Here is a 72089-nt window from a genome sequence, read left to right as displayed (position 1 = left end):
CGATGGCCTTCTGAACAATTTGTTGCCTGGTGATGTAGTGCTAGCTGACCGGGGTTGATATCAAGGATAGTGTAGGAATGATGTGCGAATGAGGTCTACGCTGTGAAGATGTGAAAAACACATTGCATAACAAGTACACCAATACCAAGTTTGTTTGTTGCTTCCATGAGAGGGTGACACCCAAAATACACTGGTTGTGGAACGGTTGCATTGCGTCTCTGAGCTGATACACATCCATTCTAGTCAATGTGTCACTGGTTGCGAATGTCTGCGTAACAGCTGCTTGTCCAGTCCACTGTGGTGCGTAAGGTTGGTGTTGGTTGACACCACATCGTATTTCACTGAAATACATCATAGAAAGAATCCTTGCAAACCCAGCGTGCGCCGTTTGTCGTGTTTACAACGTACGGTCTATTTCCGTGCGAGAATTACCACAAGAAAAACCTAGTCTCGTGGTGATTCTAGTCAAGCGGGCAGACGGGACACTCGATCAGTGTAAACTGGGGATGTGCGGATGTGAGTGCAAACATTCCGCTGCGCATCCGTTCTGCAACCAGTGTATTGTGGGGGTGAGGAGATGACTTGCTGCACACTTGTTAACATGTGTCCCAGTGTGGTTGCTAAGTATGATTGCAGTGAAAAATATGACCGTTAAGGAAACTCTTGTTTTTGCACCTAATTCAAAACAAATGCTTCTAGATGTATAAATGTGTATAAATGTGTATAAGTGTACATAAGTAGTGAACCTCCTTGGTAATAAATTTGGTAATTGCCTGAAAACTGTTTAATTAGAATTCCATTTTAATTGTTTGGGTGCATGTTTAACAACAATATTGCAGAATAAATAGAGCAAACATTGTGCAAAAGAAAGAGTTTACATAAATAAATAAATAAATAAATAAATAAGTAAAGAATGCAATTTAAAAGTGAAACATTGACCTTTTCAGGAAAACATTTTTTTTTTGCAACTTGTACAATCCAATGTGATCCACTAGCTCTGCCATAAATTCTGCCTTTGCATATAATAAAGTTAAACTACATGGTGATTATTGAAGTTGCATTTTGAAGTGGAGTGCATTATATTGAGAGGTGTCTCTATATCGTTCGTCACCTTATTAACATACATGAGAGGGCCGAATATATAGAGACACCTCTCAAGACAATGCACTCCAAACTTTTTACCATTTCAAAATACAACTTCAATAATCACAACAACTACTCACAGAGCCTCCTTGATTTCTCCTGGAGAACAACATCCAGCTGAGACTGTGCTGAGTGTTGAGTGTAGTATTCCGCTACTAGTTCAGGAAGGCGCACTTAAAGATGTAGTGCTTTTTGTAGACATGGTTCCCAGAATTGACCATAGCCAAGTCATGTAAGGTCCAAACAACAAAGTCACAGTATTTTCACTCTGTAACAAATATTTGTGTTTGGACCTGGGTGTAATATCTTTGATTTGTTTTCAGCTGAACTCGATTACAGTTGTAATTGCAGGCAAAAGTCAATGTACTTTGTGTCTAAGGCCTGCTGGATGCTGCCTGACCTGTACTTAAAAGAACACTTGATCTCAAAACAGAACTTCCCACCTCAATCACACATTGTGAGTCCATCCCTTGTGGAAGCTGTGGAAACTAGGTTGTTGATTAGGAGACCGCACTGTTCAACTTTCAGGTTTGTGTGATCGCTGGAGCTGCTTCTTAATACCCCAGCTAGTCTGTATGGTGGACACTGTCTGTTATGCAAAGTACTGAGGCAAAGCAGGGGGCAGAGAAGGTTTTACTGTCTGTAATATTTCTCCTTCCCTGACAAACCAACAGCCTTGTTGCCTGTGATGGAGCAGTGTGTCCAGCAGTGGTGATAAGTCCTCAACACTGGCTCTTACTGGAATTAATGGGTAAAATCTGGGTGTAATAGAATTAATGGATTTGGTTCTTTGTACCGTGGATCCGCACAGTGGTCTTTAAACGGCAAAGCACCAACATGAGCCCTGTGAAAAAGTTAGAAGCTTAAATTTCAGTGTTGTGAGGGGACAACAGCGTATCCCCCTGTACACAGCCACTGCTAAATTCTAAAAGTCTTTGCAAAATTATCTTGGTAACTTCTGCAGACACCGACTGTAGAACATCTGTGTCTAACCAGGAAGTAGCCATGCATATAGTCCATATCCTTGGAGGAAGCTGTCTATGTTGCAAAGTCAGGAGATGCTTCTTTGGGTCACACCCAAGGACAGGGACAAACGACGCACATTAGGTTGGAGGACAGACAGATTATCTCATCCTCAGAGACACTGACATTAATTCCTTGTCCATCTCTGTATGTGTCAGAGTTGGACAGTGTGTCTGTGTGTCCGTATGTCCAGCACTGATTAGAATGAGTCAGCTTGGTCAGGAGAGGAGACAGGATCAGTGCTGGAGCTCAGTCAGCCATGACCACAGGCTGTCAGACACCCACCTCTCAGACATGTACTCAATGGTGAAGCAGAAGATGGGGAACTACACACACACATCCACGTATAATTTGTGCATAGCAGCTATTTTTGGTCCAGTCTTTTTCAGAACCTAGTGTGAACAGAACTTATTTTCTGTCAGAAACCATCTGACTAAAAGTTATGTTTTGTTCTGCTTTGTTTTGGTTGTATCATCCCCTGTGGTACTTAGCATTTTCTTCTTCTGGGAATGTGTTGTTTTTATGAGTGTATTTGTAGTTATTTCACTGGTGCTTCAAATATCAAAACCCAAGAGTAAACACAGATTGACTAGTTTCAGATCCTGCTAGATTAAAGAAAAAGACATGTTTTTACCAGACAATAGCACAATTTAACAGATGCACATTTGTGCCCTGGGTGGATGATGAACAACACATGACTAAGTGTACTTAATTGTATGAACATCACAGGAGTCCACTGAGAGTTGAGGTTTTATATTACTATTATTATTATTATTATTATCATCATTATTATGCCTTTTGTCTAGAAAATCCACACAGAGACATTCATTTATCTCTCTAATAAAGATAAAACACATGCAGTACACTCTCTGAAACGCCCTCCATGACAGACCAGATCAGATTGATGAGAATTTTGAAACAGTCTGTTATTGACACTCTGTTGGTGTACAAGAATACCTTGGTTCAAGCCCCGGTTGGAACATGGGCCTTTCTGCATGGAGTTTGCATGTTTGCCCTGTGTGTGCATGGGTTTTCTCCGGCTTCTCCGGGTTCTCCGGCTTCCTCCCACAGTCCAAAAACATGCAATATGGGGATTAGGTAAATTGGACACTCTAAATTGACCATAGGAGTGAGAGTGAATGGTTGTTTGTCTCTATGTGTGTGTGGCCCTGCGATGAACTGGCGAACTGTCCAGGGTGTACCCCACGTATCGCCCGATGTCGCTGAGATAGCACCCCCTGCGACCCTCTGGTGGAGGATAAAGCGGTAGATGATGGATGGATGGATTGTATTTGCTTGTCAGTGACAACATTTATGCAATTTACACTATATTTGTTTTATATATGAACATCAATAAAAAGGTCAAATGTGCGATCAATACACTGTCTAAAGATGTGCAGATGTAATATAATTGACCACTGAGAATATCAATGGCCACCAGAAGCTGGGACAACGATGCAGAAGACTAGACAACAATGATGTTCCTTGCGCTTTTTACTACATAATTCATTAATTTAGTTCAAAAGTAAACCTTAAATAATCATCAAAAACGTTCTGTGGCCCTATTTAAACAATTAAGTCTAATGTATCATTATTTTCAAAGTCTCATAGTGGCTCATTTGTGAGTTATGTACCGTATGCATGGCGACTGACCAAGGGCCATTCTCTATAGAGTTTGCATGTTCACCCCGTGTGTGCATGGGTTTTCTCATGCAGAGGTAAGTCAGTCAGTCATCATCTAACCGCTTTATCCTCCACCAGAGGGTCGCGGGGGGTGCTGTGCCAATCTCAGCTACATCGGGCGATAGGCGGGGTACACCCTGGACAGTTCGCCAGTCCATCGCAGGGCCACACACAGCGAGAGACAAACAACCATTCACTCTCACTCCTATGGTCAATTTAGAGTGTCCAATTTACCTAATCCCCACATTGCATGTTTTTGGACTGTGGGAGGAAGCCGGAGAACCCGGTGAGAACCCACGCACACATGGGGAGAACATGCAAATTCCATGCAGAAAGGCCCTTGTTCCACTACACCACTGTGTGGCCCATGCAGATGTATTTGCCCTGTGTAGACTGGTTGGATTCCATAAAGCAGCAGACAAGAATGGACGGATGGATTTCAATCTGTAGAAAATTCTTTTTGTATGCGAGGTCATAGCTATTTTTCCTCTGCAAGTTCCACAGTGTTAAAGCATCAGATTGAAGAAGCAGCTCATTTCAATGCATTTTAAATTTGAGTCACAAACACAGTCGTCCAGTAAACTGTCAGCCCACCATCACCAGTGCTCTTTAACCCTCACTCCTCATTTGCCTTGCTTCATGTCCCTCATTGGCATGGGTAAAACTCTCACACATTTCCTAGAAGACGCCCGAACACAGCTTTTGCCGTTATTTGGAGGCGCTTTGGAGTTTGAGTCAACCCCAACAGCCTTGGTGTAAACACACCATGGCTCTCCAGTCTGCCTCCAAATGTTTCTCAGTGGATCAGCTCCCTGTTTCATCTCATGGGTGACATCACAGATGAACTCCGTTTGCCATAGCCTGCATCTCAGAGGGACGACTTGTTTATGTGCTTAATAAAACAGAGCGAGCTCGACAGAGAAATGTATGCGCACCCCCTTTAAGCCTGGATTATTTTCAGTTCAGTGTCTCAGTCGGGGAAGTGATTTTCACTGCAAAGGCTCAAGGGATTTTGACAGACATTTCTCTACAGGATTACAGTCACTAAGATAGGCCACAACAATGGCCATGATATTTATAGGGAGCTACATCCACTATGATCATATACTGCAATTGCTTTATGCCTTCACCGGAGAAGATACTGCCTTCAGCATTGGAAACCAAGCTGTATGTAAAGTTATTCATACATACTTGATGCAAGCAATGAGATGAAGATATGAATCCATGTTCCCTCTTTCATCTTTCTCTCATGTTTTTCTTTTTTTTCTTTTGCAGACTTTTATTTCCCCTCCTGTAGTAGTGTGAAGAATTACAGATTTATTTAGAAGAGTGGACGGTATCATTTAAGCATGTTTGTGATTTGAACAGAAGAAAATATATATGTATATGTTTTTCAAGCTTGTTTTTCTTGGATGGTTTTGGTCCAGTGTGTACACTTTGTCAACGTCTTGTCATGTAAACCCCCTTTTCCACCCACGTTCCCAGCTCAGCTCAACTCGGCACAGCACAGTTTAGGTTGGTTTTCCACTACAAAATAGTACCTACTCAGAGTCATCGCCGCATGGCTGTATGAAACAGCCGTGACTACTCACAAACGAGTGACTATTGACTTGTAAAGCAGTTGTTTTCATTGTACTGAATCTTTAGAATCAGTTAATTAAAAATATTTGTTCAGTATTTCCTCCATGACCAGAGCACCCACTCTGCCTGACACAGTCACTGGACTGAAATACACCAGCAGTGTTTGTGATGCCACTCGCCAGTCGCGATCAGCAGTACTCTCACTAAATACACCAGACTCCTCTGTTAAATATTGAGATTTTAGACATTTCCCGAGTAATTGTTGGGAATTAACCAATGATTGTTAAGTCTTTTAACTGATCTACAGGTCGGATTGATTCTTGTGTCGGATGTCTCTTCCTGTGATGGCACTCTGACCAATCAGCGTCCGGCTGTCTGGCAACATCACGCATACTATCGCCTCAGCTTGCTTGGAACCTCGCCAGAGCAGGTACTGAAGAAATGACCAGGTACTAGGCACTATCGCTAGTGGAAATGCAAAATAACCGTGCCATGCCGAGTCGAGCTGGTGGAAACATGTCATAAGCAATGAAAAAAAAGGAATCCAACCAATGACATAGTCATGACATGACACTGTTTTTTGTTGTTTTTTGCCATGTAATTGACTGGCGACCACCTTTCACTCTATGTGAGCTTGGATTTGCTCCAGCAACCCAGCACAGGTGGAGGATAAAGTGGAAGACAATGGATGAATTAATAAACTTAACCATGATAACCAGGAACCTGGTTATTCATGTGGTGTCTCCACTTTTCTGTCTTCTGTCTGATACACTCTCATTGTCACTTGTTTCATTTAATCCCTTTACTCACTATCTTAGCTTTTTGTGTAGTTTGTGCTACAGGAGCTCTGGTACTTTCAAATTAAATTATGAAGTGGCAAACCAGCAGATAAATTGGAAGATTAAAACAATGCTGTGTAAAAGAAAATATCTCGACAGCAAAATAACTTAGTCACTTAAGAGCTCATAACTAACTTACTTTATGGTCTTTCACTGACATTTCATTTACTATTATTGATCAAAAAGCCATATCACTCCACGGAGCTCTAATTCATACCCTGTCCCACAACTGCTCCTCCTGCAGTCTTTATATTCTGCCTGCATGTGCCAACCAATAAAGATTGCATTTGTTTGTGTGTATGTTACTTACAATGACAGTCAAATCTATCTGAAATGTGTTATAGTCACCTAGTCAGCATCTTAAATGCAGCAGATGTGCTCTACACACTCTCTGTGCTTTAGTTTTGGCAGGTAAGTGAAGTGTTTCCTGCTTTATAAGCCACTCACTCTCCTGCACCAATGTGTATACAGAAAAACAACTTTGCAACCGCTCACAGGAGTTGTTGTTCCAATGCTGCTGGTAAATTCAAATGTACTGTTTCAAGGCTTTGGTGTTTGAAATCCTTTGTTCTGATTTACCTTAGTGACACAAACTCACTAAATGAGGCAGCAGTAGAGCAGTGGCTCCTCTGTGCCCACGCTGATTTTCAGCATTTTACAAGGCAAGAAAAACCTGATTTTCCCTTTGGAAAAAACTGCCTGAATTTGATGCACAGGTAAATTAAACAAAGGGTGTGCTGTGTGCTGTGATGTAAGTCGATGTAATCACTATTTTAGCACAATAGAATAGAATAGAATGAAATGTTCACTTGGACTCAATAATATACTGATTAGATTTTGGTGGTCAAAAGTCCTTACTTCACAAATGGCTTTTTTTTTTGCCTTTTAAATATGGAATCTCAGGAATACCATAATTTAGCCACATTTAGCCACTTGGATTCACAAACAGCCACAGTCACTACTACACACATTGGTGCCCTAGAGTAAGTCACCTGCCAAGTGTGAAGCCTGTCAAGTGAATCATTGGGCAGTTATGTGATAAACAGTTGGACGGACAGACAGTGACTTTTCTTGAAATTATAGAGACAAAACAGCACCAGCACCTGTTCCCCTGAATTTTTAATAATGCCACATTTAGCAGAAGTCTATATTTTATCACGTTGGCCTCTTGAACATTGAATTTCCTGTGAATCTAATTTAATCTTTAACGAGTATACATTTGTTGTATACTTTTGTTTCTTAAATCATTTCATTTGAATGTATTTCTGAGCCTTTATATTTTGTACTTTCAGTTGCCCACTGACCAATTAGTGCTATACATGTATGAATAAACCAGCCATTGAGAGTAAAAAAAAACAGTTACAGTGAAACTAAGAGGATCTATTGTGGCCAATCATTGGAGCCCATAGCCTAAGGAACAATGGAATATTGATTTGCTCTGACCTGAATTGATAATTAGGTCAGTTTTGATCCAACCATAACAAAATGAAAAACACATAATAAATAATACATTGAATGTAATAAATTAAATTCACGAATAGGATAAAGACATGGCAAGAATAACTATTAAATGTTCTGTTTGAATCTATATATTATTATCTGAATATCAATAAACTTAAACTCTGACATTATTTTGAAGACTGAAAAGAATCCAAACCCAGCCAGCATGTCCAAATGGGCCTGAGTACTCTTTCCAGGCTACCTGGGTACTAAGTGGGCATGGGTTTGAAGTGGGAAAACACAGGTGGGGCCACCATGAAAACCACAATCAAATCTGCTTGGGACCCATATACTCAGCCCGATTAGAACTCCTGTGGGGCCTGCATGGACATGTTGGCTGGGTATGTGAGAGAAGAGGTTATAAGAAGATAGGTTTCAAGTATTTGCAGACGGTCACCCTCAACTGACGATTTCAGAAAGAGGTGATGAGAAAAGAATTGAGGAAAATAGCAAGTGAGAAAGAGGAAAAACTACAGAGGAGGGAATTTCATTTTAGTCTAAACTGCATTAAAGGTAGCAGAAATGAAGGTGAAGGGATGCAATTATGTCTGGAAAGGTTGGCAGGAGGTACTTCTTGAAGAGATGAGTTTTTTAGTCTTTGATGGAAGAATATAGGGAGTCACTCTGTGGTGCTGACTGGAGCAAGAAGGTCAATCCACTCTTGGAAATGAGAAGAGCGAAGAGGCTGCGTGAAGGCTAAGTAGCTGAGCCATGGCTCAAACATGACTCCTTCCTTCTCCCTCCTGTAACATGATCCTCTCTCTTCCTCTCGGGTGGTGGGCATTCGTTTTGGAATGATGATGGTGTGAGGAGGTATTACAGACACTTTACACTGCAATCCAATTATTTGACCACGTACTACACCATAGTGCAGTGGTCACATTCAATTTCCACTATGGGAGCAGTAGCTTACGAAAAGGTCTTTTTAAATAATGCCATCCCACATACTCTCATTACTTACAAATTGTCCTCTGCTCCCTGCAATTTGTAATGGTTACTTGAATTGTACAATGGTTCCATTAAAGCCAGCAGCCTCCAATACAGTGCGATACAGTCAGTTAAATTCCAATTTTAGCCTATCCTGAAAATTGATATATGAAACTATCACAAACAATTTCCTAATTTTCAAGCAGACATTCTCTCATGTTTCCTATTAATTATGTAAACTGTGGTGGGCCAACATAGTCTGACTAATTACTCCCATTACAGATTCATGTCACCAAAACATTTATTATAGTTCTCATAGTAACATGAGATCATAACTTAGTGTTTTGTCATATCTCTGCTTTGTAAATCTGTGTTTTGTGTCACTGCTAACCTCCTGCTTCCTTCTTATGTGTTCTCACACTAAAGTCTGTAAAGTCATGGAGGTCCATAAACACCTGATTACAATCAACATCCATCTACTTGAGGTCACATTTTTTTTAGACATTGAGGTCGTTCTCAATATTATTCAATAGATGAATCAAACATAATTAGGGGCAGACAACAGACTCCCATTTTTCTCAATACAATACATCATTTATAATAAAAGTAAACATGGTTATTTATTTTTATTTTCCTTTTTGGCAATTTTGAAAATCAACCCCCTGAACAGCTACTTGAAAGAGTTCACTCCCGCCAATGTTAGCACTGCACATACTGGTGCCTTCAGTAAGTCACCTGCCAAGTTTTGGTAAGCTGCCAGTTGGCGTTAGCAGAACAGAGACAAAGTAAAATCCTGGTGTCAGTTCAAAAACAAAAAAAACAGCAAGGCTGGGTAAACAACAAAATCAAAGGAGGCTGGCCTAAAAGGGCAGGTGATCCTGGAAAAAAATAAAAGTAAAATAAGTTCCTATGGCTGGATCAAACACTGAAAAGGCAAGCAGGAAGTGTTACTGATAAGAAACAAAACATCAAATACGGGTGAGCCCATCCAGGCTTTTAAACAGGAGTGAGTGGTGGCAATCAGAGTCATCTGCAGCAGGTGAGTTGGAGGGAAACCAGGTAAAGGGGTTTCTCAGGTCAGCCTGCAGGGAAAAAGCAGACACACCCACAAACACACCCACTCTTGCAGACAGACAGCCATGTAACAGGAGGGGAAAGGGGAAGAGGAAACAGGAGGAGAGACATTTTATTCAGATCCTACCATTTGAAGCTTGGACATCGCCAGCCACAGCAGTAGAGACAGAACTCTGTTAAAACTCTAAAACTAACAACTCAAATCCTATACTAAACAATAAAATCAATAAAATCATTAAAGCTAATATAATACTAAATTAAACGGCAGTCAGTGCTATACCTCTGCACTGTATAACAGTCAGGTCAGTCCTAGAATCAAGTTTGGCAGACCCACGATTAAAATCATTAAAATACAAATACCTCAGGGTGCAAGCACCCCTACCATACCCTCACAATTAACAATGCTGAACATGATTAGAAAACAATGTAGAGCTGAAACAATTAATCGATTCATTGATTATTAATCGATTCATTTCATCGGTTTGAAGCTTGATTTCATGATTAAAACAAGATTTCCAATTGTTTCAGCTTTTGAAATGTGAATCATTTGGTTTGTGGACAAAACAACACATTTGAGAACATCATCATTTCCAGGTTTGGCGAACATCGATCAACATTTTTTAAAGGCGACATAGACCGGAAGCTCAAATTAACGCTGCGTTTGTGTGTGTATCTGCGTCATTACCTCTTTTATGAAACCCTAAAGTTTCAGAACAAACAGTTCAGCCACTGCTGAGAAAATTGTGCACTTCCGTATGTTGATGTTGTCATCAGTCAACCTCACCACTCCTCTCACCACCGTAGCGCCTCCTGGTGCGAGCACTAGTCCGGGCACATCCAACTACTCTCGTTGTAGCTGTTGAGATGCACAGCATCCACCGTGCCAGAGGGGGAGCTGTGTATCTGAGAGCTGCCCTACCAATGACGTCACTTCCAGGTACCTGGCCTATCACAGGACAGTGGGAAAGCTCTCATTGGCTGGCCAATCACAACACAGTCCACGTTCTGGGGGTGTGCTCGTTTGCAGCGACTGGGAGGTTTTTAACCATTAAAACAAGTTAATATATGTAAGTAGACCCTATACCAGCATTTGATCTCACCTTTAAGTTTTTATGGACCAAACGATTAATCGAGAAAATAATCGATAGATTAATCGATTATGAAATTAATCGTTAGTTGCAACTCTAAAACAATGTGAAAAGTCCATCCTACCAGAGCCGATCAGTCCCTCCTCCAGTTCCTGTTGCTTCCAATTGGTCTCTGGTCTCTGCTCTCTGCTGGGTCCTAGTTCACTACTGCTACATGTGTATTGATCCATCGCAGAAAAGAGTCCCCAACACTATATATCTTTGGAAAGTGAGTATTGGGATTCTGGCTAACACGTAAAGCGAAATACACCTATTTGCTTCCTTTCCATAGAATTACAGAAGAAGATCACTCTCATGTTCGGTAAAATGACGCTGTAAAGCCAGTTAGCTTAAAATTGGGGAATGGATAGGTTGACTCTGTCCACTCTGAAGAATCTTGCCTTCCACACCCAACACTATTAGGTCTCACTAGTTCATACATCATATTGACATGACATGTGATTTTAAAGGGCTGGAAACTTCACACATAGCAACTTTGGTTGCCTTGATGGCAGCTGCAGAAAACTGTGATAGCTTTTACGTACAAAATGTCAAATGTATGAAACAATGCCTTTTAGATCTTTTTAATAATTCTTTCCAATGGTGGCATAAAGTAATCCAGGTTTGGTGTCTGGAGAAATAACGTTTCTGCCAGGTACACTGAACCCCAGGCAGCTCTATCAGCTGACTTGTATCTAAAAATATAACATCTTTTTTGTGTCTTGGCATATTATTGATGTCAGGTCAACAAAAGTTAATGCTTGAACGTAATATTCCTAGGTGGGATAACTTTGAATTTGTGAATCCATTAAATTTTAATTGGCTTTTAAACTTTAAATCATGCCAGTCTCTGTAGCAGTAGCAACAAAATGTGAGAGAATGCAACAGAGCTAAGAGAATGTCAAACAGTGCGGTGGCTCCTCAGGGCTTCAGTTTAGTGAGAGTGACATGGTTCAAATGATGCTGGTGTGACTAAGACAACAAAGGAAGCTGAGCAGTTTCAGTCAAAAGACGGCCCTGTGACATCAAAATGACTGACAGCTCCCGGGTCGTCATGGTCAGTGGGAGGGACAGACTCCTGCTCTGATGCATCCCTTGATTTGTTGTCACTGAGATTGATTGACATGTGATGGTGACATGGCTTATTTGTCTCTGCTTACTTTAACCTCCCACCTTCAGCTGGTGAGACTCATGAGACCAGACAGGTTAATCACGCCCATTCACGCTAGACCTTAAAGAAAAATAGATGAAGTGAACCATTACAATATCATATAGGTTTTATTAAAGTAATATTTGTATTAAACTTGAGTGAAACAAAAAGAAATTGTGAAGAAACACAAATTAAGCAACCTTTTGACATCATTTTTAGCTGGCCCGACTCTTTTTTGAGTCAAGCTTTGTCAAGCATTGTGTGTCGTGCAGTTTAAATGGGGGACTGACAACCAATCATCTGCTCCTGAATGGCTGTCAAGCAGCAGGATGAAGATCTGTCATGTCAGACATTTTAGTCCCAAATCGATTGCCTTGCATCAGTGACTTTTTTTTTCTCACTGCGCTTACGAGGAAAACTAAGTTTCTGAAAACCAAAAATAAATGGGCTGTACAAGTAGCTGTTGCCTATTTTCTGGACTTTCCTATAACTTGGTTCTGATTTCATTAAACTATGTGTGGGCTGTGGGTGCGGTGAAAACACATGAAGAGACAACTCAACACTCCTGCACTGACACATCACCTCATTACTTTTCATTATATCATTCTGCCTGAACAAGTTGCACCATATGATATGGTTTCTGATCTACATGAATAACCAGAACACAACATTTGTGCACTGCAAAAACGGCCCTACTAGAAATACACCAAAATACTCTGATATATTGATATAAAGTAGAAACATTAAAACTCATTGTGTTTTCTGCATTATTCTAACTTATCAAGACTCCTTAACTCAAAGTTACGGTCTTTTTTGTTACCATTGTTTTATTTAGTGATCCAGGAACCTTTTGCCCCTGTGTGTGTTTGTTTATGTTTACATTTTGTGCCGTTTCCATGGGAATATTTAGTGACTTTACCGACCCCAAACAACTTTTTACATATTTTTTTACACAGCAACTCACGACAAATCTAGTGACATTCTGTCATAAACCTAAATACTTTAAAAGAATGCACAATTCTGCTGCACAAGTGAAGATCAGTGCAGCAAAGTGCACACACTGAAAGTCACAGACACACACAGCGCACAACAGAGTCACAGACAAACACGAGCTGTGGATGTTCAGTGTAGCTGGAGCAATCACTGACTTGTTTTGTTTATTAGAGAAAGGTAAAACTAGGTTTTGTTTTCACCTCATTGTTTTACGATTCATAACTTTTTTTACCCCTGTGTGTGTCTGAAGACAGGACGTGTGATATCGAGCGTCTTTTCAGACTGACTTTAATTACTTTTCATTGACAGTAGATGGTAACGCTGTCAAACAGTCTCCATACACAAGACAATGAACAATAGCGCAAGAGAGAGCTGGGAATATGACGCCATCGCTTTCCTATAGTAGTGTATTCGCTGTTTACATGGAAACACAAGGCCGGTGTTTTGAGATTTTCCCACTCTGGGAGGTGTTTTCAAAAAATACTGTTTCAGGTCCCCTAAAAACGCCGTCTCTGAGTGGATGGACCTGAAAAGCTCCAAATTAACCCTCCTACTCATAAATGGGAAACTATGACCTCTCAGTACAACTAGAACACATGATTATGATCCACAATACACTACAAGAATAGATGATTTTAGGTTGTGGTGTGTTCAACAAAATGAAATACTCTGTAGGAGGACTACAAGGCAGTTGAAGAGGCACAGTGAAGGGATTTAGTGACTTCAAAGCTCCTTCTTTTGTTCCCTCTACATTTTAAACCACAGATGCAAACACCTTCCATTCATCTACACAAAAGAGAGGGGTGGAACTGTGTGTACAGTGCCAGAGCAGAGCAAAAGGTGAGGGAGTCTTCACAGAGAGTGGAAACACACATTTGACAAAGTGTGTGTGTGTGTGTGTGCGTGCATGTGTGTGGTTGGGCTGTTCTCTGATTAGTTTAAGGTGTTGGCTGCACATACCACTGCAGCATGTCAACAAGATCAACACCCAAAAGTTCATGAGTAAGAACACTTGGGGTTGGTCTTAGCCAGCACTAAATACTGAAACTGAAACTCTTTGTGTGGTCTGAATACATCATCGTGATTCATAAACACCACGAGAACTCTACAGTCAGATTAATGACACAGGACCAAACCTTAGCTAAATTCCTAACTCCTACATTCGACAGAAAGACTGAACTCTTGAAATGGGCACGGTCATACATTATGACAATTTTAAAAAAACTGATAATGTGACAATGTTACAAAACAAGGGATGGTTTGATATCACTTTTTCTTGTCCAATACCTTGAGATAAACCCATTTTACACCATTTAAACTACACATTTGTGCTGATGCATTTACCACATGCAGCAATTTCAACTAAAAACCAAAGACACAATTCTCCAACTGTGTAACAAATCACAGATATTCAAGCCACTGATTTTGACCAGTATTGGACCTACACCAATAGTGAGCATATCGGCTCATCCCCATAAAAAACATTGCCGTGTCTATGGTCTAATGAAGTGACGTCAAACGACGAACCATGCGATTCACAGGAGGGAGATTTATTCATTTTACTGCAAATGGTTGAGTGTCATCACTCCCAAGATCATGGCGTGTTCAAGAAGTCAGAAACACAAACATATCTCAAGCTCGCCTTTGTGACAATGCTCCGTATGTTATATTGCACACAGAAACAGCATTTCTACAGGTTCAAAAATAAACAGTACTATATGTACAACTGAGAATCCATCTTAGAATCCCATGTCAGGGATTGTTGTGGTGTTCCTGTGGATTATCATCTAACCTCAAGCTGTTGCACTGATGCAGCTAATGGTGATGTATTTACTCCCTTCATAACTGAAGCGAGGATGAAATACCACACTCACATGGCACAACCGTGTGGACGACTGACTAATTAACTTACTCAGTGGAGCTTATTTGTTGAGATGAGTCCAGTGTTTTGCTCGTGTTACCTCATTTTACTAAAACACTGGACATCAAATGAGGCATGTGCACCTCAGATCACACAGGAATCTTCTACAGTGATCCACACGAGGGATGAGCCTATACTATTTTAAAGTTGTGTTGCTATGCAAAATGTTCTCAGTTGTTTTGTGTTTTTTTTTCTTTATTTCACAGCCCCTCAAAACATCACATGCCAGCACACACAATCTGCATTCAAAGCAGTCTCCTTAAGGGATTTCACCCGGCCGTTGTCCTCCAACCAAAGGACATAATCAGCGTTGACATAGGAGCCTCCTGGGCATTTGAGACACTGGCCCTTGGGCTCTGAACAAAGTAAAATTACAGACACGTGGAGAGAGGTTAAGGCCCTAAAAACCTGACTACTTCCTCACGATAAACTCTCCAGCCTCCACAAACGAAAAACCCATTAAACACCCGCAACGCCTCGTTGCTTCCGCAATCCAAGACATAAAAGCAAGAGAGAGAGATAAAGTGGAAACATTAAATAGGAAAAAAACATGAGAAATCACTCCCACCCCCACTGAGAGTGGGTGAGTGATGGAAGCCTCACAGTTTGTTTTCTCTTTTTGTTTCTTGCTTCTTTTTTTTTCCAGGCAGTTTTTCTTCTTTTCTTTTTTTTCCTCCTTTTTGCAGATTACAGTGAAGAGCTGAGCGCCAGTGCTTTGGAGATATTTTAATTTCCTGCAGCAGCCTCATATATGCAGAGTTGTGAAAGACAATATGGTTAAAAAATGATGAATATATAACCAGTGGCTTTAATATCTTTAATGCTTTCTGTGGATGTGCCATGCAATAGTGTATTAGAAAATCATGAAACAAAGAGAAGATGATGATGACTTTTAACTCTCAGGTTTATGTTTCATTAGATTGTTATAGTGCAGGTTTTAGCTGTAATGTTTCTCAAAGAAAGAACAAGGCAGCTTTTCTATTGTCACATGGTTGCAGCTGTTTTCCAGGACCACAATAGGTTACCATACTGCAATGTGATTGTGATGACGAAACCTATTTACCCAAGCCAGCTCTTACCTAGCTTAGCTAATGCCATACCGCATCTCAATCTCATTTGAGACTGAGTACGAGTGTAGAAAGGGTGTAGCCACCTCCAACTTCCAAGAGACGTGACCAACGGACTTAAATCAAAATGTCTCTGTATACAATTGAGTAGAGCTACAGCCATTCATACCAATGATCTGGATGACATAGGCAAAGTGACTAAAAACACGTCAACACATGGTTGTAGTTTTCTAGAAGCAATGGCTATCTCGGAATGGTGGCTAACGACTTTTTGCCCGCAGAGCTCTTTTAGCAACAGCTAAATGGAAAGACAGCTGCTGTTGTCATTGTGTTAAGCCTGCCTCTAGTATGCCGGGGAAAACAAAAAGAAAATTGTGATTGGTTCCCTATTTTGGAGATTCTGAAGCAGCATCCTTACGAGATGTGAGAGTGGAATCAAATTGCTAGCAGATTCAGCTGGGTCCACCCAGGCTAGGTCTTACCCTAACCTTAATCCTCAATTATGATTATCATCAAATCTTAAACCGTTGCTGCACCTTCACGATTATGTATTTGGAATGCATTTTGAGGCAGCAGCCAAAGCTGCTGGACGTCACTTCTCTGTCGTCATCATTAAGCCCCCCTCTAGTGTCAGGGGGGAGAAATCAGTTTGTGATTGGTTCCCTTTTTTAACATTCTATAATTGGCATCCTTGACATACAGATATGCAGAGCAAAAATCAAATTGCTGGCAGATTTGGCTAGGTTCATCGAGGCTAGCTCATACCCTAACCATAATTATCCCCTAATTCTGGCCCCTAACACAAATTTTTGTTTACTCCCTACCCCTTCTCTTCTTTCTAAAGGAAATTTACACCACATAACATCACATGACTGGACCGATCAGTAAATGTAAACATCTCATCTGTTTTTATACGATGGCCTCTTATTGGGTTTAACAGAGTGTGTTTTAACCCTCACCTAACCTTTACCCTAACCTTTAACTATAGCAATAAACTAACCACATCATTTGCTAGTGTCACCAGATTACACCTGAAATAAATACATTTACTTTCAGCAATGGTAACGGCTTGTCTTTATTTATTTATTCAGTACAAACAGTGACATGTTCAGATGAAACAAATAAGTGCTAAAAGGTTCCACTATACAAATGTTACCTCTGAACAAAACCAGCTCTGTTGTTTGATTTTGATTTGGGGACCCATCTGTGGGTTGCGACCCATTCGTTGGAAATCACTGGTTTAGACGTCAGCTTTCATCCCTCTCTCAAAAATGCAAGTAGGCCTAAGTCAAAAATGATTGTATTATGGTTAATCCATGTCTGAAATACACTGAGCTGATTTGTTGTCCATAGACTGAAAAAGGTCCAACAAGCACTTATTTGAATTGCACTGTTCAGATCTATTGGCCCTTGTCCACTATGGTCCCGGCTCGCCTTACCTTGAATATTACCTACTCAGTGTCGACGGAGTCATCACTGCAGTCACAGTCATCGCTGTGACTTTGTTTTACACGCGACACACACACACACAAACGAGTGACAAGTGACTTGGAAAGCAGTTGTTTTCAATGTACTGAATCATTTGAATTATTACAAATATTTGTTCAGTACTTCCTCCATGACTGGAGCGCAGACTCTGACACGGTTGCAGTGCTTTCGCTAAATACACCAAACTCCTCTGTTAAATATTGAGATTTGAGACATTTCCCTGGTAATTGTTGAAGATGAACTCACGTTTTCAGGATTGTTGCAACGTCACACATAATAACTACTCAGCTCACTAAAAAAAGTATACCATATGTGGTGCGGGGCTATTATCAATCTCTCTACCTATCTTTGGCTCAAGATGTATTCACATTTATGGGAATGACTGTGTTCCTTCTAATCAACCAAAACAGCCACGTGAGCAGCAGGGGAGTGGTGTGTGGCCTAGGGAAGGAGCTTAAACCCAAATGATATGTATATTTAAGAAAACAAGTCCTAGTCATTAAGTAAGGGGCCTCGTTCCTTCTTGAACCATGTTGCTTCCTTTTTCAGATTTAGTTGTTTATTAGAAAGTCAAGACAGACACCGGTGCTGAGGCTAAAACACAGCCAAGAATCTGAGCACCCTGATCTAGACTTGGCCAAGAAGTTTGGCTAGCTAGATGTTTGGCTGTCACAACTACAGTATAATCTTGTCTGTTGCTTGATATCCTGGCGTGCAGGCTGTTTGGCTGAGCAGACAGAGCCATGGTGGTGAGCTGATGAGCTATATGAGCTGATTTGGTTGCTGATTGACTGGTATTAGCCAGATACAGTGAAAGGGATGTCTTTGACTTTGTGTTTGCCTGGCTACTGTTTGGAAGCTTCTCCTCTCCGAGTCGCGGGCATTCACAGGCCTGTTATACACTGTTTGTTTTTTGTTCACAGAGCAGTCATCATCTCACTTGAGAGGAAACAGGATACCTTAATCACTGTCAACATTGCATCACCCAGCCTACACAGAGCAGACACACCTTCACTAATCCTCTGTACTCACCGTGTTGCCAGAATTCATTAATCTGTTGTGTTGTACAGTGAATGGCCAGAGCACGTGGGCAGTGCTGTCCACCGCCCACTCTCTGTGGTCTGAGGCTGTTCGTCATTGTTTCAGCTTAGAAAATCATCTCTGGGCACTCCACCAATTTATTGTATCACTTCAAGCTAACTCAATATATGGACTACTACTCATTCTTCATTGTCTACCACTTTATCATCCACATGAGGTTTCACTGGAGCCAATCCCAGCTGACAAAGGGCTAAAGGCGGCATACACCCTGGAACATGCAAACTTCACACAGAAATGTGGAGTGGAGTGAAAAGTACACCGTTGTGGAAAGAAATTGTCCTGTCCTCTCTGCCCAAAGACAAAACAATCACCCTTCAGTGTCAAAATAAATACTGTATGAGTTCATGTACATTTTTAGAGTTAAGTAAATTCACATTCATTCAAATTAAACGTGGATATTTGTTTCCATATTCTGGGTAAATGTGCAGTAAAAGAACAAAGCAACACAGTCAGACAACACGTCCATAGGAAAAACATTTTATTGAAAAAGATTTTCAGTTTGTAACAGACTGGTGGAATGTGTGTCATTTATCCTCACTTTGAACTTGTTTTAGACTTTTTGAACATTAAAGCCATTTTTCACAGCCTGCATCTCATACTGCTAGGGAGGGAAGTGAGCTACAGCCACCCAGTAACCATGACATGACAAAAGAAAACCGGGGTGTGTGTGTGTGTGTTTGGGGGTCAACAAACAATGCAAATATAATACTGTGTTACTTACAAACTGGACTGAAATTAAATCATAAACAGGACAAAAGAAGAAAAAAAGAAACTAATAATAAATATTTATGGTACACACTTATGGCACAAATATGCAGCAGTCGGTTTGGCAACATTTCTCTCTTTTTTTTTTTAAACCAAATTACCATGGAAACAGTGCAAAAGGGGAGGGAGTGGGGAGGACATGGGCTTCCGAACGCACGCTAGCTAAAATACATAGCAAAAAATTCAAATTTTATACAAAACATCTTACTTTAAGAGTTTATAAAAAATGTTGTTTTTTTTATTGGGTTGTGGTCAATATTTACATAAGCTATTTACCAAAAAAGTAGTATGCTCTCTTTTACTGAAGTGTATTCCGTTTTGTTTTTTTGTTTGTTTGTTTTTTTGTCCGTACTTTTTTCTTTCTTTACTTTCCTAAAAAGGTGAATAAGGCTATTGTAACAACCCAGGATCCATATACAATACAAACATTAATGTATTTACAGTTTCTTACCTACAGAAGTATATGGTGCAAAATTACTGAGTCAAGTGACCAAGGGCTGACCATACGAGCAAGGCATTTACAGTAGCCTGAGGTGCTTCTCCTAGCCCGTGTGCTAAGACTCTCACAGGGTCGCTATGACACTTCATAACAGCGTGAACCAATCCTGGTCAGCGTTGGGAGAGCGTTAGTCGTGTGGCTGCTAAGAAAAGGACATCAGATTGAAAAGAAAAGAATAAAGATTGTCATAGTCTGCCGCAGACTGACAGCAACTAAACAGCTGCTACCTTTTCATTTAAACCATTTTTGCGATGTGACGTACACGCACGCGTGCATGTTTTTTTATGGTCTTTTCACAGTTTACCTTTGTACTACGGCACATATTTGAAACAAAAAAAGGTTCAAATAATACTACACTGAATGCAGGAAATAAAAAACTACTAAAACAGCAGGCTCGTGAGAAGTACTTTGCTAGTTTTGTGTTTCATTTGTGTGTCGTTACATCTTTCAGTGGTTAAGAACACTTTCCATAGGTGTTGTTTTTTGTTTTTTTTTCCTCTTCATTGATTAAAAAAATAAATAGGAATTGCATATTTGCAGATTTTGTTGCCTCTCAGAGGCACAAACCTCAGATCAGACAAGGCTTGGCTTTTTCGGTGAAATTTTGATGCAATGCTATGAGCAAATGACAAATGTTGGTGACGGCTGGGTATATGCACTTGACTATGATCAGAAATGAAGATGAAATATAAACTTGGACATGAGGAGAACTGGGGGAACTGGGTGTTCATGGGTATTATCCTTTGGGAGATGCTACACAGAATGAGTGTGGGAGAAACAACTGCCCTTGTGTACACCAATGTGAGCTATTTTGGGTCAGATACTCTACTCCCCGTGGGGCTGCGGCCACTGGCCACCCTCCCCTGGTCTGGTCCTTCTTCCCAGGACTGAGTCTTATGTCTGTGGACAAGAGCTCATGAAAACACGGCACTCAGTGAGTTGAGAGAGATATCAAATAATCAAAAACCTAGATTGCATAATGTGCACTTATACCATAATATATTAACATTACTTATTCTTCCTCTCCATACCGCCTGACAACACATGTGCTCAGTGTGTCTATCATAAATAAATTCTGCTTTTATTTTTTTATCTTTTTCTACTTTTTTACTTGTAATGTCTTTTTTTTTTTTTAAAAATGTACACCTACTGTGTAAGTAAATTAAAAAAAACTTACAATATGGAAATGGTAGTGGAAATTGAGAAACTGTGGAAAAACAAGTTAAGTAGATGTCCCTGTGCTTCTTTAATGAGAAAAGGACAGCACCAGATCATGCTGATTTTGGGCAAAACTCAAACATCAGTGGACCCCTCGGGCTAAACGGTACAGTACCTAGAGCTGTTTCAGCCAGCTGTGCTAACCTCAACGAGATCTCAGGCATCTTCTTCACCTGATGCAAAACAATGGCAGTAAGGCGAGGTGGATTTTTTAATTGCCCCTACACTTTCCCATGTGAAAAGCTCAGGTCATAGAGAAGTCGAGGTGAACTCTTGCTACGGAACCTGCTCCCCCATCTCGAGCTATAAATGTCTCTCTCTCTCTCTCTGGAGCGCTGGGAAGAGGGGAGGTACCACAAATGGAATTAAAAGTGCTGCACTATGTATCTGAAGATCCTCCACTCTTCCCAGAAGCCACCCTAGACAGACCTAATGTTCTTGCACCCTCTCAGGGATGTAGACGTTAAAGGTCTTCACTCTGAGCCACTTTTAAGTTATGTTTGATTTCACACATGTCACTTTAAGGGAAAAGGAAACCAAGATGTAGGTGAATGGTGACAGTAGAAAAAAAGAAAACTGTTCTTTTTTTTGTCCTTAAAACCTTTCAAGTAACATGTTTTCAGCGAACCGTAGTGAGTGATTGGCTGAAGACATTACGGTGAATGAGAAGAAACGATGCAAAGCCACACTTACAAACCCAAACATTTCAGGTTGATTGGTGAGCAAACATGTGGGCGAACGTGTGTCCATGTGATGGTGAGCCTGTTGGTGGCAGGGTGAAAGGCTGAGAGTCAATCAGGAGAGGATTGGTGTTAGAATCTCTCCGTCCTCCTTGTTTGGCTGGTAAATCCACAGTCTCTCTCTTGCTTGTGAGCGTTAAGGACGGGCAGCCATTTTGCAAGTTCATAATTAGCCCATATCCTCGCTCACGTCTCCTCCTCGCTCATGTTTTTTGTCTCTTTCCCCGTGCTTTTCCCCAACCAGTAGTCTCTCTTAAGGTGAGGTCAAACATTTACTTTCACACCTTTGCATCCATACATCCGTTTGTCCATCGCAAAGAAAAACAACACACTGTGCAACTGTCTAACTTTCTGATTCCCCAAACAGGTAGCAACTTTGCCGAAAAAAAAAGATTGTTCTCTCTCATTTCCCAAACCTCCCAGAGAGCAGCAGCAGTGACAGCAGCAGGCTTCTCTCTGGCATTTCCCCTCAACCCATCCGCCCTAACTGTGATGAAATCAGACAGCAAGGTATCAGTAAAACTTTGAAAAAGAAAAAGATATTGACAAAACTTTAGAGAAGAGGAGGAGGAGGAGGAGGAGGAGCTGACAGACTGAGAGAGAGAAAGAGAGATTGTTTGTGGGTGGGCAGGCGGTGCCAGCCAAAACCAAGACCCTGCTCTTCCCGGGATTGTTCCAGTTTGACTTCTGTCCTAAGTTCCACCTCAGACTTTGTAATAGATGTTGGCTGGACTCTGAGGCGGCATCTCCTGAACTATGTAGACCGGGTGGCCGTAATCGCCGCTGACCTTCTCATAGTGCGGGCAGAAGACGCTGTCAGCAGTCCTGAGCGGGATGATGATGTCACTGGGCTCCGAGCCGTTATTGTTCCCGCCCCCTCCGCTCCGTTTGGGCGTGGCCAGGGTGCTTAGAGACAGCGTGGCGGCGTGCTGGGGCGAGTGCTTGCGGTGCCGCCGCCGGTACTTGAGCAGCAGCAAGACCAGCATGATGATGATGATGATGAAGATGACGCTGCCTGAGGCGATGCCGACGAAGATGGCCACTTCAGAGCCGATGATGCTGGAGGACTTCCCCCCGCTGTTGTTGTCGTTGCTCTCCCTCTGTGCTACATCTGTGAGACAGAGGAAAGCTGGAGTGAGTGAAACGGCGAGATGCAAGTGGTTCAGTTCCCAGCAACGCAAAATGTTGACTCAAGACCCCCCCGTCAGTCAACCAACTGAGCTACCGTCCAGGCAAATTTCAGGAACACGTCTGCACTTTAGTAAAGTTCAGCAGCTATAGTGAAGGCTTTAAAAACAATTGGCCACAGACTTAGACCTAAATCTGATTCTAAAAATATGTAGTGGGGGGGGGAGAGGACAGTCTCATGCCGTTCATTCATACAAAAAGTACATGTGATGATTTGAAAGGAAAGAAAGAGAAGCTCCAATGTAGTGTCAGCTGTTCCCGCTACTCGTTAAAAACTTTCAATTGTGTCAATTGAAATACAACTGGTTTCAAATGCAAGGTCAGAGGAGAAAAAAATGCGTAACGTTTGAAATAACATGACGGTATCATGAAACCTGTGTTCTGTTCTCGTGGCAATGGAGTTTCCCTGTCTGTTCCCCTTCAGGAGGTTTTACAAGGGGATTATGCTAACTTAAGACACTGCCCACGGCAACCATATGCTCCTGCTACTGGCTGAGATGGATGGATGAGACAAAAAGCAGGAGGACAAAAAATTAGATGCTGATGACTGAAAAAAACTATCGGTGGCTGATTTTAAAGGGCAGGATGTCAGATTTGGGAGTGAAACCAGGACACAGAGGGAAGGACTTGATGATCGTTATATAGGCCTAGCTTGTTTTATTCATGGGCCTTTCCTGTTTTCTTTCCTGAACAGGGCTTATTGTATGAATTACTGTTCTGATTTTCTTCATGGGATATTTTTTAACTGCAGTGTAATAGCAGAGATAAGAGAGGTCTGCCTGGAGACACACATCATGGGACCATGTTGTGATTTGGTGCCAGGAAAAAAAGTGCTTGTCTACTAAAAGCAAGTCATTAAAAAGATGGCAGACAGCGATCACATCATTTTCCTGAAAACGTCACTTAAGAGGTGGGTTGAGGCCAGTGAGTAGATCCCTTCCAAGTCCTTGAGAGGCCAGAGATGCCTATCAGTTTTATAGGTAACATTTAATTAGCGGCTGATGAATTGCTGACCTTTCTTTCCTTCACTTTCACACACACAAGCACACAAACCCTCACTTTTACACATCGGTTTGAATCTGGCTGAACAACTGTGTCAGTAAATCCTCCACTCAATCACATCTTTCCCAGGATTTAAGCTCAGAATCTCACCTGGCTTTTCCAGCACGTCATTACTGTTATAGTTGTCCTTGTTTTCTGGGTGCGGTGGGTAGAAAGGGACTTTGGTGGGGATGTCTTTGGGTGAATTAGGGTCAGAGGGATCTGAAAAAGACAAGACACAGAAATTAATGGGTAATTCTCTTGCACAAGTATGTGTGTTGTGTCAATTTATTTCTTTTCACTCTCTCTAGGGGTTGCAGCGGCTCAACAGTTAGTGATGTTTTCTAATGCCAGAAGCCTTCTTGACACAACCCTCCCATTTATGCGGTACAAATTTGCCCCCCAGGGGTTGGAGTCAATTAGGAGTGTCCACTTAACCCAATCAATGTGGAACAACAGGGATTCTGCACCTTTTCAGGGGTTGCCCAGCCTTTCACCTGTCGAGGTTTGAACCAACAACCCTTGGGATACAAGCCAAGTTTCCCTGTTTGCTTTTCTTATATGGTGAATGCGTTTGGGTCAGAAATGTTCACAACAGGAGGAGAATCGCCAGATAATCCATCCTTGTTTTAAGATAAGATTGGCAGGAGACTCTCAGGAGAATGTCCAATGACTGTCAGGACTTCAGTACATAATATGAAAGGCGGTCATGACTCATGGTTTCAGTGTTCAGTGTATGTGGTATCATTTAGACTTTCTGAGGGAGAATATACCAGCGGATACACACTTCCACCAGATTAGATCTCCTGCCCCCTCACAGGTGTCATGAGACGATGGAGCTGTACGTCTCCCACAGTCTCCCATGACTTTATAAGGGTATTTTTCAGAGTGTCCCACACTTGAGCAAGGAGTGCTGCATTGTGCTGGTGCCCACTCATGTCTGCGCGTACAACCATAATTTAACAACATAGTTTACTCACTTTGTCCCACTTTCATGATCATTTTCATGGACTTGATTTTGCACACTCCTCCCTCCTGGTTGTCGATTCCCTCCATAGTGCCATTAGATGTAGCTGTAGACAAGAGAAAGGAGAATAAGGTAAGAATTAAAGCTGAAGTAGAAAATAAGTGGATGACTCTCACTTCCAATTAATTTGAAAAACAGTTGGGTTGATTGTGTTATTTTTAAATGAGCTCCTCACACTTCATAAGCACAGACAGACAAACATGATTTCATGATTTTTTTTACCAATACTGGAATAACAAGCTTTCCAAACAAGTGACAAGTGTACAAGCAGCTGCTTATTCCCTGTTTCCACGGAGTGGAATGACTTAGTTTGGAGAGGAACAGCCCACATCTACCAAGTAAAGGTGATATTTGCAGTCAAAGTCGGACCAAAGGCTTTCCCGTTCCAAACCATACCGCACTGTACCAAACCGAACCGTACCATATGGAACTGCAGTATTAGTAGCGAATCAGAGAACCCACTCTCTTTGAACTTCCCGTGGTCAAAGAAAGAGGGTTGACAAGGTGTCTTGAGGAGGTATAGACTGTGCGTTCTCGCTAAGCTCCCTCAATTAATATTACACTGAAAGATTATTTTTTGTATTATTGATCAAACCAATACGTTGCCAAACCCAATTTTAACCACCCTCTTCTGCACAGTCAGTTCAAGTATGATGAGCCTTCATTCTGCCTCACACTCGTCTAAGGGGAATGAACATGGTGAATGTTACTGCAACACTCCAGAAACAACAGAGCTAGATAAATGTCTGTGTAAAGGCAAGAGCTAGCACAGCAGGATAACCCCCACACACACACACACACACACACAAATGTGGCTATTGTAATCATCTATAGCTAAAAACTTGTGTTGGGGAATTGTGTCTGAAAGACAACAGAGGCACTGAAATGATTCCACTGAGGCAAGATATGACTCTATGCCCTCTTTAATAAAATCACAATTCACCCGTTCATCTCCTCACTTGCCCCTCTCTGGCAGAATATTTTCCATCCCCTTAGTCAATTAATTTGAGTAATTGCAACTATAATATCTATAACTGTGCTGATGGGGATCGTTGAAGGAGACAGTTAAGGGGCGGGAGGGGGGGCTAATGGAGGGAGGAAGGGAGGGAGACGGCTCTGGCTACGGTGACAGTGGCCATCTTGGAAAGCGACTGACAACACAGAGAGTGGCAGCCAGTTATTGAGGCACAAACTGAAAGCCAAGCTTGTGGATCAACTAAAAAACTGAATGTAAGAGCCAGACAGTAGCAGATGTTGGGGAAATCAATCTGGTGAGGCAGTTAAAAGAAACAGGAAGAAACAAATAGGCTCTGTATGCAGATGATGTATGGAATGTTAAAAAGTTTGATAAAGAAAAAATGAATATCTACACAACTGGCCTACACACACCAACACAATGGTCCTTTCTGCTGGATGTTTTCTACACCATTTAGCTGCTGCTCCACCTCTGTGTATGAGCCTGTGTGGGTTTATCTGTGCTGCCTCTGGAGGCCGCGGTGTGGAATTGCAGTGAACGTCAATCAATGAGGAGGACAGGGAACAGGCTGGGAGGGAGGGAAAGGGGGAGGAGGGGGTAGCCGGGGCTTGTGGTCTATCAGGTCGGTAACACAGAGGCTAACGAGCTGCCAGGGCTTAGCAGCTTGGCTTCCCGCCAATGCACAGTGGCCCACATTCACTGTGACTGCTCCCACCCCACCGCGCCACGTCCCCACCCCTCCCCTTCCCTCTGCTTCCTCTCCAGCCTATCCTCATCTTTTCCCCCCACTTTTCTACGCACTCGTCACCGTAGCACGTCTGTCCTTCTGTACCTGAAATCTGTCCAAAGCCTCTTCCACACCAAAATGTAACTCGTGAGAGGTTTAAACTGATTGTTTTAACATGTCTCACCCAATCCTGATTTTTGTTTTGTTTTAAAGCTTTGAACAACGAAGCCTATGCATGGTTCTGCACTTTCTCCTCCTCCCCATTGTTACCTTTTCCCCTTCCTTTCCCCCCCCGGGCTAGCAATCATTTTGATACAAATCCTCCTGCTTCAATAAGACAATGATGGGAGTGGACACACAAGAGCATGTTAACAAGGACTCCCTGCCCCCCACGTCTCACCCTCCACCTTGCCTTCCCTCTCCCCCATCTCTCTCTCTCTCGCTCTCTCTCTAGTCGACCTATGGCTCTTCATTGGAGACTGAAAAGCACATTACACACAAAGCTTCTTAAAGGCTTGTGCTCCTGCGCTTGTGTGTGTATGCAGATATTAAACATATCTACCTGTTAGCCCTATGTGCACATTTCAGATGCCATTCACCATCTGAACACAGTTTGTGGGTTTGTGGAGTGAAAAACACAGAGATGGCATGTTTGTGAGGTTTCAGGTGGGAGCTGCTTGGAATGTAAAGCATACTTAAACACACTAAAGAGGTCAGAGGTCACAGGGGTGGGAAGGGCAGTGGGTCTCATATGGTGCACATGTCGCTACTTGTGCAACTCCTTCTCTTTTCTTTTGCACTATTAAAGCTATTAAAGGGATAGCTGAGATTGTTTTTGAAGTGTGTTGAGTGAGACACGCAGTCAGTGCTGACTGGGCTACAAGTGCCCCCTGCAGGCACCCTGTACTGAGAACTAGCAAAAGATGGCATGCACGACCTCGGTGAAAACACGATGGCCAGCACAGACAGATTTAGCCACTATGCAAAAGTCTATGATACCTCAACATTATGTTTAATTACTTTATCTTGCACTTATAGACAGCAAGTCCGTAGAGAAAATCACTGATTTCACATCACAGCACACAGGAGTTGTTGATCCACTGCTAAAATAAATTCAAATACGTTATTGTGTGATTTCAGTGTATGAAAAAGTGACACAAACTCACCAATCGAGGCGTTCTCGATTGTGTTCTCGTGAGCTAAAAATGCTAACTTTCACTATGGGATCTGGTGCGGGAGAAAGAGCAGCACACAAACTTCAATTACAAGTCTAATGGTGAGGAAAAAAATGGCAAACACATTCTAAAGAGATAGAAGATTTACGCAGGCCCTTTAAACCATTTCAGACAGATCTAAACTGAAGATGAAAAGACAAGCTGAAAAACGTCAAACTTGTCTGTAATTTCCTTCACATCTAAAATAAATCAAAAAAACATCCTTCAATCTGGAATCGTTCTGGATCTTTTAACTTTTCTTCCCCTTCTAACGTGGAACAAATCACACACTCTCAGTTCCAAGGCTGCATTCTAGGCAAAGCTGACTTGGATCTAAAGGGAATTTGATTGTCAAAACTACTAAGACTGGCTGAATGACTCAGGCCAGACAAGGCCGAGCTGGACAGTTGAGCTGGCTAGAGTTAACCAGCTAATCCCTAATGCCCGGGGAACACAGAAGGAAGAGGGGGAGGGATAGACCTGCCTCATACAAGAACCTCACAAACAGATTTAGTCATCAACTACCGCTGACTGCTGTAGTCCTGTTCTCTCTATCGTATCCTGTCCTGTAGTTGGCTTTACAGCAGCCAGCAACACTCAGAGATGAGGCGGTAAGTGAGGATACAAGAGGGAGAAAGAAGGGGAAAGAAGAGTAAGAGGAAGAAAAGCTACATGTGATGTTCCAACATTCACTCCATGTTGTCCCATTGGGGGTTGCAGTCTATTTTCTCACTGCTTTTGGTGAAGTGGTGAAGAAAGAGTTTAAAAAACAGCTTCAATACACACACCCACACCCAAGACTGGGCCACAATTAAGGAAGAAGGCCATCAGGAAAACGCTCACTGACTATGACACAGTGCTGCTCAAGACCACAGTGACAGCTTGAGTGGGTCTGTAAAAATGTGCCTTCACACACACACACACACACACACGACACATGTAATAGCCTCTCTGTGTCTGCTGTTTTTGTCAGAGCCACCGCTAAATTTGTTTTCCGCATTATCACAGCGAGCACAGTTATAAGCAGCAACACACATTCACCATAAACACAGCACACGCAGATGCCCCGCCTCATCCTCGCCCGCCCTAACTTCATTTACCCTGCTTAACTTCATTTTCTCCCATTTATCAAATCAAGCGGGTGGTAAAAAAAAACAAAAAAAAAACACATCACTCTGTGTTGAACACAACAGACAATGTGTGAGTCACACCCCTGCTCTTAAGGTGCTCTTAAGCCATCTGTACCAGCAATAACCACTTGTACATTAACATTTTTTATTTAAATAGCACCTTTAAAAACAGAGATTGGCAGACAAACCACACGCTGGATACTCACGGGTAAAAGCAAGAGACACACGATTATATACATGTCCCTGTAGATAAAAACAATATAAAAATAAAAGTAAATGTGCCAAAACAAAGAGTAGTTTAACAAATCACAATAAACAATAAAACAAGACCATTACATTAAATTAAATCTAGTTTGACTGAAGCAATATTTAAAGAGTGGCCTTAGTGGTCCCTGGCCTTCATTTAATATTAATAATATAAGGTAAATATCGATTCTTTTCTAAATTCTATTGTTAATGCAATTTGGTTTGCGATGTAAAAATCTGTCATGCATCCCGAAGAGTTTCCATAAAGCTGACTCGCTAACACTGTGTAATTAACACTCAATGCAATGCTGAAAAATAAGGGCGGGCTATTCATAAATACTGAAACAACAACAACACCAACATCAGAGAGAGTGACAGGAAGTGAACTGTACACTGAATGAATGAATGAATAAATGAATGGGGTTGTGTCCCAGAGAACGAGAAGAGGGGAGATGGCAGCTATTATCTCAACTCGGAGCATAATTACCGAGCATCAGGTTGCTATGGAGCATGAAAACCACCGTCATAGTGACTGTGAGTTATTATGGGCTATAGATAATGCCTGTGACTGCAGCCAGGCAGGGCCAAGCTGGGTTACCTCCACATGCCAAAGGTGTCTAATGACCACAGCTACCGGTCACTCACTCACTCCACAGCTACACACAAAAAAACGACCTTAATTTGTTACCAACTATTTGAGTTTCTGAGGGACTGTGCACACAAAAAAAGTAAAAAAAAATGTACTGCAGCATTTTAAGCCAATTTGGGAGACATTTCCTGAAACGACGCCAAAGACCTTTTTTTCAGAATGACTAAGAAAAAAAAACATTTACGTTAGCAGCTACATTTGATTTATCCTGCCATCCCTTTTCATAATGTGATGTTAAAGCAATTACTGCTTTAACACTACCAACCTGGCAACACCAAGGTCAAATATAGCGTTGATAGTTTCACTGGCGAGCATATTTGAGTTTAACAGGAGAAAATGTTCCTGTTGAAGCAGCAGGAAGAAGACAGAAGGTGATGAAAGTTATCAATGTAATGTTGTTGTGCATGTCTGTGCTCTGACTGTCAAGTCACTTGTCACTGTCCTTCTTGTGCCCTCTTTCACTCATCCTGCATCTTCTGTCTCCTGCTGTACACCCCCCCGTTCCCTTTAGCTCATCCTTCCCTCCCTTGTAAATTCTCTTTCACTCTCATTCCCCTACTCCCTCTTATGTTTTATGCCACTCTTTCTGCCCACTTTCCTTCCCTATCTCTCTCTCTTTTTCTCTCTTTCCCTCTTTAGGTCATGTAATCATCTCGCTTGCCAGGTTCCCGACTACAGGCCATGCTGCCACAAAGCATCACATCAAGCTCATGTGCGCTGAACTGGAGAGAGCGGCGACGTGCGCGGACACTCTGATGAAAAGGCAAACGCGCACGTGCACACACACACACACACACACACACGCGTGCGCAAATATCTGCACACTTATGTGCACTGACAGACATCTACATTATACAGCTGCCGTCTCTATGCGTGTAAGACAACACAAGAGGAAAATCGTAAAAATTTCACATGAGCGACTTGAAAATGCGTCTTAATCTGTAACATGCAGTCCTAGTGATTTATTTTGACATGACACAAGGGAGAGCCTGTGAATTCACTTTTTTTTTTTTTCACTTAATAATGTTCACACGCACACACATATATACTGTATATATGGGGGGTGGTGAGAAGCAATGGAGAAAACAATGCTTGTTAATTAAAGGCTCGCTGCAAAGAACTAATGAGATCCTTGCTGTGAACTCTGAGGTGGAGTCACACTCTGATGGATCAATAGAGCTGGAGGGAGATATATCTACTGTGTTACATCCCAACACATGTATGATCCACAATTACACCCACAACCTATGATTCACATTTGCTCCTATGCACTGCACTGCAATTATAACACAACACAAGAAACCCCCAAAAAAAAACCAACACGGTTTATTTTTGGAAAACACCTCTGTTCAATTATTCTTCCTGTCTTTCTTCTGCTTACGTGTTTATTTGTGCTTTCCTTGTTGTGTTTACCTCAGCAAATCCTGGAGCTTCTCCAAGCGGGCCGTAAAAAAAAAAACAGGAGCAGTGCTAAGTTCACATCATGGGAGTGGGCTGTTAAAGCTGCAGAACCGGGAGGTGGAGCTATCAACAAGAGACAATCGACATCATAGGGTGACGCGGCTCCCGCTTTCTAGCCACACGCACATCGCTCTGCATAAAGCTGCGATGGGAGCAAGAATTGCAAAATAGTTTTTTTTTTCTCCAAAACCTCCACTTTAAAGCTATCCAGTGAACTTTCCCACCACTCTTGTGTTGCGACATGTTGACTCAGCAGACTGATGTCGACGGAGGTAGAGGTGGTGGGAAATCGAATATTCCCGTCTGCTCAGGCTGTGGTCGAGAGCTGCAGATGGAAATGCAAATGTGTGTGTGTGTGTGTGTGCATGTCACACAAATACTATCTATCTACCCTTCCACCAACACACCTACTGTACAGTTTTATGAAAATTAAAATATGTTGCCATATGTGTACCCAAAACATTATGTCTCATTCATGTTTTAATAAAATTCATATGTTGAGTACAGAGATTATGATTGCCTTTTACTCATAATGACTCAGTATCACAACACAATCACTTTACCTTGCATTGCGTAACCAAGCAAATGTGTTCATCAGTAATGTCCATAAGCGTTCAAAAAGATACGCATAAATGAAGACATTCAGAGGAAACAGATGAACTAATTCTGCTGCAGAACCTCCGAGCAACCTCAAATACCCCCGAGTTCAGGTTTCAGAGATGGCTGCACCAACACCGTACCAACACTGCTACATTTACTATTAATAGCTCTCGTGTCGTACTTGTTTCACAGTAGACACATAGTTCTTTTTCGTGTTTAACTGTAGACATGTTGCTACACTGTAAACTACAACATACAACATTGTGAACCAGGTCAACCCAGGGGTGACATCGCTCCCATTTCCGAGTTTTGAGATATACATATATATATATAAATATATACATATATATATGTGTATATATTTAGATCATTACAAATCATTACATCCTGGAATGACTAGAAAGATAAAACATTAGTACTGTTTGTTGTTGAGCTAAACAGCATTTTCAAGTCACTCAGATTATCATGCTAAAGGAATTATTAAACTATCCCTAATCTAGTGGCAGGAACACAGAGAGATGACTACAGTGAGAAACAGGGGAAGTAAACAACCAGCACCCGCTCTTAAATAATTAACTGCTGCATTTGGTTGGAGGGAGGCGAGGACGAGATGAGAGAGGAGGCTGATCATGTCTGCATCTCCTCAGTCGCACAGTTTGTGTAGTCCCACAGCAAGCACGCACACACAAACCACATCTAATGTTGTGCTCGCCTTCTCCGTACAGATGTTCTTATGCGTGGTATTTGACAGCAAGTGTTTGTTCGTGGGGTTCCTTGTTGCCTTGGAGCCATTATCAGTCGTTTAACCTGCTTTATTAGCAACAAGTGTATTTAACAGAATGAGTGTCTGACCTGTTCACACCACAAAATGACACACTGACACAGCGAGACATGACCTGACACGCAAATATCCCACAGCTATGAGCCACAAGAGCTGTTTACAGCTGTTTGCCTGTTCACTCTGAGTTCACTTGTGCAGACGTGGAAAAAAAAAAAGGCATGCGGTGTTAAAGAAACTGTTTTCCGAAGCAGCTGCTAAACAGATCCCTCTAATTTGACTTCTGAGTGTAGAAGAGGACATTTAAATTCAGAGGCCTTCTCTGGAACAGGCAGTTAAAATTGGATTTACACCACGCAGTGCAATCAGCTGTTACCTTCCACATTTAATTTGGGAAAATGTCACCGTAATGGATGATTTGGGTTATAGGTACAGTAATCCATGCGCTTCTCTCCTCCGTTCTTTGCTCTCTTTCCCTTCCTTCCACTCACTCAGAAATATGGCCTTCCCCTACTGTGACAGCTCACAGATGGCGGTGGCAGAGCCTCACAGATGGTCCTATCTGCCGCACAACCCCCATCAGTGCCACACAGATGGTTCAGTCCACCTTCAGTGTTTCTAACCAGGGGGCCGCCGCTAAACCCCAACACAACTTCCTCCTAGGATGGTGTTAGTGTGTCGCAGGTGATGAACAGTGAGAACACACCTGCAGCACGGGACTGGATGCTGAATCACTCACTTCCAAGGCAAAAGGATGGAGGGTGAGCTCATTTAGCATGCGTATATAGCATGTGCAACACCTAAAGAGGTGAGTTTCAGATACTGCTTTGTGATCTGGCAAGCACTGACACCATCTGTAAACATTACACCTACTCATCAGGACACTTTACAAGAATTACAAGAAGCGATTCCTAATGAGAGAATAAACACATTCTTCTGTGGATGCTACTTCAGCGTCATTTTAAATCAAAGTTGAGGTTATTGTCAGTATGAATCTCATAGTGGTCAAAGTCAGTGGATCACATGTCATAAAATAAACTCAAAAGTAAACTCTGATATGATCTATTAGCCCTACATATCATTTCGATGCATCACTTGTGTCGACTTATTTTAAGATAAAAGAAGAAAACACCAGTCGAGAGTGAACCATTTCAAATGAAAGAAAACAGCAGCATTTTATATGAGTCATGCTGTGGCCTATTATTTCTTGCAGAATTTTTGTTTCACTGTTTTTCTCATTATGTCGATGAAATGACTGGTTGTGGCTCAGTGGTAAATGCATCAATACAAGTGTGTTATGAATGGCTTAGTTTTTCAAAAGCGGTAGAAAGGCTTAGTTAATAAAGGTTTTGACATTGGTATAAAATTGGTATAAAGCCATACCTACTTCAAATGAATTTATGTGCTTGTCACAACCTGATTTGTCACGAAACAGGTGGAAATACATGTTTTTTTTATGTAATCATTGCTTTGAAAGTGATGCAGAGGCTCCTCCTGCAGTCAATCTTACGTAGCACCGCTTCTTCAAACTGGATTTCAAAATAAGAGCCACAGACGTTGGCTTTTTACTACTTCACATGTAAATGTTTTGCCACAACGCTAAAAAGAAGCTTAAATGCAGTATTCTTCCAAAAATAAACTGCACGAGTGTTATCTTTCATTTTAGAACTTCTCGTCTGTTGTTAATACAACAGAGGTAACAGGAAGTAGTCCCAGGTTTCTGGTAACAGATCAGGAAGTGACAGTGTTTTGAATGAAAAAAAGCCCCAAACTAACAATAAACAAGTGAGATTGAACTCCTGTGCACATTAGCACAATACGATATTGGTATCTGCAGATATTGGTTTTAAGATGTATTATGATGAAGACTAAATGAGACTAAATACCATACCATAAGTAAAAAAACATACTGTATGGCGGAAAAAGGTCCAGTGTCACGCATCCCTACTTCACAAGCTCCGTCTTGTACCACAACACATTTCTAACTGTCATCAACAGCTGCTTCTTCAACTTTCCGCCCAATTTTACGACGCTGTTTTCCCTTTTAAACTGTGAACGGTGTGACGGATGATGCCTTCAGGGACGAATCAGTACTCACAGATGATGTAGTAGTCTGTCCCTCTTAAGAACTCCAGGCCCCATAAATTGGGGCTGAACTCCTGAAACTTGAGGGTGAACTTGACATCCTGGTCAGGTTTGACACAATTGAGGAGCAGCGTGTTCGCCTTGGTGACGGTGCAGCTCTCCAGCTGCTCCTTGGGCACCATGTACACTTTGTAATACTCCACGCCATCGGTCATCCCGCCGTCCACGCGCGGGCACACAATGTCCAACTTATCCCCGATCTGAGGGTACAACACTACTCCTTGGCCTGGCACGAATCTGGGAAGAGAAACAGAGCACGTTAGTCAGCTGCGGGAAAACTGATGAGGAGACATTCATTATGTGTGATAGAATGGAGTGTTTGCTATTAAACTTCCCCAGATCTGGCAAAAAAAAAAAAAAGAAGAAGTCCGCTTAAATATTAATTGTGTCCATTAATTTTAGATGAAGAAAGATAAGCGGTAAGTGTGATGTGGCTCACTATCTGATCGTGGCAGCAATGGAATGAACAGGTGTCTCTAAAAGGCTGTGAAGAATGATTGTCCTGCATCTTTGTGAGGACATTTTGACAAAAGACAAACTACATTTTAGGGTGAGAGTTAGAATCTTTGGGTTTGGGGTCAAGTGTTAAGTTTAGGCATTTAGTTGTGATGGATAAAGTTAAGAGTAAGGATCAAGAGAATGCATTACATCTATGAGAATGTGTGTAAGTGGGAGTGTGTGTGTGTGAGAGAGCGACTGGATGAAAAAATTCATCTTTATAAATAAATATATCAGGAGTGTAATAAATAAAAATGAATACAACAATTGAAGCAACCAATGATGGATTCAGTTCATTGACACTGGCCCATATAGTCATGTGAGAAAATTAAGATCTACATTCACAACAGCAGACACACTCTCTCGCGCACGCACACACAAACACACACACACACACAGAGAGAGAGCCGAGAGCATTTTGTCATTGTGTCTCAGAGAGCAGTTGAAATTCCCTAAATTCTTTCCAAAAGTGAAATAATGTTGTCATTTAGTCTGGGTGCAGTGAGAGCCCCTGCAGCATGCCTGTGTTTGCACACGCTCTCGCTTTCTCTCTATCTCTATCTCATACATGCACACACACTCACAGCTGGAGCTCAAGGTAGAGGTGAAACCCCGTATTTAGCTGCTAAATGAGTTTGCCCCACACCTGAATCAAATTTGAAACGTTAACAAGGCCTTTCACAGCATCCCAAAAAAGCAAACCGACAGCAGGGCGGTGCAAATACTGACTAACGTAAATGACGATCACATCTTAATATAAGTGCACGGCTGCGTTGTTTGTGTTTGCAGGAACAAATGCTTAACATGACCTGTATGACAACTTATTATAGCCATTCTTTAGTTTTAGTGCTGCGGATGACCATCTCCTTATTGTCTGACCAAAAGTTCAAACCCAAAGGTAAACACTTTAATTGATAATATAATGGTGAATGAATTGTCAACAATTTTCATAATCATTTTACATATATATGTATATATATATATTTGCTCCTCTTTAAATTAACATTTTTAGGTTTAGGAGACAATGATCAATAATATATTTGATCATTATCTGACATATTCGGGAACAAACAACTAACCAGCGAATCAAGGAAATAATAGATAGCTCAACTGACGTTGAAAATGGCTGTTCGTTAACCCTAACCACCCTAACCTAATTCACAGCAGCATCATTTTGCTGTTGACATGAACGTGTGTGAGTGTACAGATACACATCATATTCACACACACACACCGACAGAAACACATGCGCAGCGGCTAACCAGGCCGAGTGAATCTCTTTTCATCTGCCCCCTGGGGACACACTCAGCACTGGTGTAGTGTGTCCGGTGACGGACACAAGGAGAGTGAGCTGAGAGACAGATGGAGGACATATTATGTGCGTGCACTATAGCGCCACCTGCCATGTTGACATGCATGTGTCTGAGTCTGAGGCAAAAGAAACAAGAGGGAGGGAGAAGTGGGAGCGACAGAGTCAGAGAGCGAGACGGAGGATGAGTCAGTGAAAAAGCCTCGGGGGCTTCATGTCCACACAAAGTGTGTGTGTGTGTGTGTGTGTGTGTGTCTGTGCTTATGGTTGGAGGCACGCATTCATGTGTGTGCAAGTGGGCATGTGTTTACACCGGGGTGAAAGATATTTGTGTGCTTATTTTAAATGTTATGTGTGTGTGTGTGTGATGATGATGAAGAGGTTGATCTGCTTCCATAAAAACAACATAAAGAGGAGCAGGGGCGTAGGGGCTCTAATTTTATGAAGTTCTGGTTTGGGGTTTTCACTAAATACTTAATACTAGTTTTTTTGTGTGTGTATGTGTGTACTTGTATTTGTAAAGTAAATTTGAAAAGTCAATGCACAAATGATAAAAAGAAATACAAGAACTTATATGTGTATCTTTATGACGACCACAAAGCAAATAAACCAATGGGAGAGAGGACATTTTGGGAAAGTGAGGACATTTTGTCCGTCCACTTTTCTGGGTTAGAATTAGTTTTAGGTTAAGGGTTATGCAGTATGTCTTTGAGTGTCCTCAGTAAGAATGGGACACATGAATCTGTGCGTGTTTGTTAGGTTTAAAGTTAATGTCAGAACAGGTTTTTTTCCTTCATGGTTATAAATATGCAAATACAGAGAAAGAATCCAGCTTCATTGTCCGTCTAGATGTGAAAAGCCGCACTCACATGGACCTGCTGAGTTCATGGCTACGACATGGAAAACTGTGCACGGGGTGCGTTCTGCATTCAAGTGACAACCCTGCTGCTCATGTTACTGTTTCTTATCATCTGAAGTCTTATCACACACTGAGGAACAAACTTTACATATGCAACAATCCTATCACACACGGCATCTGAGGTCTGACATCATGAACGCAATCTCTGCAGGAAGTTGGCACAAAGGGAAGGAGAGCTGTAGCTCTCTCTCTCACACACACACACAACTTGTTTTAGTGAGGAAACAGCGTAGACATCCTCTTCCAACCCTAACCCTAAAAACAGGCCTTAACCCTGAAAAGGTCCCTTTAAATTATGGGGGGGTGAGATGAAATGTCCCCACAAGGTCAAAATGTCTTCACACACACACAGGTTTGTGAGTTTTTTTGGTTTTTTTTGACGTCACAAAGACAGAAATACACACACACACACACAAGCACTTACAGATATACAGTGAAATGGGTGTGTGTTCTGACACAGTTTGAATTTCTGTATCATAATAGCTGCATCCTGTTTTTTATCACCGTCTTTACAGTTCAGTTCAACACTCAGATCAGCCTTAGCCAGAGGCATGTGCACACACGCACACACACACACACACACACACACACACACACACACACACACGCACACCAGCCTCTCTGTTACACGCTTCTGTTTCCGGAAAATGAAATGAAACTCTTGACATCTATATTGTGACGTGGCAAGATATGGTCTCAAATTTTGGTTATCGTCATATTGAAACATACTACTTATTATAATGTTATACATACTGATTAAAAAATGACATGGAATCGATAGAAATATATTTTAAAAAAGTCACTTAATAACACTTTTGTGTAATAAAGCATGTATTAAGTGAAATGCAAGTAATACGGATCATAAACAGTAGATATTTTATTTGTGTATTTACAGTGTACAAACACATGAATCCAGAGAAACAACCTGTGTCCACCTTTATATTCCCATATATCCCGTATATCATAATAAAGACCATATCACCCAGCCTTACAGAACTATTGGTTTGATTTATATCAAGATATATATGTTAATAGCGAATGATATTGCCCAGTCCTGCATTAAATTTAATGAAATGAAAACAAAATAATAAAAGAGGAAGATGTTTGAATGCAGGTTTATTGCTGTCTAAGGGCTGATTGGGGACCAATACGCTGTCAATTTGAAACCTCATTATCTATCCTTGTCTATCTCCTCCTCTGCCTTTGTTTTGAAGTGAGTAAATGTGTGTGACACCTGGCCTAATAGCAGCCATTCACACAAAACACCAGGTGCATAAGGTCTGACTTAAGAGCCCGATATTGCAGCTGCATAAAAGGCCAAGCAAGAGGAACATCAAACAACAGGTTCACCGCACCACCACCGTGGCCCTTCACCCCTGCACTTTCCAAGCACTCCTCCTCCTCAACAGAAAATATGTCTCACTGCTGTCAAAATGTCTTTACTCCTCGAATAAAATAAGGGCGGATTCATTCCAAGAGTCTTCAAATTTTTATTTTTTTGCTTTGGTTCAGTGCAGTAAACACATCAATTATTCATAAAAGTGAAAGATTTGGGATAGGTACTGCACTATATACAAGTGTTCCACATCAAATTAGCTAAAGCTGTGTTGAAAGGCATGTTGTAATGACAAATAGAATCATTACTGATGTGATACTGTTCAATATCATTAGATCAGACGTCGGGAAAAGTCAAAATGTCAAACTGTAAACCCTATATATGATGAAAGTGAGTCCTTTTGTTTAAAGGTGGTTTTAAACTAGACTTTCTTGAACTTGTTGTGATATCCGATGTGAGATATGAAAAAGTGTCGCCCCTGAGCACAAAAAATGATCAACAATTTGTGAGGAAAAACAAGATTAGAGTGCTAACCACTACACCACCCGTGTGGCCTTAACAGAAAAATAAAAATAAACATATATATTTAATATTAAAAAAGGTTTATTTCTGTATTCCTTTGTGCATGGACTGTCACGAAATTGTGAATAGACATCTTGAATCTTGAATCTATAAAGCATTTCTTTTTTTTTTTTTACTGTTACAAGACAAACAACCAAAAGTTGTAGCTTTCTGGAGAACTTTTCTTGTTTTCCTCTCTTATCACGTCACGCACCATTTGTTCTCACACTCCGTTGATAAGTGTAACCCTGCAGAATTCAAATCTCCGGAGGTGATGAGGACATATGGAAGGGAGACAGAGAGAAGGAGATGCGAGAGGCTCTAGAAGGTGGGAAAGTCGCACCCTTTACTAATTTGCATAAACATATAGAAAAACACCAGAGTTGCTCCACCGTAAGGGAGACAGGACGTCGACATCGCACACACACACACATGTCTAACTCTAACCCTAAAACCAGGTCTTAACCCCCAAAAAAGCCCTTTGACAAAATGTCCACACTTTCCCAAAATGTCCTTATGGTTTATATGTTTTTAGCTCCTCACAAAGATACACATTAGAAAAGAAAACACACACACACGCACACATTATCACTGACAGGTCGGTGTTTAGGCCACAAAATGAGCTAAAACGGTAACACACACACACACATTACTGTGCAGTAGTCTTACTGGGGACAATAATAGAAAAAGATGCCCAAAAAAAGAGGTCGTCAGGACCAGACAAAATGTCCTCACTTTCCCAAAATGTCCTCTCTCCCTATGGTTTATTTGCTTTGTGGTCCTCACAAAGATACACTTACAAGAACACACACACACACACAAATGCATTCATTATTCCAGCTTTGTGTGGTTCAGTGTGAGCAGGATCATTAGAGCGACATACAGTACTGTAACAGGAGGTACTGGCGACACGCCACACACACACACACACACACACACACGCACACAGACACACACACAAGGCCTCTGCTCTAACTTCACTCTCAGACCATTTGGTGACAAGGTGAGAGGAGCCACAGTCTGTCTGGACTCTCGGATCGCAGTGACATCTCTACATCCCTGATCTCAGACACCAAGCTTTCCAACATAAGGCTCTGACCATTTCCAACCAACAAAGCGCCCGCAACTTTCCTTATTTCGGTCTCTGCCTGCTCTTTAGTGGACATCCAGCTGTGCCTGCTTTTAACTGCGTTTGGCACCTAACGGTGGAAAACAGACGTTAACCAAAGTGAGTCGAAATAACAAAAAAAAACAGCAAAACAAACTTCAGTAAAACGCAGACACACAGGCGGGTGACACCGTGTCAGTTTTGCCAGAGGACATCTGTCTTTGTCGTTTACCTTCTAACGAAGTTTTCGCGCCTTCAAGTTTGGTGTCAGTGTGTTTGTGTGTGTGTGTGAAAGGCAACATTTGGGGCAAACAAAGGAAGGGAAGGAGAACTTAGAGGGGGGGTAATGGCGTGTGTGTGTGTGTGTGTGCAGGGGGAGGGGGTATCAAATCTAATAAGGCACTGCAATTATGAGATAAATTGTGGTTAATTTCAGCAAGACAAACGTCTTGCTTGTTGTTTGTTCTTTATTTTGTTTGCATGAATTTGACAGGTAAGATTATGCACCATATCACAATCACAGAGACATTTGATGTGGGTTTTTTTCCATATCAAAAAAGACGTATGTCTCTGTATGAAGTCCAGTTTAAATTAGGGCCGCAACAATGAATCATCTATCAACTGATAATTCATTATCAACCATCTTCATCATTGATTAATCAATTGAGTTCTTTGATATTTAAGCATCTTCGATGTGACAAAGAAAAGATTAAAACTGAATACTAAAATGAAATATCTACTGTTTAATATCTGTATTACAGATATTTAAATCTTACCTTATTACTAAAGAAGTGTTATTAAGTGATATACTTATATCGTAAATAATATCTGGTGTGTTTCACAAATGTATTGAATATAAACGTGATGATTATCAGTGTAACAGCCTTTAAAACCAGGAAAAGTCGCCTTATCGCGACATGACGATATTCAAGATCTAAGACCACATCTTGTCTCATGTCACAATATTGATAGTATATCAATATATTGCCCGACCCTACACCGGTGCAAACAAATAAGCAGAGGGTGAATATTTACTGCAGAGAACTGTTTGACTCACAATCCCAGCTGCTGTGCAGGGATTCATTATAGCAGCCGACAAAGATGGAGCACAGTGTGGGTTAATCCACCCCGAGATTCTTTCGCAGAGCTGGGGCTTTCGCCCTCTGTCGGCCGACGGGATGAGGGGTCTTTCCACTGGCTGTCACCCTATCCCCCTCTTTGTCCTCTCCCTGGTCCTCCTGTCTGCTCCCCGTGCCTTTGGCCTTATACCTTTCATCCTGTAATCCAGGCCTGTGGGATCTGAGTGGGCCTAGACATAATTATCCTCCTCACCCTCAGGTGGGTGGGAAGTAAGCCCCCGACACTTTCTTCTCTCCTTGTCTTCCATTTCGTCTCTCTTACTCATTCTTTACACAATGCTAATCACAACCTTTTACTTCCTTTGCAGTAACTCGGGAAATAAAAGTTCACCTCTCAATAATCCCGGCGGTGACTCTCCTGTCAGACATGACATGATTTTACTTTCTCACCCCGTGTTGCCGGGGTTGATGCAGATGAATGACAACAATCGCGTTCTCCCTCTTGAGGAGGGAAAAGGGCCAAATTAGAGTCACTGCGGGGAGTTAGGATGGTTGGGATGACGATGGCAGGCATCATTACCAGACTCAGCACAAGGCTTCATCAGTCATTCATGATGGACCCACATCTCTATGTCACCCCTCCCTCTCTCTCTCCCCCACTTCCTCTCTCTCTCCCTCTATCTAACCACCCCTGCATTCACACAAGTGCCCACTGAGGTGCCCCCACCACTGCCCAGTCACAAAGGGCCTTTTTGGGCTTCTATGTAATCTCTTAATGAACTGCAGTGGAGAAGAGGCAGCGCTCCTTTTACATAAACCATGTAAAGCAGGCATCGCTTTTGTTTCTCCCTCCCGACTACAAAATGGATTAGCAGGAGAAGGAGCCGTGTGTGTGTGTGTGTGTGTGATATTTGGGGGTGAGGGGGTATCAGTGGGGGATTCTCTTTCATTTTTCCTGGGGAGTTCATGCATAAAGACAGTAAACGAGTAAAATGCAAACAATCATGACATGTGGGTATATCTGCAGGCTCTTCTTACCGGCACACACACACACACTCTTTTATCGCTGGCACAGAAAAAGACAGATTGCTTTCACCTCTCCCTCAGCCCGCGCACATTACAACTTCACATTTCCCTACGTTCATCCTTCCCTGAACGCTCAACGCCGAACCCAAGGAGCCGCGCACAGGCAGGAGGCTCTGTCTCTGGTGAATGAAGATATTCACCGTGTGTTACTGACCAGAAATGACTGATACACACACAGAGGGACTTTCAGTGAACCGTGAGTTTGACTAATACTAGGGGGGAAAAATTCCAAATAAGCAGTGATAATTACAGAGATTACATTCAGGTTGCAATCTTCCATTTTTCTTCCGTCTTCCGTTTTATGATATTGTTTTCCATATTTTGTGTTATCTATCTATCTATCTATCTGTTCAATTCATAATTGAATGGCAACTGCTTTATTCATTATTCATTGTTTCAGTTAATTGATACATTAGTTTGTTAATTAGTACGTTACCTAGTTAGTTTTCAGCTTTTTAAATGTGAATATGTTTTGGTTTCCTTGAGGACGTTGTCATGTAGAGTTTTGGGAAAATGTCCATAATTTCCAGACATCTTAATAATCATAAGATGAATTTATGAGTAACAGTAAACATTTTGAATCCCGATCTCAAGTCTTTAACATTTGTCTGTACTTAATGATTGATGTAATGAGGGCTAAGCAAAGCAAATATGTCAATAATAGCCTCTTGCTTGAGGTTCTTTTAACCCAACATATTTAATTTCAACTTTGTTGAAAAAGATTGCACTTGAAAAGGAGGATATGTTTGGACACACAACGATAACACTCTGTGACCTTTTATCTCTGAACTCCTCACCCACCGCCAGACAGACAGAGCGGCAAAGAATGCACACACGCACAGCTAATTTCATGGAATGCCCAGTACTTTTGTGGCAGTCCAGAGCTTTTACTTCTCTCAAAGGGTGGACATGCTTGTTTGTTTTGTTTTTTTGTTTTTTTTTAAACCCTTCTTTCCATAATCAAAACTGACACGCCAAGTGAAGACTACGGCTCCAAAGTGGGAAAAAAGCTTTAATTCTCAGGACTTTATGTGAAAAGTGCTACTTTAAAAACATACAAATAATTTGTTTGGTGATATATACATATATGTATATATATATATCTCACATTGTACCCTATATTTCTTAATTATCAATACAGCAAATACTCAATATATATAGATAAGTAAATCCACTGCGCAAATACATTTTGAGACATACAACACATACATAATTAATATTAAATATATTATATATTACATTTGTGAAATGGTGTTTTGATGTTTACTTATATGTACATTAAGTATTGTAAAAAGCAGAATGAACTGCTCTTGTTCAGTTTTTTAATAATCTGACCCATGGACTGAAACTTATTTATCTCATAATAGGTACGTTCACTCATGTACATATATTTAAACATCCGTTGGGTCTACACCAACATTTAAAATGTGTTCACGTCTTATAACTGACCATTTAATGAGGTTATATGATTAGATGCATGGTGAGACACGCAGATATCAGTGTCAGTGTTCAGTCCAACACACAAACACACAATGTAATATCCTTCTAAACAGGCACAGCGCGCATACAGTGGATTGCTTGTTTCCATTGTGCTGTATGTCATCTGTATGCTTATCTATACTATTACTATACTAAGTGTTTATGGATTAGGTAGTGGATCTCTGTTATTTTCTTTGTTGGACTAGGTTGGAATTAATTCAATAAGTGTCCGATTCGGTGACTCTAAACTTTGCGCGTCACAGGAACCCCGCAGCACTGCGCGCAGACGCCCGTCATTGCGTCTCTTTTATTCGTTAAAGTAGAGGAAAATCGCGAGAGACGGCGAGGGGGGGGTGGGGGGAGAGGTAAATGCTGTTCTGTGTTCTCAAAAGTTGCATTTAACCGAGTGACTTTGGAGTTCGGCCGTGACGAAACGGCCACAAAGAGGGGCGCCCCCCGCCGGGCTGAGAGCAGGACTGAGAGCGGGAGGACAGAGGGAGACGAGGAGAGGGGGACACCTTTTCATTTAAAGACATTCGTTCTAACCGACTTTCTTGGTCTGTATGAGGTGATCTTACGAGAAGAGGACAGCAGCAAAGGAAAGGAGAATAATGTCCTAAATGTTCACAAAAACACGCACACACCAGAGAATGGGACCATCTGGGAGTCCGCATACACAAGAAAGACGTTCACAACATGTTTTCAGAATAGTTCGAGCACACAAACATATAGAAGACTATTCGGCTACTTTAAATTCTTTCCACGCTAAATAGTTGGAGTAACAGAAGCCCTGCGCTGCGTCCCGCCAGCTCCACCAAATCTCCTCGACGTGTCAAAGCAGCAACATGTCTTCTATTTTTCTCAAAATTATCAAAATCATATATACTGTTATAATTACACACACACACACATATATATATATATATATATATATATATATATATATATATATATATATATATATATATATAAATATACGATGGAGCATTCGGAGCTGCGTTGGGCCAAACGCAGCGTTTATTATTGACCGAGGAATCGAAGCGTAAAATTAACTTAAAAAATATATATATGATAATTCCACGGTGCAGGCGCCCGACGCAAGAGAAAAGAGAGCCACGCGACCACCTCCAGTCACTCCTCGCGAAACTGCACCCACGACGAACACATTTAATAATGAATAAATAAATGTGTGAGTGACAGGAGAGTTGTAGCGGGGGCTGTGTGCCGTGTCGCGCGGCAGAGCGAGCAAGGGGCACCGCGCACCCGCTCACTCGCTCGCTCGCTCTCCACCGCGCGTAAAATAAATATTCCACACAACAGCAACTACATTGTAAACAGGGCCGTGTCAGTTGAGCGGCGGAGTCATGAGATACGAGCCTCTATTCTCCTGACAGGTGTTCGGTGGAGGAGAAGGCTCATTATCCTACGTCTTTAACGCCCGCGATCGTCCTAAACTCTCGCCAAACAGTGCGCAGCAGCGGCGCGGACACGCTGCTTCAGAACGTTCACTAATTATGAAGCAGGAACTGGGGAACTTGGCTCACAACCGTATGTATCTATCTATTAATAACTACGTGACAGACGCCGATTCCGTGAGATCGGCGACAAGAACGTGAATAAAGACATTCAAGTTCCACATCACGCGCCTCTCGGTCATGGTTTCACGCAGTGCCGAAGCCGAATTCAAGAGAAGCGTCTATAAAGCGAGTATACGTGAACCTATGTTATTTTACGCGAGCGAGGGACAAAGCGATATTAAATTAGACAGAGCGCACACACTAAACGGGAGCCAGCAGCGTAACGAGCGCGGCTTGTGTGTATGTGTGTGTGTGTGTGTTCCACTTACTTGGTATTTGTTGTGTTCCAGTAGATGGACTCCAGGATAAGCGCCCGGCACAAGTCCACTTTGAAGGCAATAAACAGAACTCCAAAATAATATCTCCACATCGAGTCTCCCATGGTGAGTGAGCGCGTGCGCACGTACCTCCGCGCGGGTGCACGACAACCAAAACCTCGGTGTCAAAACAAAAAAAAGAAAAGAAAAAAAAAGGCGCAGATTCTTCACTTTATATCCTGATCCAGAGCAGAGGAGACGTGCGGACCACAAACCCCCCGGACTAGAGCATCTCCACAACAGAGACCTGCTGCAAAAAAAATAAAGGCGCACGAGGGCAGTTCATTCAGCAGACAGTGCGTTTATATTCTCCACCGTTCACAGCGTTGTAATAATACATCCCTCAGAGAGAAGAAGAAGTAGTGCTGGTGTCCGCTGTGGCACAAATATAAATAAATCCCTCTGCGTTTTAGTCCAGTGGTGATGAAAAATCCACAGCAGGAGCGGCCACGGAAGAGGAAAGTATGGGGGATATTCCTCTTTCACCTGGAGCCACTGCTGCTGCTGCTGCTGCTGCTGGTAGAAGTGAAGGTGGTGAGCAACAAACTGTGGGTGACAGCGGTCGAGAAATGAGAGGAGCCACACAATGAGGTCGAGTGATCAAAAGAAAAAATCAAATGATCAAATATGAGGATGAGAGAGATGAAAAAAGCTGGGATGGAAATTCTCATACTGTGGCTGCAGATCCGTCCCAGGCAGTCACACACTATCCCACACACACACACACACGCTCACACTCACAGAGCGAGACACGGCACGGCACGGCACAGCACAGCGCAGGGGTGAACCACGGTGCCTCAGCTCAGCGACGAAGCTCCCAAAACCTGGATGGAAAGTAAGTGCGAGAGCGCAAGACTGTGAATATTTGCTGGGGCTGGTCATGCCCAGGCTCCGCCCCCGCCGCCGCTGATTGGTCCCTCGGCGGGGAAGTTAAAAAAAAAAAAGGAGCTGCGCTGTCAATCAAAGAGGGCAACTGGTTCAGAGGGAGAGAGAGATTGCGCACCAATCCTACAGTTATTGTTAACAAGCAATTCGATTAATTAGACCATAAATATCACTGTAAGTATGACGTCATGAGTGTGTCACGCATGGCATGAAACAATGAAGCAATATAAAATTACAAAAATAATAATAACAGAAATGAATGCCATCACTATAAAATAACATATCTTATGTATTCATTTAGTTAATTCTATTTATTAATATTAGTATAGTATATGTTTTCTACAATGTGAATAATCGAAAGGCATATCGATTTCAAATCACGCGCACTTCTCGCGTGTCCACGTGGATAAAATAATAAAGATCTCGTCACGAAAACAACACGACACACACAACTGCCGCTGGACGTCTCCACTTCACGGTTTTCTTTCATGAGGCAAGAGCGCCCACTAGCGGAAAATCAGCTCTAGAAGTGCAGCTGACACATAGTAAAGGGAATAATGTTCTTCTTTTCTTTTTTTACATTTATTTAATACAATTAGAACACCTCAAATGCGTAATAATTCAAATGATATTACATATTACATTTACGTTTTTTTACTATCATATAAACTCCGCATAGTTTTGAAACTTTTTGAATGTTTTTTTTTATTGTTAACAGCATTAATAATACATTATACATAGCCTAGGTCAATTATACGACATGTGTATTTCTCCTTTAACTAATAAAATGTTATTTCAACCCTTACAGACTTCATTTGATTGTCTTCAAAGACTCAAAAGGGCTTAATTGAAATGGCAAACATTCACACTTCTTGGAGACACTCGGGTTTTTTAGACAATAGCCTCTAATTTGACACACACGCTCGCATCGTGTCATCTCTGCTGACTGCGTGAAGTTTTGTCACTCTCTAATGACTTAATTCGATCACTGTGTGTGTGTGTGTGTGTGTGTGCAGCCGATAAACATGTAGGTGACACAACCGTCTGTGCCGCGCTGGAATAAACACACACACACACTGGATGTTTATTGAGGGCAATTCAGATTAATAAACACGCTTAATGGAAATAGACTGTGCCCATTTATGGCTATGGGACGTTTCTAATTTTTCAAAAACTTTTGAATATTATTTTTTAAATACATAGTTCATACACCTTTTCCGACGTCAGAATCTAGCACTTCCCAGACACATTTAAGGCGATACTCAAAAAGGGGTTATTTCACTGTTTGAATGTTGCTATTAACAACTAAAATCGTGTTTTATAAATACATAAATATAAATAAAATGTAAACTTATGTATACTTTTCTGAAATTATGTAAAAAAAAACGTGGAGTTTTTTATTCAGAAAACTCTTCCTTTCTCTTATTTCTCTCTCTCACACACACACTTTAATTTAAAATTGTATAATCAGTATAGAGCAACAAAGAGTAAGTTTGGAACAACCCACTATGATAGAATATAATAATCCAATAATAATAATGCACACTGCAAGCATATATTCGCACAAATGTATGCATTTGTTTTTAATAATTTCTCCAAATACTTTGTTCATTTGATTTCTTTCTTACTGGATTCCATCACGGTTCTGCACTGCAACTTTCAAACTCATATATATATATATATATAAACATTTGAATGTCACTGTGTATTGTAAACAATTCTTAAAAATAATAGACACCTTATTGTGTCTTTATATTCCTTTGCTATTTTGTTGTCACAGTAGTATGTATGTATGGTAGATAAGAATAGGTGATTTGTGATTTGACACAGGTTTGTGGATGACACGGTGGAGCAGCAGGACCCAGGAGCTGGTCAGGCCGCAGTGGAGTGATGCTCTAGTCCCATGGTTCCCAACCTGGGGTTCAAGCCCCCCTGAGAGGGGCGCCAGAGATCAGACACTCTACTGGATAATTAGAAGTCCGTATCACCCCAATAAAAACTATAATTTCAACCTTTATAAAGCTATTTATCACCAACAGCTGATAAAGTTCCTGTTGTGTGAGAAAGTACCAAAGACTCACCGGGATCAAAAAAGAAAGCAAGGCAATAGCTTGGTTTTGATTCAATGAAAGCACAGCTTTTATCTATATACACTGTGAGAATAGGAACAAAAACCTCCTGAACTTTTTACTTTATTCTTTTTTGTGTGTGTGCCCTGGGTGTGGGTGGGGGGGGCTGGTTTGTCCTCGACACAAGCAAGGTGGGCTTCAAGGAAAAAAGGTTGGGAACCACTCGAGAGTCAGTGAGGTCGGCAACTACATGACATGCTGCTCTCTACTACTAGAGAATTGAACTTACAACTTAAAATGCAAGTCAATAAACAATTAAGTTAACCTGTGGTGATCTGACCTAACTTGACACATTAACACATTAAGTGTTAATGTGTCACGTTATGTCTGAAGTAATAGATCACGGGTTTGAGCTCAAATGCAGAGAATGAGGCAGGACCTTAGTGTGTCACAACAAGAACAGCTTTTTAAACCAAGTGGTTTCCTTAAGTCCACAATGATTTATTGCTTCTCAACAGGTCTGGTGGGCCATGGATGTATAGTGTGCTCTACAACCTGCAGATTAAACCACCAGCCAACAAGACCACATGTCAAACCCCAGCTGATTTAATAACATCACTATAAATAAGACCATACATTTTAATTTGTTATACATCAATAGCCATCGGTAGTTAAAACGGTTATAGAATTAACCAGTGGAATAAGATCTCACACACACGCAACAGTGTAGGCATTCAATGGATTTACTCAATGTTTCAGTCCCTTGACAAGTGGGGAAAAAAAAAAATAAAAAAATCACATGACAAATTCAAAAACAAGTCAGAATACCCACCTGAGGTCAGCCTCCCTAACTCACTCTCTCACACACACACACACACACACACTCACTCACACACACACACACACTAACCTCATCTTACCTTAACTTGTCCATCCAGATCGAATCAAAACTTACCAAGTTGTGAATTATCAAGTTCATTTACAACAAACAAAACAAAACTCGTGGAAGTTACATTGAGTCTATGGTTGGGAGTTGTTTTTTTTTCGTGCATTTCGCTGTTTTTTCCACAAGAGTCTGCTAAAAACAATGCTCAAGTATTTTGCCTTTTTACTGTTTCATGTTTTTTGTTTCGCTGTGGATCAATTTCTGTAACACACTCTTTATGTGGGGGATGGGGATCAGGAGTCGGCAGATCACATAGCAAGGCTAATAACATTACATCATACAGGAAACATCTCCCCTCTCTCCTTCGTTAGCCACGGGCTCGCTTATCTAAGTCGGGACACGTATCCTGTAGAAGGTGTGTGTGTGCTTCAGTCATGGACAGCCTGGTCATCCAGGCCTGAGGTTAATTTACACCACATTGATTTAAAAAGTGAAAGCTTTAACATTTCCTCTCTGGACTGGACTACATGCTGATAAATAAGGAGAAGCTGCTGATTTACATGAGGGGATAACATGGGGACAGGAAGTGACATACAGAAGTTGATGAGAAGTACTGTAACTGTGCTTTTGTAGAGGCTCACTTTTACAGCCCTTATTTAAAAAAGAAAAAGAACAAACATGGAGAGGAAAAACACAGGCCGACTCCCAGGCTGCACATGAACTTATACAGTTAATGAAACTAGAACATTGTAAGTCTTCTAGATCCGAAATTGGGGCTTGACTATTGACTTGACTATTGTCTGCTGGCTATGACGACATGGAAGGAGAACACAGGTGCTTGCTGTTACACCAGAGTTAAGACTCAACAGGGCATGAGAGCATGTTAAAGCATTCTACATCAACAGTTGAAATTCCCTAAAATTAAAACAAAACAAAAAAAGTCACGTGTGCCATGGGGATGAGACGAATGGAGCGAGCAGTCAGGTCCCTCTGCCTCCTTTTTGGGGGGTGGGGTGGTCGGGTCAGTTAACATGTTGTTCTGCACCCCTTTTTTTCGGCCTTCCTTCAGCACTTCCAAAACGAAGCGAGTGTTCCACCGAGGAGAAGGAGGAGTGGGGTCAAATGACAAGGAAGGAGAGCGGGACATGGGTGAAGGCAGGGCAGGATGTGTTGATAGAGGAGAGGGAGCAGTTTTCATTCGGTGGCCTTGAGGGAGAAGGAGAGCTTGGGCCTGGACTTGCCCTTGCCGAGGATCATTTTCTGCTCCTCCTTCTGCTGCCTCTGACGGTCCTGCTCCAGCTTCATCCGCTCCTCGTGAATTTTTCTCTGCTCCTCCACTATACGCAACTGGTCTTCAGCCTGCAACCACAGAGACGAAGCACAGGATTAAAAAACTGAGGTCAGATGAGGAGTGGAAACAACGAACCTCAAAACCAAGTGTCCACCCACTGCTGGCAGTGGTTCATTTCAGCCTCATCATGTCTAAATGAAGTCTGCATAAGTTAAATGCATCCGTGTCACTCAGTCATCTTGTGCTGGTGTGAACGTCATGAGATCTCAATCAGTAGAAATCTAATACTTGTAATGAAATATGAATGCCTGACAGGGCAAGGCTACAACAACAATAAGTATTGCGATTGTTTTCTTTAACAACAATAAAACTGTTATTTTCAGTCCACTGCACATTAAGACACATATTACTATATTAAACACATTGGGATGTTTCAGTCATGTAACATTTATTTCCATAAAGTTTCACTGGGCAGTTAAAAATCAAGCTTTTGTATTTATCAATATAATTTAGATTTTTTTTATTGCGATAATGTTTTGGCCATAATACTTGACTACCTTAAATAAAGGGTGGCGATGAACAATTAACTTACCATCAATGTATCTGTTGATAATTATCCTGATTAGGTTGTTTGGTCCATAACATAAATGGTTAAAAAACGTATCTTCTTCCTGCTCCTTTTTTTTTATTAATTAGTTAATTAATTAGATATTCTTATGATATCATATTTTGTTCTAACGACTACTGTCTCCATTATACTTGTTAGCAAAGAAACCATTTTTTAAAAAAAAGTCAGATTTTGTTTTTATTGACAAAAAAAAAAAGCGATTAATTTAGGGTTTGATTAAAAAAAGAATTAATTGTTTTATAGCTGCAGCCTAGTGCTGGGCAGTACACTGATTCATACCGAAAACTAGTATTAATTTTTGATTACGATATGAATTCTTCGTATACGACAAGACCAGTATATGAAGAACGGAACGTGGCACAGCAAATCACTGTTTGATGGTGGAACCTTTTCACTGCTGCACCACACATGCTAAGGGCTTAGCTGAAGAAATAGCTGTGTCTCAATCCAGGGTCTGAATCCTCCCAAGTGCTCAGCCAACGGAGGAAATGACTCCATCGGTTGCTCACTCAGGTCTAACCCACACAACTCACGGGCTTCCCTTCCCACAGATATAATTTGTACAGAAATAAATTGTCTACAACAATAGTCTAACAACAATATGCAAGTCAACTCAATAATTATTATTCACCGCAGAACTAACAGGTTCGACCAGGTCAAATAAACCTGGTTAAGATTCTTAAAGCTTCTCTTTAATCCACAAAAAAATAATAATTAAAATAGGAAGAATCAGCTGAAAGCACTTACATAAAAATCTTCAAAATGATATCATGATTATCTCATTTTTGCAATGTCATTATTCTAAAGTTTACTTTTTTTGCATTATTGTGTGTTTGGTTTACAGTTATCCAGAACCCACTGAACCAGTCTTGTGTGCCCTCAACTCCACTAGCGCATTACGAGTGCACACACACGCACTAAACTGCACCGCTTTCACAGGAACACCCATTCATAAAGAAATACTGTTGTATACCATGAAATTGTATGGAAAAATTTGGAAAAATACCATGATGTAAATTTTTGGACCATCCAGCTATCATGTCTATCAGTTGATGGGATGAGGACTATATGATTGCTAATTCAAATCAGAAGCAAAAACTCCATTCTAGTGTTACTTTTTCAGGATTTTTCAGGAAGTGACTCTTGTGGGGGGAAAACTCAAAATCAGCAGAAAACAGGGCGTACCAGTTTGGCCTGAGCATCGGCGATCTTGCGGTTATTCTCCTCCAGGATTTTTTCCAGCTCCTCCCGCTTAGATTTTTCTTCCTCCTAGATGGATGACACAGTGCCATGTTAGCGCACGGAGAGGCTACAGCCAACACACACACGCACACTCGCCCTTCTTAACTGTCTCTCTCACATGCGCACGCACAACTAAGACATTACACCATAGAGAAGTTTGTTTTGCCTCTCGTACATGACCAGCCTGACTTTTTAAAAATAAAAATATAGGGGGGAGGGGGGGGCATAGAGTCTGTGGGTGACAAATGAACCCTACCTTTAGAACTGTCATACCTACCTAGAAAAATTCAAAGCTTAGCCACACCTAGGGCACTCGCTGCATTACTTTGAAAAACATTCCAATTTAAACATGAACTGAAAAAAAGGGGGTGGGGGCACTCATCACACTCATGAACAGAAAACAGATTAGAATAACAGAAAATACAGTCTAGAAGAAAAACATTTACTTTTCTTAAAAATCATTATAAGCAAGAAGAAAAGGATACAAATAAAGGAGGGAATAGTTTTGGCTCACCAATGCACGTATACCTACGCATTTTCCTTGCCTGTGTACCTACACAACTGGTTGAAAGCATTCGGCATTAAACGGTTGAATATTTACTGTCTCGTCCGGACTGTGTGGCCCCTGTAGAGACAGAGAAGCGCTCCTGGGGAGGGAGGGTTGGGGAGGTAGGTATGGGGGACTCTGCCATACCACGCCCTTGGCATTCCTCTTTATTACTCTGAGCTCTGTATTGCTTAGGCTGAGCCTGCAGCCACAGTGTGGGTGTGTGTGTGTGTTTTAAATTTTCCTTTGTCTTTACAGTACGACGGTCCCCACTGAGACGATGGAGGGGTGAAGGTACAGGGCAAAGAGTGGTTGTCTGCGAGGAGAACCGGACCACGGTACACTTACACAGTACAGGACACATGTCACGGTTGTGAGCCGAGAGGCTGCAGGCCAGCTCACGTCAAGTGCTAGTTAGGAAGGTGGTAAGTTGTGTTTCCAAAATAAATAAAAAAAACAACACAAATGTATTTACAGAAAACAGTATTAAGTGTAGCAGCAGCCCTATAGGAGAAGCAGGTCAAGAGTAAAAAAAAAAACACATTTTTTTCCTCTGCAGAGAAAGGGTTCTTTATCTGAATAAAATCAATTTAAAAATGAAGAAAGAATATAAATTAACAGATGAAGGATAGACCAGAAGATATATAAACTTTTTAAACGTAGTGGTCCAGCATTACATATCCTGGAGCAGAAGACGATTCTCAAAAAGAACGACTGTTAAAGAGAAAGTGAGGGGATGGTAAAGAAAGAAAACCTGTACAGGGCAAACTGTCTTGTCAAGTAAACATAGATTTCTACACAGAAAATGTCACTTCAGTGTCAAAGTAATGGATGAGACCAAACTGATGCCTTGTTGATTACTTTGTTGACTATTAATTAACTACTAAATCTACAACAGCTAAAGCTGCTGGTCTTATCCATGAACAGCATCTAACAGTTGAGAGTGATGTGGAGACGTGTAAATAAGTGCATGCAGGTAAAGGTGACACCCCTGACTATTTTTCTCACTGTTGGCTTTCCAAGTGAGGGTCACTGGAATGCCTTCTCATTTATAATACATTATCACTGTAGTGTAAACAACCTCCCACCTTTGGTGCCTGGTGTGGGGTACTTTATCAGAGGCCTACCTTTATTTTGCAAAACAGGGGGGAATAAAGAAGCAAAAGGGCTTTCCTTAAGGCTGGAGCAGTTCCTTTTACAACTGAATTACAAAGGTAGCAAGACTTCCTATGAAAACATACATTTAGGCTAGATAACCTGAAACATTAATGAGAATAATATAACTATGTTAGTTAGTTGTCCATCTTAAGGCATTCAGGACATATTTCTTTTAAACTGCTCCCATTTACAGACATGAGCAGAAATACTTTCAAGTATGAAAGTATAAGATTAAACTCAATCAGAGGGTCTGTTTAAAACATGGCAAACTAGCAAAGTATAGAACGAAACCCTCTTAAGATTCCAAAAGTAAGTATAAAAGAATATACAGAGTACATAACTGCACAAAGTTAACTGCACTTTTGTATTTCAAACTTCATAAATAACCATGTAAACACAGTTAAACTGGTACTAAATAATAATTCGGACTAATGTAATAACTTTTTTCAGTGATAACTCACAAGAAATTGTTTAACTGACATACTTTCTGATTATATTCAGTGTGTTGTGTGAACAAAGGTAATATAAAATTGGACCACGGCTAGGTTAACACGGGCTTACCCTGTACTTCCCTAAGAAAGGCAAGAGTCAGAGCATGTGACAGGGACGGGGGGAAAAATAAAGGGGTTAGAGAGGTAAGGTGGGGGGAGGGGTCTGCATTCCAAACGACCGAGCGTTACCTCTCTGGCCTTCTGCGCTGCCAACTCAGCCTGTCGCTGCCTCTCTAGCTCTTCAAGCAGCTGCCGCTCCATGATGCGCTTTGCTTCCTCTACACGCCGCAGGACCTCCCGCTCGATCTCGTCCTTCCTCTTCTCCAACTCCTCCTCGACCCGCTTGGCCACGAGCTCCTCCACGCGCCTCGCCGTCTCTTCCTCGATCAGCTTCTCTTCTATCTCCTGCTGCCGGCTGGGACACAGAGTGGGACAACAAGGAAAGATGAGTAACACATCGCTTTCACACCAGGATAGTCCGGGGGACTCTATTCGACTGGGTGGGGAATGTGGAAAATTTTCACACCTTCATTTAGTGTGGTTCGCTTTCATACTGCACTTTTGTAAAGGGACCAAACCACCTAGACAACTTCACAGCTGCCCGAAACAAACAAGAACCTGCCAAGTGTGAGCAGCAGATGAGGCAACGAGCTATCCAGCCTGTTGCTCTGTACGTGAGACGAATGCAACAAAAAAATATGGCGGAGAGCCAGAGACAACTGCGGTTACACAGACGCCAGGTTTTCAAATCACATATATGTCCGTAAATCATTTCAATCGCTCCCTCTTTTTGGTTCCCTGGATAGTCCGATTGCCTTTCCCACTGTAAGGGAACAGCAACAGCAACTTGCTTACAAACTGAGACCCACGTTTTCAGACGGACCTGAGTTTTTTGACTGGTCCGCACCAGAATTCGGATGAGCTTTCACACCTGCCCAAATGAAGTAGGTCCATTTAGAGCGGACAGATTAGTCCTCAGGATAACCTGATTCAGAAAACTGAATAAAAAATGTTATTTAAAAAAATCACATTGCCCTAAAGTTTGTTTCACTCCTAAATTTTGATCTTCCTTTAAAAAAAGTAAAGAGCCTATTTGTTTCTTCTCACTTTAGCTGTGCTACCAAAGGCATCAGGTTAGAATTTAGATGTTTGCTATGTACTGTATCTTCCATCATAATATGTATAAGGTATTACTTTCAAATCTGGACAATTCCTGAATGAACAAAACCTTTAATAAAGTCACAAAACATCCAAGCGTTAAACATTTTTATTATAAAATGAGTTGTGAAACTGGACTAAAATAAAACCACAATGACTAAAATAACTAGGTGTGTTTTTAAATCGCTCCTGACAACTGAACACACAACACCCACCTTTTTACACTCTGTTAGCCAATGGGACATAAGAGACACTAACAAAGTCCTCCCTTATCTGCCTGAAGTGGCCCCATTGCCATTACACAGAAAGGGCACCTCAGGACATCAGGTGTGGGGACAACATCTCTGCTCTCAGGAATCTGTGCACCTCTGGCTACCAAACACACATACAAATTCGCTGTCCAAAAATAAATGGGCAGTGACAGTGAGTGTGTTTCCATGCACAGTTAATACAAGTTACAGTACTGCAACTGGATACTGTTCAATTGGACTACTGTCCTTGCCCCAGTGTACAAGCACTAGGGGAATGCATTTATTAAAAAAAAAGCATGTCCGCCTCCGCTCCACTAGGGGCAAAAAGCCCCCTTTCAGCTTGTTAGTGTAAGGCCGTTAACAGGGCTCCAGAGTGTGACCAAAATCTTTAAGAGTGTATACCTAACAATTTTTTTAGGTCTCACTGGTGCACCTGACACAGTCCAGATGAAAATGTAAATTTCTTTTGTTAGCGCATCATCTCTGTGTTCTACTGTTACCCAACTCCCACTCATGGTAGGATCATATCGTGGTCTAAACCAATAATGGCGCATTTCCACCGACAATATTTTTAGTACCTGCTCCGGCAAGATTCCAAGCGTGCTTAAGTAGGTACTATGCGATGATTGGTCAGACTGATGGCCGAGGCTGTACTCCAGAGACGTGTGGACAGAAATCAAGCCAAACAGTGCCGAATTGTAGATAAATTAAGTCTACTTAACAATCCTAAAAACGTGGGTTAATCTCCAACAAATACAGAAGTGTGGTGTAAAGTCACTAGTCACTAGTCACACAAAGTCACCACAGTTTCACTCAGCTGTGCAGTGATGACTCCGCCCACGTTAAGGAGGTACTTTTTTGTAGTGGAGATGCAACCAAATCGTGCCGTGGCGAGTAGAGCCGGTGGAAATGCGCCATAAGAGACAGAGCTAGGGCAGGTCTTTACCTCTGTTTGGCTGTGGTACTGTTCACTGCTCTAAGCTGTGGGTGTTTAAAAATTGCAAGCGACGCCAGTGTTGCTAAATCTGGCGACTTTTCAACTCCTCTTTTCAACTTTTGTCAAAAGCAACTAGCGACAAAACTAACAACTTTTTCATTGAAGACTCATGTGAAAGCACGTATCAAGAATCAAGAATTTTTATTGTCATTACGAGAACATAACGAAATTTTGCAGCGATTCCCGGCTGAAAGGCCCACAATAAAATAACAAAAATAACGGAAGACTTAACAAAACACAACAAAATGCATCATTCTGCAGTTAAAGTGCTCAACAAGCAGTGGGTGCTGCCAGGACCCCCTTCCCCTCCCAAAGCACTCACAGGCAGTCAGTCTCACAGCAGCAGTAATAGCGCATTCGTCAGCGGGTCAACAAAAAAAAACACAACTTGTCTGTAAAACACACTACATGCCATGGCAAGTGTATAGAAAAAGTGGCCCCTCTCCTAGCCGCATTTCAGTGGCAGGCAGTAATACTCAGGTCCTCAGTGGTATCTGAAATGATCTTTGAGATTTGAAATGTTCTATTTCAGCTCATTGAACACTTTATTTGTTTATATATATATATATATATTCATATATATATATATATATATATATATATATATATATATATACACACATATACACATATATATATACACATACATATATATACATATATATATATATATATCCATCTATCTATCTATCTATCTACATACATACATACATACATACATACAGATATATAAAAAAAAATGTGCTTCAAATAAAGACAAGCACAAGCGTAAGGTATACATACATGCAGTAGTATCTTGACTCCTAATCGCATTATCTGTGTGTGCTCGTCCAAATTTAAGATTTTTGATTCAGTGCCACTGGAGTCATATATATTAACATGTATTTTTGAAGTCTGTTTTTGTCAGACTAACACAATTTGTTTGTTTCTAATGTCATGTACACAAGGGCTGCAAATAACCATTATTTTCAAAATCAATTAATCTGTCTGGATTGATGAGATAACTTCAAAATACATCAGTGATCAATCCACACATCAGAAACATTCTATTTTAATGATTTCTTTGTTATATGGAGTAAAGAAACCAGAAAATAGTCACATCAGAATGCTTAATTTTGACGTGTCCAAACCAATTAACCTGTTATATATATATATATATTAAAATATATTAAAATATTTGGCAATTCATTCAGTCATCAATAAATCGTTGCAGTCCTAATGGAAAAATGTTCTGACTGCAGCAGGTTTATCGGCACCTAGTGAGGCAGGAACTTCATTGCTGCAGCAGCTACTCCAAACTGTGCCTAATTCCATTCTATGGTTACATTTGAATATGTGGTTTTAAAAAACAATAACTATCAGGAAACAACAATGGTGAAGAATGAACAATTTCAGTTATGAGACAGACAACGAGGTACCACCAAAACTGTAACTAAATGTTAACTGGGCCTTTCAATCACAGATGATAGTCAGTTGTGGTTGATAAGAACCAATCGGGAAGTGAATGCAGGTACCTCAATCATCTCTTTCAAATGTCTCACTTTCAGCTCATCCAGACTACAATGCAGCCCCAGAGCTTTCCAACGGAGCCAGCTGCATTTTAAAACATCTTTTTGGGAGCTCTTAAGCAGTGGTCACCAAGAACAATATGTATATCCAGAAGAGAATTAAAGCATTTGTAATCAAAAAGAGAGCATGCAATGTCAAACACCTGTAAACTATGAGAAGCTATACATGTTGAGATAACGTCTTTAAAATTTGATGTCAACGCCTTTGATGTAGCTTGAATGAGTGAAATTACAGAATAACATTGCACCAATTTAAGATTAGACAGTTAAAGTTGCAGACCTTTCTCTAAGGATGACTCTAGGTCCATCTTCCAATCATTATCTACAACTTTCGATTTGGTGTCTAAAGATCTCACTCAAGTTTCAGTTCACTTTTGTTACCTCCTTAATGTAAAGTTCTCTTTCAATATTTGTCTGACCTCACTCGTGTGTCAGAGGACTGGGAATAATTGCTTAACCAAGTATTTGCTGCCGTCTCACTTTACTAGTGTAGTTGTTACGCTTCTGCCATCTCTCCATCAGTAGTGATGTTAACATGCATCACTCCTTGTCACCTCAAAACACTACTATAACGAGGAACACAGGGAGATTTGAGTGGAGGAGATAACACTAAACAGTACTTCCTCACTGTAAATGTGAGCTGGTCCTTTGCTCCAAGCTGTGGGTTCTGCAGGTGTCAATTTACCTTTGACAGTCAGGGCCCAGTATCTGCTGTTAGCATGCGTTAGCGGCTAACTTGTTAGCATGTGCTAAGTGGCGCAAAGAGCTAACATGTTCTGGTGAACTGAAAGCAGCCGACATAGCCTAGCCAGGCCTACCCTAGCATTTAGCCTAGCACATATTACTGTTTAATGCGAGCTACGTTCTTAAATATACATACATCTTCCGTTGCCGTTCCATCTCTGCTTTTCTCTCTTCCTCCTCCTTTCTCTGCTTCTCGTCCAGAGCATTCCTCTTGCTCAGTGTCCTGCCGAAGATGTCGGTGCGCTCCGGCGGCGAGGCTGCTCTCTCTCTGCGGGACGAAGTTGTGGTGGACCGAGAACGCGAACGAGACTCTCTGCGACGGTTTCTTTTCGCCTCCCGGGACTTGGAGCGTTTCTTTGACCTCTCCCTGTCTCTCGACCGCGACCGGCTCCGTTTCTTACTGTGCTTGCTGCTTTTTGAGTGTTTGGAGCGGGACGAGCTGCGGCTCCGAGAGCGGCCCATGTTGACCACCTCCACTGGTCGAGCGCTTGCACCAAACCGCTGTGTCTTGCCTTATACGTGTATAGTATAGTCAAATCAGTCAACACTGTTGCTCTTTAAAATTTGTACTTGTACAGCGGTCACGCAAACAGAAATGATTCAGCAGATCTATACCGGAGAAATTATCATTCGAAATGGTTATTGTTTTTGCTCTACTAACTCAATAGTATCCCAAGGAAAGATGGCGGCATAGCGAGTTGAAGTTTCCCAGTATCCACCGCGGCTTTCGGGATTTTCCGGCGGTCTTCGGGTACAGTCTAGACTTGCCGTTAAGGTAAATGGTTCAACGTTGAGGGCAAAGGGATATTGTTCATCCACTCCAAATGGAGGAAAACAAAACCACTGTTCTCTGTTGTTTTGTGTTTTTTTGGAAAATCATCTAACCTATTTAAAATAATGAAAGGGAAATATGACTTTAACTCGAGGTATCTCCTTAGAGTCTATAATGGACTGAACATCTCAGTAATACTATTCTCTGACATTTAATCTAGTTAGATAGGAGAGTCAATACCACATAACCTTTGTGATTAATTCAATTATTTCATTATTATTTTTACTTTACATTTCATGTACCCTATTTTGCATTTAAATTATGAGATTTCCTTAGCTATGTGCCTTGTGAATTGTGTGATACCTGCCATCAACTTTGTGTAACATGCAGATTTGAAAACTTATTTGTTAATAAAACTTAAAAAAGGCCTGACAAATATCTTAGCACTTGAAAGTGACTGGTTATTGGTATATATTATTGGTGTGTAGCTGTAGCTGTCCTATTACAGCAAAAGTTAAAGAGACATAGCCCCGGAAGTGCCAATTAACGCTGTGTTTGAGTGTGTATCTGCGTCATTACCTCGCCTATGAAGCCCTAAAAGTCCATGTTCTGTGGGTGTGGTTTTGGTCTGAAACAGCGCAGCTGATGAGAGCATTAGTGATGAGACATGTTGAGACATTTACATTTGCAGCGACTAGGAGGTTTTTGACCATAAAAACTTTGCAAACAATCCCACTGTTGTTCTGTGGTGGCCATTTTTTTCAATGTTTTTTTTTCCTTCTTTTTTTTTTTTAACAATAAATCAATGAAAATGTGTTTTAATTTAATAATTTATATAATGTGGGATTTTTTGATTCATGTTCATAAGTCCCCCTAAATTCTACATACTGTACCATCCAACCAGGTTATTTGCCACATACCTGCATCGTTACCCTTTCCCGTTGCAAATGATAAAATAAGGGTTGTGAATACACAGAAACTGAATGAAATTAAAATAATTCTGAAAACATTTCAACACCCCCCGAATGACTCTTAATTCTGTAGTCTCTATGCCAGGCCTGAGTGGGGTGCTGTAGTGCTTCTAAAATACACCTTAACCAGAGAAGAAGACATTGCGCATGCACATACAGCGACAGAAACAGAGAGAATGAAGAAAGATAGGGCAACTAAGGAAAAAAAATACGTTGTTATCAGGCGAAAACAAAAAACAATCTCCAACAGTGAATGCAAGAGAGAGGGGGTTTTATGACATCATCACTTGACAGACTTTTACTTTAATGTGATCACCAGTAAGCAGAGCAGAACTACACTGATTACAATCAGTGGCCTATGTTTAACTTTGTGTGTCCATTTTAAAATATTGTATTCATGTACTATCAGGGGCTGAAATTAAGCTTTTACCTCAGCTTGTAAATATAGCCACGAAAGCATCAGATAAATGAACAACAAACAGAAAAAAAGGGGGAGAAAAACAGTAACAACCACTCACTCCTGCACAGAAAGATTGCTGTCGTACTCTGGCAAAATGAGGCCATTGTCAGAAGTTTCCCCAGAGTGCTGTGCTCAAAATAATCTGCTTTTACTTATTAAAAAACACATAACTCAAAAACTGTGAGAATCAACTTTAAAAAGGTTACACCAAAAACACACTGCTTTAACTTCAAGGAATACTTTTTTTTGTCATTTAATTTTCTTCTTATTACCTGGAGCTTAAAGCTCCTCAGAGTCTAATTTTAGATGAGAGACATCATTTTGCATTCACATGGAGTTTATCAAGGACACTCTTAGTTCTTTCGAAATGATTATGGTTGACAGTTGAGTGACTTTCAAACACAAGGCTCAAAAAGCATTTGGTGTATTCATCTGTGGGTCTGCATTGTCAGATTGAGTGTGAGAACAACTTCTGCCATGCTCTCTACCCCACTGCTCAAAGCCAAATCATTGCTTTTCTGTAGCTTTTGGTTGTCTCTCCACAAATTCTGAGGAATTGGTATGAGCCAGATATGTCTTGTTTTATTTGTTTTTTTTCCTCGCTTGTGTAACGGGAAGAGAGAAGAAGCCCTTAAAGCTGCTTTTGATGAATAATAGAAAATGCTTCATGGAGGTGAAGAAGAAAAACGCCTCTGTGGCTCTGGTGGCTGAGTTTGAGAATCAGTGGATGTGTAAATGAAAGAGTTTGCAGAGCTTGTACTGCCAAATGGTTTGGGGTGAATGTCAAAGAGAGAGGCAGAGGAGGAGGATTCAAAGGGCAGGTTTCACATTTCTCTAATCTGTACTTGAAATGCTGCCACAATGTAGAGTTAATCTCAGGAGAAACAATCTGGACACGTCAATGTCAGTCGTGACTTAAAGGTGTCACTGTGTCACTGGAGCACCACTTATTTTATTTGGCAGGAGAAGGTGCAGGTAATTTGATGACTGAGCTCTGGTCACTGATTCTAGATTAAATGACTGATGATGTCAATCACCATCTGTCTGTTTTTATACAGATTTTTAATGTGCACACAAAAAACCTGAATGGATAGACTAGTGGTGTTTCCTGATATGGGCCACATGGGAAATTAACCATGGCAGGCATTCTCTAGGGGGCGCCATGAGAAAAAAAGATTCCCATTGTTCTCAGCGCTCATCTGCTCAGGTCCTGAGAATAGGACCTTTACCTGCCGATGGTCATGTCAGCAGGAGATGCAACGTGATGTTGTAGCAGTGCGCTGACAAACAACAAACAACGACTTGAACACGACACAACAGACATCACAACGGACAATGGAGCTTTTCTGTTGTCCAATCGGCTGACTGTAACGGGTCTAGCTCCACCCGTAACGTATCATTACTCTGGTATCCCAAGGGAACAGGTCATGTTGGTACTATTCATAATGGAAATGAAAAAAAATATGTAATGTGCGAAACTGAACCATTCCACGAGGTGGAAACACACCATACGAAGAAATGATGGCGCGTTTCCACTGGCTCTACTTGCCTCGCCATGGCATGGCGAGATTTCACAGCTAAATTTACCAACCAAGACTCATCACCTCCAAGTTCACCACTTTCCTTGAGAGAAATTAGAAAAAACATGAATGCAAGTGTTGCCATTGTCAGCAATACCATTTGATAACAATCTCTACTCGGTATTTGGAACATATGACTGATTTACTGTGAAACAAATACAACAGAAGGGCTATTTATGGTAAAACAAGCTGTGCGCAGTCATCTTGGAATCCTGTCTTGGGGTGTATGTGAGGTTGAATCAAGTTTCCGAGTAAGGAATGCCCCCTGAACTCAAATAAACTAAATTCCGACTTCTGACTACAAATGGAACACAGAATATTGTGTTGTTATGTTTTCTGTAATGTTCATAACAGAATTAACAAAAATTAAAATCCTAAATGTACTTTAATGTCCAGTGTCCTTTAGTTTTTGTAATCTATAAATGTTTCTGTAATGTTTGTCCACAGCAAATTGACACTTTGGAACATATTTATCTTCTGTGGTTCAAGCAGCTTCACAGATGGAGAATTCATTAATTCTCCATCTGAACGAGGTTTCAGCTTCTTGGCCATTAGCTACCTCACCACAACATTTGACCACATACCATCATTTCTGTCCAAATGTGGTCTTGTGAAAGCTGCTTGTTGGACAGTAAACCTTCCAAGAGGGTTAACTTTATCCACCAGCATTTAGCTCGTTCAGCTGATGTAGAGTTTGGCCCTTTTTTTTTTCATCACTGTGTGTTTTTCTGTGGTCAACACAGTGGCTTGTCTTTCATTTAAATGTAATCTGTTTTGTTCTTTGACACACAGTGTGTGCTGCTGTTACTCCAACAGTTTCTTGTGGAGAGCAGAAGAATAAGTAAAGCCCTGGTTTGTTAGGCTTCACAATTATTAGCAATGTTGACTGGTAAATGTTGGATTTTCTGTTGCTGTGTCGCGGGCCAAGGGTGGAGCCTCATACACTGCAGTCCTTTGATTGAAAGAGAATCATCAGTTCCAGGAAGAATACACAGAAACTAATTATTAAGTATTGTATGAGGCAGAATTCAAGACTGACAAAAGGAAACAGATTCAAAGGATTAAAAACATGAAATGCTGGATATCCTCCATTATTGCCATTTGTTGATAGTGTCAGATACTTCTTATTTGTTTAACCTTTTGGGGCTACACTGTATCTCAGTGGTTTGATGTGACAGCTATTTACCAAGTTGCCCTGCAGTGGAAATGCAAGTCAGGTCCAGGTTTTCACTGTTGTACCACAGTGAGTTGCACTGCCCTGGTACCACCTGGTGGGAACACCGCTTTAGTCTACTAATGTGTGTCTTAGAATATGTATGTATGAATGTATGTACACATAAAATAAATAAGAAGTCATTCTTTGAAACTTAATTGATCAAAAAGCCCAACTCCTTCAAAGTTGCCTCTCCCCTTTCAGGGGAGAAAGAAAACAGTTAACAAACACAGGATCTGTTTCTGAAAGCCCTGCCACATTCTCTCATTGTCATGTGGATGGCCAAAGGGAACCACCACCTCCTCACCCCACCCCAGTGAGAGACCTTTCATGGCATGGGTGGAGCAGAGATGGAGACAAAGAGGGAGGATGGTGGAGGTGGAAATTGAAGGAGAGCAAAGAGTTTGAAAGAGACTGACAATGTGCAGGCAGGAGAGAAGGGGAAGGGGGAAGATTACAGGGTCAGTGGAGTGGAGAGCAGGGAGTCTGTGTGGGACACAGCACGGATCAATTTGACCTGTAATAGCAGAGAAATTGACACCATTGTGGCCTGACTTGTTAGTCGTGTTTATATTTTAGTGCAGATTTTTGGCTTCATCTGCAGGTTGTTGGCATCGCTGTTTTGACCTCTCATCAGATAAGCATGCAAACTTACTCTCCATCTCTGAAGCTTTGTTTATATTTGGCACAGCACGTCATGCACAAGGGAGAACATATGGAATGACAGTTTTCAACAGTGCATTTTCCAGAGGGCTCAAAATGTTGTCAAGGTGCAGTCTCTGCCCCTGCATCTCTTTTTATTACCATGCATGTACCACACACACAATGGATGCTCTCAATCAGATTTTGTATGAGTAGGAATGTGTTTAGTTGCCATTTACTCAGCTTCAGTCTGCATCAGTGGGAATGTAAGACCCGAGTGAACACATTTATTTCATCTTTGTCTGTTCTTTTTTTGCCAGAGTTGCACCATGTCCGGAGCAATGCTTCAACGCACATTGATCTTCCAGCCACAGGACACATTTTTGGAGAGCTTGTTGTTTTTAAAACTTGGGACAGCGCTCGATATCATTTATTTCATTTATCAGATAATTGAAACAATCAATTTGAAGACAGACCGAAGTAAATGACGCAAAAATAATACCACCGTATACATTTACAATAAAATGAAAGCTCTGATGTGTTGTTTATGTGTTGCATAACATCACAATTCATGCTCGGGTGTTGCAGGGATGGAAAAAAACTGTGTAAGCCAACCACTGGGAATGGGAATGGTGTTAATTGCCTTCCATTGGGTTCAGAAATCCTGGTTATAACTGCACATTGAGACACAGCATAAGTTACATGTTTGAAACAAAGAGACTCCCCACATTATTTATTTTATCAACAGATGCCTTCTTTTGTCTGTATTGTTGATGGGGGCAGCACCCCCTATTGACAAGCCACCACTGTCTCAAACATTATATTTATGAATTTGAGTTGATGACCAGAATTACCATTTACAAAACATTGAACTTTCATCCAAAAATAGCAATCACAATTCACTTTCCCTCATCATCCCACTCTCTGTGCGACGGTGTGACCCTGATAGACTGGACCACTGACCAGATGTCCATTCTCTGAGTGACCATCACGAAAGGTCGAGCCATCACGATGTTGCACTCAATTCAGAATCGCTAACCCTTAAAAGAGCTCCCTATTCACTACAACAGCCATATGCCTAATGTCTACCTCCTGATGAATTGTTTGTGTCAGGGCGGGTGAAGCACTTGGGTCGCCTCACAAGTGACAACCATGTCCCGTTCCTCTTGAGAGATGTAATTAAGTGTTAGAGGATCTTCAGAGATGACCTCTGTGACAAAAAAGGCTGAGAGAACTTGGCTGTCACCACCATATATATATATATATGTGACAAGTGGTGGTCAATGCCAGAGGGGCTGGGACAGGAAGAGGACAAGTGTTGGTGACAGGCCAAAGGGAAAGGTTAAGGGTCAGGTTTGAAGTATTGGCTGTCAGGTAAATTGATCTGGTCTCTTGATCCAGCTCTTGTCTCTATCTTCATCTGAGACGAGCGCTTTGCCTCTCGTCTCTTGTCATCATCCTTCTCCTTCCATTCACAGCTGAAATGAGCAAAGGTCTGCAATTATGAGGTGACTGAGCACAAATGGGTGGGTCGCTCACTTCTTTTTCAAGCACAGTTAAGTTGAGAATTCAGCTTGATTTATTTAATGAAAAGTGTCTGACTCCACTACAGTAGGTGGCGATATGCCCTGTTTCAGTTTGTCTTAGCTGTTTTCCAGTTGACTTATTATGTCACAGACCAAAACACTTTTACCTGGTGGTTTTGGTAGCATTACAAACACCATACCATGTCTTTCTACCATCCATTTACTTAAAAAATATTTAAATATTTAAGCTGACACAACTCAAGTCAAGGAGAATCTGTTTTTTTGGGGGGGCGGGGAATATTGCCTTTTCTTCCACACGGAAACAGTGATTTGAGAGTCCTAAAATGCAATCTCAAAACGCCACCTCGTGTTTTTGTAGACAATCAATACACTACTTTTGGAAAACGATCAAATGGTCTCTCTCTCGCTTGCCTTCACTGTTACTTATCTTCGTCGTCTTCCTCTTCTTGTATTTGGCGATTGTTTGCTCTGTTCGTGTAAATATAACTTTAATTTTCTCTTCTTAGGCACCCTGGCTTTCTTTATTCTATCTTTGTTTCTGTTAGTAAACATTGTAATGTATACTTAATGTATAATGTATAGCGGTGCGGTATTTTTTAACTCAAATATGCACATGTGTTACTGAGGTTAGGGTTAGGGCAAGAAAGACAGGGTTAGGGTAACAATTAAAAACCTGGATAACAAAATAACAAGTTTTTCAAATGTTGTGTATATATACTAACTGAAAATTGTAGGAAAGGGGTGAGGATTGACATGAACATGAGCTGCACTGTTTGCTGCCACACTACATATATTGTGCTGTCCTGTCAAAACATTGAGAAATGCAGAATTTGACTTAAAAGACTCTCCAGGCCTCCTGACTGTGCCTGTGACATGTCCTCTGGTCTGCGGGGAATGAGATTTCACCTCTGAGACTCTTTCATCTCCCTCCGTCTCTTTCTTGTGTCTGCTTCTCTCCTGCATAGCATGCTCAGAGAATGCCTGGCAGCATGTGCATTTCACAGCATGGGAAAGAGAGCTCTCCTGAGAAACTCAAAACAGGACGTGGGACACATCCATCACAAGCCTCTGCCTGCCACCAGGACGCATGATCCACAATCACTCTCCATGCTTGCTCCTGCTCCCCACTGTAACAATGGAAGTTTCCTGAAGACTTGGGTCACAGTGATATTAGTGTGTGAAAGCTCTAGAAATGGAGAACAGGAAGGAGCCAGACTCTTACTCAACATCCAGCCATCACTCAAAAAAAGTGACTCCGAAGCTCGCACAATAAGAGCACCGCTGTCACATTCGTACACCGTTTCCTCATTCAACACTCCTCATCGTAGCAGTAGGCAAAGTGAAGGTGTGGCTCACTGGTTTGCTGCTTCTGAATAACTGCATGACTTAATTTAATCAGCAAAGGAGAAACTCACAGGAGTGATTTTTATCTGCTCACGGGGCGGAGCAACGTCGGTAGCAGCATTGGTAGCACGTCAGGTTAGGGGAGTCATAATTATTCTTAGGCTTCAGACTCAATTTATTAGTTTGACATCTTTAGAGCAACAGCAACAACAAGTACAGTACAGTGCAACAGTGGTGAACATGGTGCTGCTCCCCTCAGGCTTTGTCAGGTTTGTGCCTCTCTTTGTCACGCTCACTCTCATTTACATCAGCTCGAAGTAAAAAGAAGGTACTCTGTCTTTCTCACAAAGCACTGACAGCCACGACGCTCAGCTTGAATAGATGAGTTTTCCACCTTGTGCTGATCAACCCACACCACCCAGTCTGGAGAGGCGTTCAGGGCAGATGTGTCATCACTGTGAGAAAAGAGTGATCTGTGTGTGTGTGTGTGTGTGTGTGTGTGCGTGTGTATGCTAAGGTCAATTTCAGACAAACACAACAACTCCCACAATCCAACATGCATGCCATTAAACTGTTATAGTTAAACTAAACATTAGTCATTTGACTGCTTTGCTACAAAAAACACACAGAGGAGGAAATTGATGAAGTTGAAATAATAATCATATTTTCCATAAGTTTAAAGAGGCCATAGCCCAGAAGTGCCAATTAACGCTGCGTTTGGGTATGTATCTGCGTCATTACCTCGTCTATGAAACCCTAAAATCCATAACAATCCGTTCAGCCACTGCTGAGAGCGCAGGGTTTTAATGGCCGTTTCTCAATATCCCGTATTTGTGAAAACGTCATCAGCCTCAGTCCAAGTGCTGTTCCAATTCTCAAGTAAGCGAACAGCGAGGACGGTTCTCAAACCCGGAAGTGTTCTCGCTCCGCCCATTTTTACCAAGTATGCATCGGAGGTGACTTAAGCGTACTTGGGATGGCCGTGTATCCCAGAATACATTCTGGCGGTGCATAGCAGCAGATAATAGGAATATAAATCTGAAATAAATATTTTTCTTTGTCCCGGAAAAAAGTTTTAACATCATTTGAGGTGAGAAACGAGTCATTTAGAATTCAAACATGTGGTTTGTGTATTAAGATATGACGTATTTATAGTTGGCAGCGACGTTTGTCGGAGGTGATCAGCTCCGCCTCTGCGGACGCTCGGCACTCACTGTGTCCGGCACAGAGCAGCGTTACCTCGGCCTGTCCTGATGAAATGATACGCTGGCTCAGAAGTCTTGGTGTGATCCACAGATATGTTGTTGATGTGTTATTTTGTTTTTAATGGAAACGTTTTGACCTGACAGTTTGAAAGTTTGTATATTATTAATGTTTTATTTATTTTAACTTTGAATTTTAGATTTATATTAAAGTCGCACGGTCATTGTATCTATATTTAAATATAATATGTAAATATTAGATATGTAGAGTAGTATATATCTGTACACGTTATATATTTATATATTTAGTGTATATATATATATATACTACTCTACAATGCTGTAATATATCTATTTTCCACATTGTATTGTATATTTTAATAGAAATAAATTAATAAATGAAGTTAAATATTTAAAATGTGAAAATAATAACAATATATATGCATTTATTAAAAGTATTTCATATGTTCATTTATCAACACTGTAGTTGGCGGTAATGAGGCTGCAGCACTTGGTGCCACCATTCAAACAGCAGAACAATACATACATACTTGCTTACTTGAGTATTGAGAAACGGCCATTGTTTTCCTGAGCTCTACAAAGCGGAACGGCACTTCTGTTGACTAATTATGTCACTAGCGAATCTCACCACTCCTGTAAACAGCAGCGCCTCCTAGTCCGGGCACTAGAGTCCGGGCACATCCGGTGACGTACTTTCAACCGTAGAAGAACTAGGTTGAGAACATGTTGTAAAAAGGTTCAGCTAGAGTTTGCTCTGTTCTGGGTTGAGATAAACAATACCAGACGCTCCACAAGCTCCCCGCCAATGAGCAAAGAAAAGCTCAGTGGATATCTTTCATATTTGATAGGAATATCCCTGCTACATTTCCCAAATACCGCCATGTATGCGGCGACCACTTCACGGAGGATTGTCACACAAACTTCAGGCAATATAAAGCAGGACACAGCGGCTCGTTTGCAGCGACTAGGAGCTTTTTGACCATAAAAACGACTTCATGTTTGTACGTACACCTCCATATCTCACATGAGATAGTGAGATAGGACCATGCTATGGCCTCTTTAAAGAAATATTTTGATAGAAAATGTGGTGCACATAGATGAGCTATATGAAAATGTGAGTGAATGGATGAATAAACTGGAGTGTAAAGCAGCTTTGGGTGGTCATCAAGACTAGAAAGGAGAACATCTTTACAGTAAATACAGACCAATTCAAGTAATAATTTGTCAACCATTTTCTTTTTAGTAAAAAGTTAACAGGAAGTGTGTGTTTGGGAAAATTTGAAAGGCGCTCAACATGACAGGAAAGTGTTGAGTGACACATTTATCTGAGTATATTAGCTGCCAGCTGTTTTCAATGTCTAACATAGCTTGTCCCATTCAGTTAAGCCCTTCATCTTTACCCACTTACCCTTATATTTCCTCACTGCAACTGGTTAACCTTCCCTGTGACAACCTAACCGATTCAAATCGCCCTCTTTCCATCAGCCCATAAAGATTCAGATCAGATGTTGATAATGGTTATGAAGGCCCCCCAGCTTTTTTCTCCACCCAGCCCCACCCCTTCTCCTCCTCAACCCCTCAACCCATCACCCACATCCTATCCATTCTGTGACTGATGTCCTGACTAAAGGAAGCGGGTGATTGATCCATCATATCCATCACACTGCCTGTCTGTGGCACAGTATGGCGTCACCACTTTGGTTCTTTGTGCACGATTCCACCCAACCTTTGCTCTGCACGTGTGTGTGTGTGTGTGTGTGTGTGTGTGTGCTGCACATGTACAGAGCTTTTTGTGTTCCCATGTGAGAGTGTGACGGATCTAATTTTATCATCATCAGTGATCTAATTTCTTTTGCATGTGCATTTAAGTGCTTGGGCTCACCAGATTGTTTGTGACTGAATGAATTTGGGGGTCTTTGACGTGCTGTGTTCACCTATCAAACACAGGTTAAGATGTCACAATACCTAAATAGGCCCTCTCCTAATCTCTGTGCACATTTACTACATCATTTAAAGTCGTATTGGTGGGGTTTGTTGTGGATGAAGACATTTCCTTAGACAATGCTGTGTTCATGGAAAACTTTTTCAAAACACCAAAGGAAAAGATAGTTTTCGTTTTGTTCAGTTTCTGT

At 41.3% G+C, this 72089-nt stretch overlaps 2 protein-coding genes across 2 annotated transcripts; both read right to left on the bottom strand.

Annotated features, from left to right (window-relative positions):
* Nucleotides 1-19342: 19342 nt before the first annotated feature.
* efnb2a (ephrin-B2a) lies at nucleotides 19343-47110 on the bottom strand. The gene is made up of 5 exons (XM_044017687.1): nucleotides 46243-47110; nucleotides 34975-35258; nucleotides 25049-25141; nucleotides 24180-24290; nucleotides 19343-22950 (listed from the first exon to the last, which is right to left on the bottom strand). The coding sequence occupies exons 1-5, from the start codon at nucleotides 46353-46355 to the stop codon at nucleotides 22544-22546; spliced, it is 1008 nt and encodes a 335-aa protein (XP_043873622.1). The 5' UTR covers nucleotides 46356-47110; the 3' UTR covers nucleotides 19343-22543.
* A 2859-nt stretch (nucleotides 47111-49969) lies between these two features.
* arglu1a (arginine and glutamate rich 1a) lies at nucleotides 49970-60913 on the bottom strand. The gene is made up of 4 exons (XM_044018326.1): nucleotides 60342-60913; nucleotides 55677-55902; nucleotides 53235-53318; nucleotides 49970-51489 (listed from the first exon to the last, which is right to left on the bottom strand). The coding sequence occupies exons 1-4, from the start codon at nucleotides 60665-60667 to the stop codon at nucleotides 51325-51327; spliced, it is 801 nt and encodes a 266-aa protein (XP_043874261.1). The 5' UTR covers nucleotides 60668-60913; the 3' UTR covers nucleotides 49970-51324.
* Nucleotides 60914-72089: the final 11176 nt, after the last annotated feature.

The sequence above is a fragment of the Solea senegalensis genome, linkage group LG2, assembly GCF_019176455.1.
Source record: "Solea senegalensis isolate Sse05_10M linkage group LG2, IFAPA_SoseM_1, whole genome shotgun sequence".
Taxonomy (NCBI): domain Eukaryota; kingdom Metazoa; phylum Chordata; class Actinopteri; order Pleuronectiformes; family Soleidae; genus Solea; species Solea senegalensis.
This window is presented reverse-complemented; position numbering and strand designations above follow the sequence as displayed.

Bases quoted from the DNA above. Each gene is read 5' to 3' on its own strand.
- efnb2a (XM_044017687.1), bottom strand. From the start codon at position 46,355: ATGGGAGACTCGATGTGGAGATATTATTTTGGAGTTCTGTTTATTGCC. The intron at 35,259-46,242 runs GTAAGTGGAACA...TTCTCTTCCCAG, and splicing joins TGGAACACAACAAATACCAA to ATTCGTGCCAGGCCAAGGAG. The intron at 24,291-25,048 runs GTGAGTAAACTA...TGTCTTTTTCAG, and splicing joins GATCATGAAAGTGGGACAAA to ATCCCTCTGACCCTAATTCA.
- arglu1a (XM_044018326.1), bottom strand. From the start codon at position 60,667: ATGGGCCGCTCTCGGAGCCGCAGCTCGTCCCGCTCCAAACACTCAAAA. The intron at 55,903-60,341 runs GTATGTATATTT...TCTGTGTCCCAG, and splicing joins ATGGAACGGCAACGGAAGAT to CCGGCAGCAGGAGATAGAAG. The intron at 51,490-53,234 runs GTACGCCCTGTT...CTGTGGTTGCAG, and splicing joins CCGATGCTCAGGCCAAACTG to GCTGAAGACCAGTTGCGTAT.